The 72089-nt window shown below is 43.1% G+C and overlaps 1 protein-coding gene and 1 pseudogene across 8 annotated transcripts; one reads left to right on the top strand and one right to left on the bottom strand.

The window, feature by feature from the left end:
* Positions 1-42983: 42983 nt before the first annotated feature.
* LOC136463322 (vacuolar protein sorting-associated protein 32 homolog 1-like) lies at positions 42984-45379 on the bottom strand. Of its 8 annotated transcripts, none has more exons than XR_010760984.1 (5): positions 44968-45379; positions 44647-44770; positions 44475-44584; positions 43723-43892; positions 42984-43311 (listed from the first exon to the last, which is right to left on the bottom strand). XR_010760984.1 is itself a non-coding variant. In XM_066462326.1 (5 exons), exons 2-4 carry the CDS (start codon positions 44708-44710, stop codon positions 43826-43828), a joined length of 225 nt encoding a protein of 74 aa, XP_066318423.1. In that variant the 5' UTR covers positions 44711-44770; positions 44968-45379; the 3' UTR covers positions 42984-43311; positions 43723-43825. The 8 variants fall into 8 exon arrangements, 1 of the variants encoding a protein (XP_066318423.1); XR_010760985.1 differs by having other exon boundaries at positions 44475-44569; XR_010760986.1 differs by having other exon boundaries at positions 44475-44533.
* Positions 45380-48405: 3026 nt separating this feature from the next.
* LOC136463321 (fasciclin-like arabinogalactan protein 3) lies at positions 48406-49455 on the top strand (annotated as a pseudogene).
* Positions 49456-72089: the final 22634 nt, after the last annotated feature.

The following is a 72089-nucleotide window of genomic DNA, read 5'->3' as shown; positions in this document are numbered from 1 at the left end:
GGGGAGGTGGTGTTTGATGTCGCGGCGGTGGTCTTGCTCACCGACGGTGAAACCGACGGCACCGGCGTGCTCCCCACAATGATGCGCACCCATCCATGCCCTCGCTTCAACCTCTACCGAACCCTAGGTACATCGGCCATGGCGCACGGTGGCTCGGCCATGGCGCACGGCGGAGCTCCAGCGAAGTACGGCGCCAAATGCCCAGTTAAGGTGCATGTAGGCTTCCTGGGATCATGGCAGACCGACCTATGCTACCGCTACAGGCTGTGGTGAAGTGCTCGAGCGTGGCCACGGGAGGTCACCGCACGGCGACCATGGCACGGCGGTGCGCGGCCGTGTTCTGGCTCGGCCGGACTGGCTTCATCGGTAGCATCATCACTAGAGCAACTACACGTGCTAGAGAAGATGAAACAAAGGCTAGGGAAGAAGGAGCAGTGTGGTGATGCGCTGGCCATGACGAACCGCAACTCCGGTGAGGTATGGCCATGGCTACGGTGTCGGAAACTGGCCAAGGGTCCTCACCTAAGGTCGATTTGACGCTACAAGTTGGTGGAGATGATGGAGCTAAGCAAGGCGAAGCTTCTGACTAGCTGGAGTGAGATAGAAGGCGATGGCGAGCGCACACGAGCTCAGTGGGACAATGGCAGGGCGGTGGCTCAGCTTTGGCGCTTCTGGCGAGCGGAAGAAGTGAAGGAGGAGGCAGAGCGCGTGCGGAGGGCAGCAGGGCATGGGCTTTGTTGTGGACAGCGGGCAACGGCGTCAGGCTGGCCACGGCACATGGCCTGTGTGGTCAGGCAGCCGGTGACACATGGCGCCACACGGCGGTGAAGGTCTAAACGGTCGGGTCACTGTAGCGATCTGAAATTTCGATTCAGTGCTCCATGGTGACGACTGACAGCACCATTTCTACGATCTATAACTTCCAAACCGTGATGATCTAGCTCATGCCGTAGTTAACAAAGTTGGAGATCTACATGCGGGCTACAGCTTTGAGAATTGGAGCTCGAGCTGGTTCGGCTCGGTTTGGGAGATACACTGCGCTAAACATCAGTACATGGAACTAAAACATGCTTTGTGACTTAGAAAATTTTCAGAGTTACAAAATAGATCTCAAAACTGACTTGTGGGTCCTTTTTGAACATGTTGTGCACATTTTCATGACTTGGCTTCTAAACAAAGTTTGTTCGTTATAAAATTTGCTACAACTTTGCTTTAGGTTGCTCAGACATGCAAACATCCTAAGCTACACTTTTTAAACAGTCAAACAAAAGGGTTTAGGGGTCCAACAAGTCAAACCACTTTTTGAAATCCTATTTAGGCAACATGATCAATATGAACAATGTTCCAAATGGCATTCTAGGTGTCACTAAGTTGTTTCAGAGAATTATTAGTCACACCACACCTTGGTCACACAAGAATCAAGCATTGTATGTACTGAAACAATGAAAACACACATGAAATGTTACAGCTATTTCATAGTCATGTTTCACATGTTTCATGATCTTGTTGCATAGTATGAACTAACCATATTTCACTAAAGTGAGTGGCACATGTTGCACTTAAGTGTTGCACACTTTTCATTTCATGCTAGGAACAACACACATGAAATATGCAACATGTTGCAATGTTTCAAAATCATGTTTCATGTGATATAAGCTTATGAATGAATGAATGATGCTCATGTTCATGAAATGCAAGTGCAAATGTGGAAGGCAAATAGCTGAGGTGTTACAGCTCCTCTCCTTATAAGTTTCTTATCCCATTAAATAAGTCATTTCTAATGTAAGACTTATTCTCACAAGAGTTGCACCATTTCTTGGTACAGATGGTAGCACCAGGATCACCGACTGGGAATGATACATTCCTAGGTTTGTTTGGCACCACCGCTCTGCTTTTGGGGGTGTTGCACTTCGTGGGGTACATGGAGCCACCTCGCTACTTCTAAGCATAGGAGTACATGGAGGGGTAGCCGTGGTACGAGGTGCAGGTGACCATTCCCTCTCGTGCACTGGCACCGTAGTGGCAGGAATGAAGGGCTGAGTCCGAGGGAAAGTCCCTTTGGGAAGGTGCATAGGTGATAGCTTTTGAGGTTTTGAGCAATATCTGTCAATAGCATGGTGATGAGCTCACCAACAGTGTCATTGAGACCTTTTTTAGGTGGATCCATCCATTATAGGTTGGGTACAGACTAACCTCAATGGTTTGGTGTGGGACCAGGATGAGTAGGCATAGAGTTGGAGTCCTGCTATGAGTGCCATATTTGTTGTGATGTAGATATTCTATGCATGACATGACACTCGATATTTCTAGCAGGAGTCTTATACCATCTATGTGGACAAGCTCATGAGAGCGAAGGCCGCACAGTAGAAGTTGAGGAGGCATGTGCGCAAGAATAGGAGGATATCTAGGGAGGCTCTTTGGGACACGAATGATGCTTAGACAACACTAGGGGAGATGGTACAGGTGGGCCAACAGAGGGATGAAGCCAACCATCATGCAAAGACATTAGAGGAAGCCAGGACCAGGACTATGGTGCTAGTTGGTTGTCAGGCGGTAGAGTCAGACGGAGGGAGGAGTACCTGTGTCGACTTCAGCAGGCCTAGAACACCATCATAGAACTTTAGCATGACGTCCACCACCTCAACAATATCATTGACCCCATCCCTCCCCTAGGTGCAAAGGAGGAGGACCCAGATATACTGATTGAGGATGATGATTGGGAGGAGGTTGAGGTGGAGCTAGATGAGGATGTTGTGCCCATGGTGGACAACAATGATGAGCCTATGTTCGACATCGACAGCGACCACTCGGATGAGTATAGTAGCTGTAGTGACTAAATAGCTATGCTAGATGTTATCTTTTGCATTCTTATTTAATGGACATGCAACTTAAGTCTTGGTTTAGTTAATGTGCCATTGATGTAACCTGGGGACCTTGTATGGTTGATCCATGATGTTGCCTAAACACAAAAAGTCCAGTTCTGTTTTGTTGGCAAGATGTGTCACATATGTGAACGCGTTGCTAGCATCCCAAGTAATGATATTGGTGATGTTGTGTTATAGAAAGGAATTAGTGTGCCGCTGTTTTATTGTATGAATTTATTCTCTCTAGTGAATTCAGTTTGGCATAATGATAAATTCTTATGCAATTATTTGACATCATCCAATAATTACTTATTGTTGCAATTCTACAGATGACACGCACTCGGGGTCAGGGGTTGACTGGTAGTCAGGATGGTAACAATAATCTAGCCTAATGGGGACGAGGGTCCCGATCTTCCGTCAGGTTCAAGATAAACAATGATTTGTTCAGAGAGCGACACACCGATCTGGCTTCAGATCACAAAGACCCAAACCCTGCAACCTTAGCACCACATCTCCTTTGGTTATCAACCATGTCACAATCCAGTTGACCTCACCAAGAAGGCTCATCCCTGCTGTGAATCGAAGAACACAAGCAAGAACAAGATAAAAAGCAACTCAATTAAAGTGACAATTGTAGATGAATGATTAAGCACTCGAAGTTGGGGTCTTGCAAACCGATAACGATGACTGTTCAATGACAGATTGATCTAAAACAAAACCCAAAACCTAATGTATGTGGTGGCTACTGATTATATAGCCTAAGGGACATCCAAGGATCCCTCTTCATGTCCGAAAGGTGTCCCAACATGTTACAAGGCCCAACGGCCCAAAAGACGACGACGCAGCGCCATGACAGATTTTAGACGTCAATTGTTTGAACGATTCCCATTGATTCTGATGGAATTGTGATGTGGGACCACTTCCATTGGTTTCCTTATGAAATTATCTTTCCATCCATATGTGTATCATCAAAAACGGAGTTCGTATGCGACCTGGACGTCCATTTTACTACATGCTAATCCTGGAGCCCGAGATGGACTCGAACTCAAGTTGGACTGGGCCTCCGGCTTGGCTTGGACGTCCTTGCTGGCCTCCTAAGGTGGTGGCCATGGAGAAGGACATCCAAGGGCTTCCTTGGTGGGTTCTCCAAGTCCTTGGGGTGTGCTCCCACTTGGGCCAGGGTCCCAAGGATGAATAACAAGCCCATGACGACAGTGTATCTCTCGGCAGAAACAATGACAGAATATCTTGATGGTTTGGAGGCCTTGCCGACGTGATATTGAGATGAGACCAGATCTATTTGAAAGCTTATCAAACAAGCTTTCCATCAAGTGCTTATTGACTTCGATCGCACTCCGAATGGCTGAGTTATGGCCTTTCCAATGAAGCACTATCGAGCTGCCGATGAACCTAAAATTCAACTTTGATGAACTTGCACGTTGAGACACATTTGTACCTACATTCAAATAACGACATGTATATGTGGAACCAAGGGAATTATACCAAAAATCACTATGCAAATATAGGAACGAGCTCACCTTATAAACAATGGTCGTATCCGATGGTGGCATGTCCTCATCATCCTCCCCTTCTTGACAACAAACCGTCCTCGGTTTGGGATTAGCTGAAGGAAACGTTGTTGGTAGTAGCCAACATTGCTCCCCTTCTTGAAATTTATCATGTTTCTTTAAAACAAAACTAGGGAAACTCGACATGACAAGATTATAGCAATTGCAATCCTTTGGTTGATCATATTTTTGCGCAATATTAGGATATTTCATATTTGAACAAATATAGACACGATGCACCATATACTCTCCTTTACAATTATATTTTCCAATAAAATGATATGTACAAGTAGACAACCTTGGCAATTCAACACATTTAAGTTTCTCTTCTAAACTACTAAGAGCATATAAAGTATCAAACTCAATATAACCCAAAGTATTTGAAGAATACAATAATTTCTTTTCTTTTTTTTGGTAGCAATGGGAAGCAAACGTTTATGTTTAGCATAAGTAATTGGTTTCAAAACATGGAAAACTGAAGCATCATCAACTAATTCATCTTTATCACAAGGAACATCAAGCAAATTATCATGGGACAAAGATAAATCAAGAGAGGGTTCCACTAACAATTGCTCTATGATAGCATGGTTTGTGGAAAAATTTAGTACATTAAGACAATTTTCACCTTCCGTGAGTGTAGCACCATGGGCATTACCTGTGTTCTCAGCAGGAGTAATAGGTGCATTGTGAAGTGATGGTTCTGAATTTGCATATGAGGTTGTGAGCTCCTCATTTTCTTCCATGTCATCCTCTCGCTTATATACATTATCCTGCAGAAGGTTAGTCATAGCAAGAGGAATAACAACAGACTCTTCCTCTAAATGGTGCACCTCATCAAATGAAGTCAAAACAGGAGGTGGATTAACAAAGGTTTCTCGCATAAGGAGTTTCATATCATTCCAAGTTTGAGGTTTATTAGAAGGATCTAAAGACTCCCACCAAGATAAAGCAGAATGTCGCAAAACACTAGCTGCATTTTTTACCTTCCTCCTTGGACACATAAAGCGAGTAGCAAATATGTTATCTATGGCAATTTCCCACTCCATGTACTCATCAGCACCTATACCATCATAAGTCGATGGATACGAACAACCTGTCATTGTTAGAAGACAGCAAAAGACAATGCAAAAATATTATCCCTATCAAATGACTACGTGGTTGCAGTGGTGTCACTTTTGACAGCAAGTGGAAGCGTCTTACCAAGCTCTTACAAAGTTCTTACCAATGCAAGCAGTGGGCGGTACAACAGGCGGCTGGTTCATGATACCTGTGAGGCAGTGGTACCGAGATTGCAAGGATCTTTTTTCTGTACTGATTTGAAGTATATATGTGGAGCTTGGGAGGCACGAAAAAAAACAAATATATATATGTAGCACACAAGTCAGTGACAGACAGCAATATTGAATAAATGTCTAGAGCACTTGTCCTAGTTGCTGGCCTATACGTGTTCCTATCACTAGTTGTGATAAACAAGAGAGGAAACAAGGATGAAAGGAAGCAAGTATTAAAGGTAGCAACGGATATGAACAAGGCAAAAGGTACCACAAACAATAGAGCTATTGAGTGTTCCTTATATGCTCCTTTTTGATATCTTCTATTCTCTTTTACTATTTTTCCTTTTATTTTTTTGTCCAATCTTTTTTTCTTGCTTTTGCTCTTTTGATATTTTTTTCTCAGCAAGGAGCACACAAGAATAAACCACAAAAAATTTGAGCTCAATTGAATAAAAGATGTGACCTATAGAAAATTAGGACTGTGCTCTAAAAAGCATACCAAAACTTGTGGGCTTAGAAACTCAATTTTCCTAATCGAATTTCACAAATCTAATTTTTGCAAACCTAGCAACGCTAGGATGAAATAGATCTAAAATTTTCTAGCATTCCCCGTAGATATAAAATTTTCCCCGTTACGAGTTCGGATGCAAAAGTTATGACTATTTTAAGGAAGCTGCTCGAATAAAGATTTTAGTGGACACAAGATGCAAACCGATGGTGATACGGAATAGCGGCGGATGAAGGGACCAACACAAACTAGAAAAGAACACAATCTAAACCAGCAAAAAGACTTTGACCTAGGACACAAACTCAACAAAGCGGACTCTAAAACTGAATCATGCAAAGGCTATGGCGCGGATGGTTATAGGACAGGAAACAAATATGGCATTGGACTATGGGATAAAAGAAAAAACACTCGAACTAAGGGTAAGATGCGAACTTGACAGTATACCTGGAGCTCTGATTACCACTTAATGGGGACGAGGGTCCCGATCTTCCATCAGGTTCAAGATAAACAATGACTTGTTCGGAGAGCGACACACCGATCCGGCTTCAGATCACAAAGACCCAAACCCTGCAACCTTAGCACCATGTCTCCTCTGGTTATCAACCGTGTCACAATCCGGTTGACCTCGCCAAGAAGGCTAATCCCTGCTACGAATCGAAGAACACAAGTAAGAACAAGATAAAAGCAACTCAATTAAAGTGACAATTGCAGATGAATGATTAAGCACTCAAAGTTGGGGTCTTGCAAACCGATAACGGCGACTGTTCAATGACAGATTGATCTAAAACAAAACCCAAAACCTAATGTAGGTGGTGGCTACTGATTATATAGCCTAAGGGACGTCCAAGAATCCCTCTTCACGTCCTAAAGGTGTCCCAACATGTTACAAGGCCCAACGGCCCAAAAGACGACGATGCAGCGCCGTGATAGATTCTGGACATCAATTGTTTCGACGATTCCCATTGATTCTGATGGAATTGTGATGTGGGACCACTTCCATTGGTTTCCTTATGAAATTATCTTTCCATCCATATGTGGATCATAAAAAACGGAGTTCGTATGCGACCTGGACGTCCGTTATACTACACGCTGGTCCTGGAGCCCGAGATGGACTCGAACTCAAGTTGGACTGGGCCTTCGGCTTGGCTTGGACGCCCTTGCTGGCCTCCTAAGGTGGTGGCCAAGGAGGAGGACGTCCAAGGGCTTCCTTGGTGGGTTCTCCAAGTCCTTGGGGTGTGCTCCCACTTGCGCCAGGGTCCCAAGGATGAATAACAAGTCCATGACGACAGTGTATCTCTCGGCAGAAACAGTGACAGAATATCTTGATGGTTTGGAGGCCTTGCCGATGTGATATTGAGATGAGATCAGATCTATTTGAAAGCTTATCAAACAAGCTTTCCATCAAGTGCTTATTGACTTCGATCACACTCCGGATGGCTGAGTTATGGCCTTTCCAATGAAGCACTGTCGAGCTACCGATGAACCTAAAATTCAACTTTGATGAACTTGCACGTTGAGACACATTTGTACCTACATTCAAATAACGACATGTATATGTGGAACCAAGTGAATTATACCAAAAATCACTATGCAAATATAGGAACGAGCTCACCTTATAAACAATGGTCGTATCCGATGGTGGCATGTCCTCATCATAGCCCCACCACCACCGCCACCCTCAGCCAAAGAGTTATTTGCTCAGTTTCTGGGGAACCAGCGTGCTATGGAGGAAATGTTGCACAATATCGCACAGAATACCGCACACGGGGGACATCAGCATCAAGGTCCGAAACCTAACCAGTACAGCACGTTCAAGGATTTCTTGGACACAAAGCCACCTATCTTCAAGGAAGCAGAGGAACCACAAGTCGATGAGTAGTTAAACACAATTGAGCAGAAGTTTCGCCTTCTGAGGGTCACAGATCAGATGAAGGCTGAGTATGCTTTGCACCAGCTGTAGGGACCCACGAGCATATGGTGGACCCACTACTTGTCTGCTTTACTTGACGGTGCTAATGTTAGTTGGGATCAGTTCAAGACCACCTTTAGGGGACATCACATACCCCTTGGGTTTATGAGGATGAAGGCTACAGAGTTCATGAAGCTCACTCAGGGAACCAAGACCCTCACGAAATATATGAATGCTTTCAACAATTTGTCAAGGTATGTTCCTAAGTTTGTGAACACTAAGGAGAAGAAGATTGAGAGCTTCAAGCGTGGACTTGGTACAATGGCAAATTCTAGGTGTGCAACCTATAATGAGTTTGTTAGTGATGCTCTTACCCAGGAAAACCAAAACAATTTGCATGCTATAGCTAAGGGCCACAAGCGAGCCTTTAAGGTAGGTGCATCAGGTTCATCTCAGCAGAAAGCTCCTATAGCAATGAGGCCTCAGTTTCGTCCACCTACACTGATAAGGACATGAGCTCCATGCATATGACCTTGCTTGGAGATAGACTATGAGGAGATCAGCGAGGGTGTCATAACTGAGAAGGAGGCCTGAAGCTCATCCAGTTTGAGTCACCAAGGTCCCAAATCAAGTTTGAGCCCATCTCGAGTTCTAGGACCAGTCTATCATAAAACTTGTCACATGGGCGCGTCCTGGATCCATTTTGACGATCCACATATGGATGGAAAGCTAATTAGATAAGGAAGCCAATGCAAGTGGTCTCACATCAAAAGCCCTTTCGAATCAATGGAAATCATCGAAACAAGTCAGCATCTAGAATCTGCCAGGGTGCAGCGACACCGTCTTTTGGTCCGTTGGACCGTGTATTGTGTTTGGGACCATTAGGGGGCGCGTCCAGAGGGGGTGACATCTGGAGCTCTATAATTAGTAGCCGCTGCTTTCCTTAGGGTTTTGGTTTTGTTTAGTTCTTGATTTCCTCATGAAATAGACATCGTTTTGCTACAACTATGCCGCCAAGGCCGCTTGCTGTGAACCAGGGCCCCTGTTCTTGATCTTATTTGCCTATGGAGATTAGTCCTTTTGAATAAAGACTTGAACTCCTTTTCATTATCATAAGCCTCATATTTATTTGCAATTTTAGATTGTGTTCATCCCGTTCTTGCTTATGTTCTCGATTCGCTTGCAGGAAAGCCTTCTCGGCGAGGTCAATCACGTTCGCGTGGTTGATAACCAACGGAGTAGTGGTGTAATGGTTGCGAGGGTCTGAATCAGTCTTGGTTGGAAGCCTAGATCCTGAACATCGAGTCTCCACCAATCGACGCTATCATACCTTTCGAAAGATCAGACCTTGTGTACATCAAGTGGTATCAGGGACCTTGTTGCCCGTTAGGTATACTTTTATTTTCTCTTTTAGATTGTTACTATTTTTGCTTTACCTATAGTCCACAAAAAGCAAAAAAAATATATACACCACCTCATATTCCCTGTCCTATAGCCTTTTTGTGCCATGTAATTTTGTCTCTGTTTCGCATTGTTGAGTTTGTGTCTTAGGGCAAGTTCTGGTTGCTGGTTATAGATAGTTTTTTATCCAGTTTGTGTCTTTTCCTTTGTTGTTCATCACAATCTGTGAACACCTTCACGTCTTGCTGTGTTTCCTTTGTATCCATCAAACCATAGTCCATGCCATCTAATTTGTTACACTTATCTTCACTGTTTGCATCAATCCATAGCCGCCGCAACAACTTTTGTGCGCATTGTTCCCGTTTTGTCCTCTAATTCGGAGTCAGTTCTCAAAATTAGTCTAGTTTTCGCATACGAACTCAGATTTTGATGTTCCATATATCAAAATCGATCAAATTTTTTTTTGGATCTGCTCATCCCCTACTATGCTGGGTTCAAAAAATTTTATTTTAGGCCAAAAATTGGTCACAAGATCCTCTTTTCGTGGTCACAAGCTTTTTGTCAATTTTGAGCACGTCTTCTGAATTTTCCACTAGGCCTACGTCTTTCACTTGTTTAAGCCCTATATTTTCTGTGGTTACTTCTTTTGTGCTCCTAAGTGAAGAAAAAATATAAAAAAGAAAAAGTCAAAGAATCCCAAAAAACAATGATAGCCCAAAAATAGAGAAAAAAGAGGGGCAAAAGTAGAACAATATCTAGAGGACCACATAGAGAGCGCCATTTGAGCTATGTTTGCGTGTGATGATTTCTGCATTGTTCCTAATCATATTTCTACTATTCACATCACTTGATACATCTAGTACTTGGAACGTGAATAGGCCAGCAACTAAGACAAGTACTCAGGGATACTTATTAGCTTTGCTATTCAGTTGCGAATATTACTATTCCTTGCTACTATATTGTGCCTATCCAAGCTCCACTTTCTTCTACCCAAGTACAGGTTCGCCTTGCAACTATTACACTCAAGCTACAACGGTATCACAGTCAACGACCTGATTGCACCGCCTATTGCTTGGTAAGAACACTAGTAAGACCGTGGTAAGACACTTGAGAGTATGTGACATTACTCCTTGACCACATCCTATAGTAGCTGATAGGAAAATACATACCTATGTGTTTTCTTGTTTGATGCTAACAATGACAGGTTATAACATGTACTGAATATGAGACATCAATGATGCATGAGCCACGCACTATTGCTGCTACACCTCCTCCCGCAGGTCAATCTATTCTTTCTTCCCTGTCCTACTTATGATGGTATTGGTGCTGATGAGTACATTGAGTGGGAAACTAAAATAGATAATATTTTTGCACAAAGTTATATATGCGAACAGAGGAAAATTAAAAATACAACTAGTGTTTTGAGACAATCTGCATCAACTTGGTGGGAGTATTTAAGTTTTTCAGATAAACCTCACACATGGAATGATATGAAAGATCTTATGAGAGAAAATTTTGGTAATCCATCTCTTGTAATTAATTCAAATGATGTGGTGCATCAATTAGATCAATCTCTTGTTATTCCTCCAGCTATGCCTAACCTTTTGCAAGATAAAGTACAAAAGAGCGGGGATGACATGATAGAAAATGAGATGCTCACAGCCTCATGTGAAAATTTAGAACCATCAACTATTACTCCTGCTAAACATGAGAGCAAAGGTAATGCCCATGATGCTAAACTCATAGAATGTGAGAGTTCTCTTGATGTGCTGAATTTTTCCATCAATCATGCTATGATAGAACAAATTTTAGTGGAGCCTTTGCTTGATTTACCTTTGTCACAAGATGATTTTCTTGATGTTCCTTGTGATGAAGATGACTTGCATGATGATATTTATGTTATACCCATGCAATCATTGAAGAATGATCATGCTATATGTGTACTGAAATCAAACACTTGTGCTGAAAATAGACTTGTTTTTTATAATGCTAGTGAAGTTGATGAGCTGAAATTGTTGTCTTCTTTAAATATTTTGGATTACATTGAATTTGATGTTCTGTGTAATCTTAGTTCTTTAGAGGAGAAACTTTATGCATATGCTAATTTGCCATGGTTCTCTAGACATACATATCATGTTTTTGGCAAGTATAACAACCAAGGACAATATTTGATACAACGAGTTTACATTTAGTGCAAATCCAAATTCTCCTTTTGTTGTGCAAAGTAATGATCAACTAGAGGACAATAAAATCAACACTATTGTTATGTTTCTTGTTAGTACTAATCTTTTGCAGGATAGTATTGGCAAAGATCGTGTGTATTTCAATCAAGCAGACTACATGTCTATAGGAGAAGGCATGCTACAAACCTGAACATGTGGTCATATTCTTTCTCATAACATTGTCCATTCCCATTATTTTGGAAACCTCGTTTGTCCTCATGTTGTGTAGATCGACTTCAAGCAAAATCGACGTCGAGGATAGCTTTTCATCAAGAAAGGGAGGATGATAAGGACATGAGCTCCATGCATACGACCATGCTTGGAGATAGAGGATGAGGAGATCAGTGAGGGTGTCCTAACCAAGAAGGAGGCCTGAAGCTCATCCGGTTCGAGTCACCAAGGTGGAGGCCCAAATCAAGTTCGAGCCATCTCAGGTTCTAGGACTAATCTATCATAAAACAAGTCCCATGGGTGTGTCTGAGCTCCATTTTTTATGATCCACATATGGATGAAAAGCTAATTAGATAAAGAAGCTAATGCAAGTGGTCTCACATCAAAATCCCTTTGGAATCAATGGGGATCATCAAAACAAGTCAGTGTCTAGAATCTGTTAAGGTGTTGCGACACCATCTTTTGGTCCGTTGGACCGTGTATCATGTTTGGGCCCATTAGGGGGCGCGTCCAAGGGGGTGATGTTCGGGGCTCTATAATTATCAGCCATTGCTCTCCTTAGGGTTTGTGTTTTGTTTAGTTCTTGATTTCCTTGTGAAACAGATGACATTTTGCTACAACTGTGCCACCAAGGCCCCTATTCTTGATCTTGTTCGCCTATGGCGATTAGTCCTAAAACAGCTATCATCATATTAAAATTAGGCCAGAAGATATACCTAAAACAACTTTCTCAACCAGATACGGATTGTATGAGTATCTTGTCATGTCTTTTGGTCTAACAAATGCTCCTGCATAGTTCATGTATTTAATGAATTCGGTAGTCATGCCCGAACATGACAAGTTCATAGTTATGTTTATTGATGACATCCTAGTTTACTCTGAAAACAAGGAAGATTATGTAGAGCACCTAAGGATTGCCCTAACTAGACTGAAATAACATAAGTTGTATGCCAAGTTTAACAAATGTGAATTTTGGTTACGAAAAGTGCTTTTCTAGGTCATGTGTTGTTAGAGAATCGAATCTCTATAGATCCAACTAAGGTACAAGAAGTCATGGATTGGAAAGTCCCGACCTTAGTTACTAAAGTTTGGAGTTTTCTTGGTTTTGCAGGTTACTATCATCGCTTCATTCTAGATTTTTCGAATATAGCTAAGCCAATGACAAGGTTACTTCAGAAGGACTAGAAATTTGTTTGGACTCTGGGGTGTGAAGCTGCTTTTCACACTCTATGGACTTTGTTGACCACCGTTCTTGTCTTAGCACTACCCAATATAGAGAAACCTTTTGATGTGTTTTGTGATGCATCTAGTATAGGCTTGGGATGTGTTCTTATGCAGGAAGGCCGAGTCATTGCTTATGCCTCACAACAACTGAAGAAGCATGAAGTTAATTATCCAACCCATGACTTGGAGTTAGCAGCAGTTGTTCATGCACTAAAGATCTAGAGGCACTATTTGCTTAGGAATGCGTGTCATATCTATACAGATCACAAGAGTCTCAAATATATCTTCACTCAAGCTGAGTTAAACATGAGACAAAGAAGATGGTTATAGTTGATCAAGGATTATAACTTAGAAGTGCATTATCATCCTGGCAAGGCAACTGTGGTTGCAGACGCCTTATGCCACAAATAGGGATGAAAACGGTATCGATATTTTCCGACCGTATTCGAAATCGAATCTGTTTAGAGGGGTTGAGATCTATCCATATCCGAGTCTAGATATCCAACATCCGATACCATATCCATATCCGAATACTCAAATCTCATATTTATGATTTCGATATCCAATTGTATCCTATCTGACATAGTTGACACTATCCATATTCGAATCTAAATCCGGACAGAAATATGAAAACAAATGTAATATTGGTGATATCCGTCCGTATCCGATCCGTTTTCATCCCTAGCCACAAATCACATTACAATTCCATGGGAGCACTATTTGAAGATGGATTTAATCTGTTGCATCTTGCTGTGCTACACAATATCACTGTTAGTTGCTCACTTGAGAGCAAGCTCATCAAAATTCAGAAGACTGATGATGCTGTGTTTCACATCAAGAGAAAGATGAAGGAGAAGGAAACCAAGCATTTTAGACTAGATGAGGGAGGTGTGCTATGGTTTAAGAATCGACCTATGGTGTTGAAGCATCGTGAACTTAGAAACAAAATCTTAGATGAAGCTCACTCTTCCAAGTTGTCTATCCATCCTAGTAGTAGCAAAATGTATCACGACTTGGAAACACATTTTTGGTGGACAAAGATGAAGAAAGAAATCACAGCCTATGTTGCTAGGTGTGACACCTATAGCAAAGTCAAGGCAGATCACCTAAAACCTGTGAGACTACTTCAACCTTTGTCTATTCTAGGTTGGAAGTGGGAGGATATCATCATGGATTTTATTGGTGGACTTCCACCCACTCAGAAGGGTTTTGACTCCATATGGGTAATTGTAGACCGTTTGACCAAGTCTGCACACTTCATTCCTAGTCAGGACTAATTATGGGCCGCATCAGTATGCAGAACCATATATAGCTTAGATAGTACATTTGCATGGGGTACCAAGAACCATTGTGTTAGATAGGGGATCTCAATTTATTGCTCATTTCTAGGAGCACTTGCACAAATAGTTAGGTACCAACTTAGTCCAAAGTTCTGCCTATCACCCTTAGACATCTAGACAGACTGCGAGAGTGAATCAGATATTAGAAGACATTTTAAGAGCATGTGTAATCTCTTTAGAAGGTTCATGGGAAAAGTGGCTAACACTAGCTGAATTTTCCTATAACAACAGTTACTAAGAGAGTATTAAGATGGCTCCATTCAAAGCTTTGTATAGTCAGAAATGTATAACTCCCTTAACTGGGTTGAACCTAGGGGAGAGGAGGTATTATGGAATTGATTTTGTTAGGGAAGATGAAGAGCAAGTTCGTATCATCCAACAACATATTGAAGCCGCTTAATCTAGGCAAAAGAGCTATGTTGACAAAAGGAGAAGACCTATTGAGTTTGAGGTAGGCGACTATGTATACTTGAAAGTATCACCAATGAAAGGAGTGCAATGGTTTGGTGTGAAAAGAAAACTTGCACCTAGATGTGTAGGTCCATACAAAATCATTGAGCAAAGTGGAAGAGTAGCCTACAAACTACAGTTACATCCAGAGATGAGAGCTATTTTCAATGTCTTTCATGTCTTTCAATTGAGAAAATGCTTATGTGCTCCTAAAGAAAGGATTGAAACTAATGATATCAAAATAGACTCAGACCTGGCTTATGAGGAGAATCCATTATAGTTATTGGAAAGTAAAGAAAGGGTAACTCGGAACCGAGTGATCAAGTTCCACAAGGTAATGTGGAGTAACCATAGTGAACAAGATGCAACATGGGAAAGAGAGGATTATCTACGTGAAGTTTACCCCTCATTTTATGAAAAATGGTAGGTCATTCAATCTCAGGATGAGATTCCTATAAGGGTGAGGGGCTGTAACACCCCAGTGTTAAGCTTGCATTGTTGCACTTGCATTGCATGAGCATAAGCATCCTTCATGCATTTGCATTCATGAGCATGAAGTGATACATTTACTAATTATGATTCCTTTCATAAAATGCTTAAATTGCCTTGTGAATGCTTGGTGATCATGCTTGATAATGCAAGCAGGGTTTTATTTGGTCATGAAAACAACTTAGACACACTTAGGATGAGAAATGAAACCTAGTTTATATTCATGACTTTGTCTAAAAATGCTTCTAAGTGTTGGTATTACTGAAATGCCTTTATTAGGTTGATTGTATGACCTAACTTGACCAATTCCTTAGAGTGCTTGCATGGTAGTGGGACCTAAAAGAAAGCTATAGTTTAGATCATGTAGAACAAACTTTGTTTAACAGTCAAGGGATAAATAAGTGCCTAAGTTGGTCAAATAGGACTCCCAAAAATCAACTTCCTGCTATTTTAGAACTCTAAAATTTTCCTAAGTCTTAAACTGCTTTACAGTTTCAATGTACCCATCTTTGGTGATTCTTAGTTTGCACACCAGTTTGAATTAGACGAAACTTCCTTAAGCAATCTTGGAGTACTCCTATAGCTCTACCAAATGGTGAAGTTGGTTGGCCAAAATTCATCGTGGTTTAGGAGTTCTAGTGGTTCAAAAATCAAGTTTCAGATAATATTTTCACACCTATCGAGCCAGATGGGAGAGCACTCGGTCACCCACACTCCCTCGTGCTCACTCACTCTCTCGCTCTCCCTTTCTCTCGCCTGAGGTCGCCGAAGCAGAGAAAAAGCGCAGCACCGCTGCCGTCGCGCTGTCACCGGCCAGCACTAGCAACCTACACCGCACCACCGCTGGATTCATCTCGTCCACTAGCTCCGCTGCATCGTGCACTACACCATCGACCCGCTAGCAACTGCTCCTTGAGCATAGGTAAAGCCCCTCTAAGAGATCACCATGGTTGCCATGGCCACAATGCTGCCGCTGAGCTTGCGCTCGTCATGGACTAGGCCACCTCGCACATGCACCGCTCTCTATCTCTCTCTATGTTTTCATGGTTGCTAGGTCTAGTGGATGTTGTAGCCGCTAGGCTTTTAGCCAATACCTAGCTAGTGCTGGAGGAAGAACATCTCATCCACTGCCATGAGTCGGCCAGCGCAACCTGCCATGTGTGCCACCATGGCCATGCTCGCTTTGTCTTCTTCCTCTCTCTCTTTTAGCTGCTAGGGCATCACTTAGGGATGGTGAAGCTCATAGGGAAGACAGGATGCATGATGCCATCACCCAGCTCACTAGAACGCCTGTAGTGCCGCCATCGTGTTTACACTGCCGTGCCGCCATACACACGCCCGTGCTTCACTGGTGCCTCCTAGAGCCAAAATCCTAACCCTAGATCTCCACTAGGTCACCCTCAAGCGATAGCCATGCTCATCCGAGCTCACCATGGCTAGAGATGGCCGGAGTACCACCATGCGCCGCCGCCATGACTAGCCACCGGTAGAGCTTCCACCATCTAGCTCGTTGGGTACAAAATGAAGAGGGGAAGCTAGTGGTGAAAACCACATCGCTCGAGACATCGCCATCGACGAGTTCTTTGTAGGTCAAATGTGGCCCCTGCGCTATGCTTCTTATCGGTGGGGACCGATTGATCATGGGGCCCAGGCGTTAGTCATAGTGGGGTGTGCTGTGCTCGGGTGTACCTAGCGTTTAACAGAGTTTTGATGATTTGCTTTAATTGTTTTTCAAAAATTGCTACAAACTTGTAAAATTCATACTAATGGTTGTTAGTTGTAGGTTTTAGGCCTCTTACTGATGGTGGACAACTTTATCTAAGGTTGCTAGAACATAGTGAGTGTATGTTTGCTTTGCTAGAGAAGAGATATGCACTTACTCAGTAAACAAAAATTAATCTACTAGAGAGGAGATATGCACCTACTCCATAAAGCAAAGTAATCATGTCATCAACTTGTTATATTGTTGCTAATGATGTGTATGTATATGCATTTTGTCATACCATACTTGCACTTCATCACTTGTGCATTCTCTATATTTATCTATATCTTCAATGCATATAGGATCGCCGGAGGGAATAACACTTCTGGAGTTCGAGGCCATGGGAGAGGAGGACTAGCAAGAGACCCAGCCATAGGAAGTTCTAGAAGGCAAAGAATAGACCCAAGAAGAACTGCCTGAGTGCTCAGACCATAAGCCCTCAACCTACTTGAAAGGCAAGCCCCAAAGCATTCTAAGCCTCCTATGTTTTACAAATACTAATTTGAGTTCCTTATGTTTGATGCATTAAGTTGTAGGAGTTGTTTGGAAACACTTGATGCATATAATGTTCTTGTCTAGAAATATATACCTTGAACTCTGTGTAGGTCCTAGGATTAAATAAGTGCTTAGCTATGCTTAGTTCGGTAGAAGTCGGGTGATTTCCTGTCACCTGCGAGCTATAGGGAATACTTGGTCACTGGCTGGCTATATCTGCTATTGTGGAAAAGTACCATGTGATGATGTAATTGGAGGTCAGACAGAGTCTATGTTGTAGATTGACTCATGTGATTCCATCTGTGCCGCTTAAGTCCCGCATCGTTGTTGGTCCTCGGTCATTTTGAACACAAGCCGCTCACTTAGCTGGTCGGATAACTCATTTTGACCATCAAGCTGAGTAGCTCAACTCATACTGGGCCTCATTCTGTATGAGTGTGCACACTCTAGAGGTAGTAAGGATGTGCGGAGAGCCAGATGTCAGTCCAAGGGCATGCCAGGCCTGATCATCCTGCCAGCCTAGTCTGTCCCTGAGTGTGCGGCCCTGATCGAACCCACTGACATACGACCTAAGTTGCTACCAAAGGTGACCTAAGGCTACCTTGGCAGTAGGTATGCCTAGGTTAGTGTTAGGATTTCTGCCCTAGTTAGTTGCAATCGATTCGAATCGTCGTCTCTTTCGGATAGTCAGAAACTTAACTGAGCTTCCTTCTATCGTAGTGAGAACATGAAAGTGAAATGGCTATGATGATGATATAATAAATGGCTATGGTTACTATTGTTATGCTACATAATTGTATAATACATGTTTGGCATAGGTTAGTTGCTAATCTAGAGTTGAATAGTTATAATTAACTTGAAGACCGAATTATAAAATGTGTAGTTCAACTAGTGGCTTTTTATGCAAAATGTTGTCAAGCTAGCTCCACTTTTAAAGCCTTGCATGATCCTTGGTGTCGCTTTAGTCTTAGTTTATGATGGGTAAGTCTAGCTGAGTACCGTCTCATACTGAGGGTTTACTTCTCACTTGTTGCAGATGGTACGGTGTACCATGGTTTTTGCAAGAACTGCTTCTCTCTAGCTATGGACGAGGAGTCAGGCCATGGGCTTGGCCCTTTTATGTTATCTTAACTATGATGCTTTTGTCGGACTTAATCATGAACTGGCACGTATTTTAATCAGTGTGTGTGATGATGGTTTCAAAACTATATTGCTTTCACTACTGTAGTTGAACTTGGGGTTGTAATATTTATATTTGAACTCCGATGTACGATGAACTATTTATGAACTTTATGTAACATGTGACGTGTATGTTGAATCATGTACGATCTTGGTTGTAATACCTTCGTGATACTTGATGAACTACCAGATTAATATGGGCTCAAGTACTATAGTGCTATCGCTCCAATGGTTGCCATTGTATTTGTGCTCTTATAGGTTGGTCGGTTCTGCTACAGCTGGCATCGGAGCAAGATTCAACATTACTTGTCATATGTGTAATTAAAACAAAGGTTTTTGTTTCTTAGAACCTATTTTGGCAACTTATAGTTATATATATAGGTGTTCAAACCGTAAAATTTGAATCTAAAGTGTGCTAGTGATCATTTCCTTTATGCCCAGTTAAGGATTTCAGGTGGCTTAGTAAGTACTAACTTTGGGGGTTTACTTTCTTGCAATTTTTATTTCGTCGTCCACACGACGTGCTATGGTATGGGTGCCATTTAGTTAAATTGTAATGTATGGATCAATATACCTCTATGCCAAGGTAAGGTGGTGACTGGCATGACTGCAAGATGTTAGCGTGTGGTCTAAGGGGAGAGGTAGTTTTGATACTGAAGTATATATATCTCATATATATACGAAAGTATTTAATTGTGGGTTAGTTTGATATGGCTGTATATGCATATTTATATGTATGTATGGACGTATTTACATATGGATAGCTTTGGTATGGAAGTATATATATTGGGTATATATATATATGGAAGTACTTAGCTTGCAACTTAGAGACCAAATTTTCATTTCCACATATACAAAATTGTGGGGTTGGGCTAAAATGAAATTCTTCTATAGGTACACTAATAGCAAAACATGTAGCCTGAGTAGTTACGCTTATATTATGAGAGAACGTATATATGCCACCGTGTATGTCACTAGAACCTTAATGTTTTCCTATGTTTGTGCGGACGTACGAAATGTGCATGCATCTTGATAACTCATTCATTTGCATTTTTTGCATTGTTCCTCCCCTTATAAGCTTCTTATCCCATTAAATAAGTCCTTTCTAACGTAAGACTTATTCTCACAAGAGTTGCACCATTTCTTGGTATAGATGGTAGCACCAAGATCACCGGTTGGGAATGATACATTCCTAGATTTGTTTGGGACCCCCAGTTTGCTTTGGAGGGTGTTGCACTTCGTGGGGTACATGGAGCTGCCTCGCTACTTCTAAGCATAGGAGTACATGGAGCAGCAGCCATGGTATGAGGTGCATGTGACCATTCTGGCTCATGCATTGGCACCGTAGTGGCAGCAATGGAGGGCTGAGTCTAAGGGAATGTCCCCTTGGGAAGGTGCATAGGTGGTAGCTTTTGAGGTTTTGAGCAAGATATGTCAGTAGCATGGTGATGAGCTCACCGGTAGTGCTGCTTAGACCTTTCCTCAGGTGGATCTGTCCATTATAGCTTGGGTACAGACTAACCGCAATGGTTTAGTGTGGGACTAGGATGATCGGGCACAGAGTTTGAGTCCTACTATGAGTGCCATGTTTGTTGTGATGCAGATGTTCTATGCACGATAGGACACTCGAGATTTCTGGTAGGAGTCTTATACCATCAATGTGGACAAGCTCATGAGAGCTGAGGCCGCACAGCAGAAGCTATGGAGGCATGTGCACAAGAATAGGAGGATAGCTAGGGAGGCTCTTTAGGACACGGATGATGCTCAGACAGCACTAGGGGCCATCTAGGCTTAGCTGGTACAGGCAGGCCAGCAGAGAGATGTAGCCAACCATCATGTAGAGATGTCAGAGGAAGCCCAGACCCAGACTATGGTGCTAGTTGGTTGTCAGGCGGTAGAGTTGGTCGGAGGGAGGAGTACCTGTGTCAACTTCAGTAGGCCTAGAACACCATCGTAGAACTTCAGCACAACATCCACCACCTCAACAATAGCATTAACCCCATTCCTCCCCTAGGTGTAGAGGAGGAGGACCCAGATATATTGATCAAGGATGATGGTTGGGAGGAGGTTGAGGAGGAGCCAGATGAGGATGTTGTGCCCATGGAGGACAACGATGATGAGCCTATGTCCGACATCGACAGCAACCACTCGGACGAGTATAGTAGCTGTAGTGACTAACTAACTATGCTAGATATTATCTTCTGCATTCTTATTTAATGGACATGTAACTTAAGTCTTGGTTTAGTTAATGTGCCTTTGATGTAACCTTGGAACCTTGTATGTTTGATCCATGACGTTGCCTAAACACAAAAAGTCCAGTTCAATTTTGCTGGCAAGATTTGGCAAGTATGTGAACGCGTTGCTAGCATGCCAAGTAATGATATTGGTGATGTTGTGTTATGGGAAGGAATTATTGCATCGCTGTTTTATTGTATGAATTTATTCTCTCTAGTGAATTTAGTTTGACATAATGATAAATTCTTATGTAATTATTTGGCATCATCCAATAATTACTTATTGTTGCAATTCTATAGATAACCCACACTCGAGGTCAGGGGTTGACTAGTAGTCAGGATGGTAACAATAATCCACTACCACCACTGCCGCCACCCTCAGCCAAAGAGTTATTTGCTCAATTTCTAGGGAACTAGCATTCTATGGACGAAATGTTGTGCAATATCACGTAGAATACCGCACGTGGGAGACATCAGCATCAGGGTCCAAAACCTAACAAGTACAACACGTTCAAGGATTTCTTCGACATGAAGCCACCTATCTTCAAGGAAGCAGAGGAACCACTACAAGCCAATGAGTGGTTAAACACAATTGAGTAGAAGTTTCACCTTTTGAGGGTCATAGATCAGATGAAGGTTGAGTATGCTTCACACCAGATGCAGGGACCCGTAGGCATATGGTGGACCCACTACTTGTCTGCTTTACCTACCGATGCTAATGTCAGTTGGGATCAGTTCAAGACTGCCTTTAGGGGACATCACATACCCCTAGGGCTTATGAGGATGAAGGCTATAGAGTTCATGAATCACTCAGGGAACCAAGACCCTCATGGAATATATGCATGCTTTCAACAATTTGTCAAGGTATGCTCCTAAGTTTGTGAACACTGAGGAGAAGAAGATTGAGAGCTTTAAGTGTGGACTTGGTACCAAGCTAATGAACACCATGGAAAATTCTAGGTGTGCAACCAACAATGAGTTTGTTAGTGATGCTCTTACCTAGGAAAACTAGAAGAATTTGCATGCTATAGCTAAGGGCCACAAGTGAGCCTTTAAGGTAGGTGCATTAGGTTCATCTCAGCAGAAAGCTCCTATGGCAATGAGGCCTTAGTTTCATCCACCTACACCCAAGTTCAGGCCGCTACAAAAGAAGACATAGCTCAATCAGCCGTAGAAAGTGTATTGTAAGGCCTTCTCTATTGCTCTACTCATGGGAAATGCCAGACAAGGAAGCTTAGGAGGGCCAAGGAAGAACCAGTCATACTTCAACTACAATTAGGGTGGTCACTGGTCAAGAGAGTGCCCCTATCCTGAGAAAGGCAACAATCAGAACCAGGGAAATCAGAAGCAGGCAAATGCTAAGACACACCCAGGGCATGTTCATTACACTGTCATGAAACAAATTCCTACTGGAGAGGTTGTTACTGCTAGTATGTTTCTTGTGAACCAACACTCTGCAATTGTTTTGTTTGATTCTAGAGCTTTACATTCATTCATGAGTCAGGCATTTGCATCTAAGCATGATAAGAAGATAGTTGTTGTAGACAAGGGTGGTTATTGCATAAGTTTAGCTGGGGCCAGTATCTCTACCAACCAGATTGTTAGAGATGTGCTCATCTCCATAAAAGAGAGGGAGTATACTATAGACATCATAGTGTTGTTAGGAATAGGAATAGATGTGATCTTGGGTATGAACTAGATGAGTGGTCATGGTGTTCTTATTAACACTTCAACTAGAACCATTATGTTGAAGGAACCAAAGGGGGATGGTGCTTTTCTAGTGCCACTTCCTAGGAGTTTTGACCTTCAAAACTTATCTTGTGCTATCCATACCATGACTCTCTTTGATATTCCAAGTGGTATGTGAGTTTCCAAATGTATTTCCAGATGAGTTACCTGGTTTCCCACCAGATAGAGATGTGGAGTTTAAAATTGAGCTAGTGCCTGGTACAGCACCAATCTCTAGAAGACGTTATAGGATGCCACCAAATGAGCTAGCCGAACTCAAGATCAGTTACAAGAGCTTTTAGAAAAGGGACATATTCGACCTAGTTCTTCTCCATGGGGTTGTCTAGCTTTGTTTGTAAAGAAAAAGGATAAGTCATTATGGATGTGTGTGGATTATAGGCCACTCAATGTCGTGACTGGTTAAAAACAAGTATCCTTTAGCACGTATCGATATCTTATTCGATCAGTTGCCAAGGGCAAAGGTATTCTCCAAGATTGACTTAAGATCAGGCTATCATCAGATTAAAATTAGGCCAGAAGATATACCTAAAACAGCTCTCTCAACCAGATATGACTTGTATGAGTATCTTGTCATGTCTTTTGGTCTAACAAATGCTCCTGCATAGTTCATGTATTTGATGAATTCGGTATTCATGCCTGAGCATGACAAGTTCATAGTTGTGTTTATTGATGACATCCTAGTTTACTCTGAAAATGAGGAAGATCATGTAGAGCACCTAAGGATTGTCCTAACCAGACTAAAATGACAAAAGTTGTATGCCAAGTTTAACAAATGTGAATTTTGGTTATGGAAAGTGCCTTTTCTAGGTCATGTGTTAGAGAATTGAATCTCTATAGATCCAACTAAGGTACAAGAAGTCATGATTGGAAAGTCCCAACCTCAATTACTAAAGTTCAGAGTTTTCTTGATTTAGTAGGTTACTATCAGTCGCTTCATTCTGGATTTTTCCAAGATAGCTAAGCCAATGACAAGGTTACTTCAGAAGGATGAGAAATTTGTTTGGACTCTGGGGTGTGAAGCTGCTTTTCACACTCTACGGACTTTGCTGACCACCGCTCCTGTCTTAGCACTACCCGATATAGAGAAACCTTTTGATGTATTTTGTGATGCATCTGGTATAGGCTTGGGATGTGTTCTTATGCAGGAAGGCCGAGTCATTACTTATGCTCACAATAACTGAAGAAGCATGAAGTTAATTATTCGACCCATGACTTGGAGTTAGCAGCAGTTGTTCATGCACTGAAGATCTGGAGGCACTATTTGCTTAGGAATGTGTGTGCCATATCTATATAGATCACAAGAGTCAAATATATCTTCACTCAAGCCAAGTTAAACATGAGACAAAGAAGAGGGTTAGAGTAGATCAATGATTATAACTTAGAAGTGCATTATCATCCTAGCAAGGCGAATGTGGTTGTAGACGCCTTATGCCATAAATCTCATTGCAATTCCTTGGGAGCACTATTGGATGATGGATTTAATCTATGTTACACAATATCACTGTCAGTTGCTCACTTGAGAGCAATATCATCGAAATTCATAAGACTGATGAAGGTGTGTTTCACATAAAGAGAAAGATAAGGAGAAGGAAACCAAGCATTTTAGACTAGATGAGAGAGGTGTGCTATGGTTTAAGGATAGACTTGTGGTGTTGAAGCATCATGAACTTAGAAACCAATCTTAGATGAAGCTCACTCTTCCAAGTTGTCTATCCATCCTATTAGTAGCAAAATGTATCACTGACATGGAAACACATTTTTGGTGGACAATGATGAAGAAAGAAATCATAGCCTATGTTGCTAGGTGTGACACCTATAGCAGAGTCAAAGCAGATCACCTAAAACCTGCTGGACTACTTCAAGCTTTGTCTATTCTAGGTTGGAAGTGGGAGGAGATCATCATGGATTTTATTGGTCGACTTCCACCCACTCAGAAGGGTTTTCGAGTCCATATGGGTAATTGTAGACCGTTTGACCAAGTCCACAGACTTCATTCTAGTCAAGACCAATTATCGGCCACATTAGTATGCATAACTGTATATAGCTCAGATAGTGCATTTGCATGGGGTAGCGAGAACCATCATGTCAGATAGGGGATCTTAGTTTATTGCTCATTTTTGGGAGCACTTGCACAAACAGTTAGGTACCAACTTAGTCCAAAGTTCTGCCTATCACCCTTAGACATCTGGACAGAATGAGTGAGTGAATTAGATATTAGAAGACATGTTAAGAGCATGTGTAATCTCTTCGGAAGGTTCATGGGAAAAGTGGCTACCTCTAGCTAAATTTTCCTATAACAATAGTTACTAAGAGAGTATTAAGATGTCTCCTTTCGAAGCTTTGTATGGTCAAAAATGTATAACTCCCTTGAACTGGGTTGAAGCCAGGGAGAGAAGGTATTATGAAATTGATTTTGTCAGGGAAGCTGAAGAGCAAGTTCGTATCATCCAACAACATATTGAAGCCGCTCAATCTAGGCAAAAGAGCTATGCTGACAAAAGGAGAAGACCTATTGAGCTTGAGGTAGGCGACTATGTATACTTGAAAGTATCACCAATGAAAGGAGTGCAATGGTTTGGTGTGAAAAGAAAACTTGCACCTAGATGTGTAGGTCCATACAAAATCATGCAACACACTCTCTCTCTCTCTCGACTGTTCCATGGTCGCAAGGTCTAGTGGATGCTGTAGCTGCTGGCTTTTAGCCAATGTCGACCATACTGGAGTAAGAACGCCGCATCCACTGCCGTGAGCCGGCTATGCTGCCGCCATGTGCACCACTGTGGCTGTGCTCGCATCGTCTTCTTCCTCTCTCTTTTAGCTACTAGGGCATCGCCTAGGGATAGTGAAGCTCATGGGGAAGACGGATGCATGATGCCATCACCTGACTCATCGAAACACCACAGTGCTGCCATCACGTTTGCACTATGCATGCCTCCATGCACATAGCCATGCTTCACCAGTGCCTCCTAGAGCCCAAATCCTAACCCTAGATCTCCACTAGGTCACCCTCAAGCGATAGCCATGCTCATCTGAGCTCTCCATGGCCAGAGATGGTCAGGAACGCCACCGCGTGCCGCCATCATGCCTAACCACCAGTAGAGCTTCCACCATCTAGCTCGTTGGGTGCGAAATGAAGAGGGGAAACTAGTGGTGAAGACCGCATCGCTATAGACATCGCCATCGGTGAGTTCGTCACAAGTCAAATGCCACCCCTACGCTGTGCTTCTGACTGGTGGGGACCGGTTGACCGCTGGGCCCGAGCGTCAATCATAGTGGGGTGCATTGTGCTAGGGTGTACCTAGCGTTTAACAGAGTTTTGATGATTTTCTTTAATTGTTTTTTAGAAATTGCTACAAACTTGTAAAATTCATAAGTAATTCTAGAAGTGTCCAATTGGAGTGAACCAAATTTTTTAGCTTCATCTTGATGAGTACTATCTGTTAAAAATATGAAACTTGGTATGTGCTATAGTTTTATACATTGTTTAAATTATCTTGTCTATTACCTATTTGATCTTGTAAAATGCATAACATGAGTTTGGAAGATGCTAAAAATGTGATTCCAATTTTGCTAGTCTTGTTTCGACATGCTGTAGCTAGGAAAAATATTAAACCTACAGTAAACATGCTTAGAATATGACTTCTCGCTTTAGCTTGATTAAATTCTAGTTTTTTGTGAAATTAATTGTGGTAGATTTATATAACCTATGGGCATGAATTAATTCCCACAGTATTCTTGTGTTATGAGGACTGTAGGAAAAATAGTAAATCTATTGCTAGACACTTTTCACCATGCTAAACATATTTAAATTGTTATAAACAATGTAAGTTGTTATTTTTGTAGAGGTTGTTTTACTTGTCTAAATGGCATGAAATTTTAACAGTAGTCTATCGGGAGTATGTGTAGGCTGCTGCATTTTTTCTAGAATTTATTGAGCATTGGAAGTAGCAGTTCCAATTTTCATCTAAATTAATTGATAAATTAATAAAGGCTTATATAAAATTGATTTGGGTCCAACCATCATACTTTTTAACATGTTGGATATATATAACCTGCTAGTACAGTTGGCTATGCCTAGTTTTGATTGGTTGTATGCACATAGTTATTTATTGCTCTATAATTCACTTGCATCTAGTTTCTTGACTTGATTGCTTTGTGTGAGCTTGATGCTTGTTATTTAGATGCTTAGGCTAATTAAGATAAGTTGTTAGTTGCAGGTTTTAGACCTCTTACTGATGATGAACTACTTTATCTTAGGTTGCTAGAATATAGTGAGTGTTTGTTTGCTTTGCTAGAGAAGAGATATGCACCTACTCAGTAAACAAAAATTAATCTACTAGAGAGGAGATATGCACCTACTCCATAAAGCAAAGTAATCCTGTCATCAACTTGTATCTTGTTGCTAAGGATGTGTATGTATATGCATGTCGTCATACCATACTTGCACTTCATCCCTTGTGCATTCTCTGTATTTATCTATATCTTCATGCATATAGGATCGCCGGAGGGAATAACACTTCTGGAGTTTGAGGCCATGGGAGAGGAGGCACCAGCAGGAGACCTAGCCATGGGAAGTTCTAGAAGGCAAAGAACAGACCTAGGAAGAACTGCCTGAGTGCCCGGACCATAAGCCCTCAGCCTACTTGAAAGGCAAGCTCCGGAGCATTCTAAGCCTCCTATATTTTACAAATACTAATATAAGTTCCTTATGTTTGATGCATTAAGTTGTAGGAGTTGTTTGGCAACAATTGATGCATATAATGTCCTTGTCCAGAAATATATACCTTGAACCTTGTGTAGGTCCAGGATCAAATAAATGCTTAGCTATGCTTAGTTCGATAGAAGTCGTGTGATTTCCTGTCACCTATGAGCTATAGGGAATACCTGGTCACAGGTTGGCGATATCTACTATCATGGAAAAGTACCATGCGATGATGTAATTAGAGGTCGAACAAAGTCTATGTTGTAGGTTGACTCATGTGATTCTATCTATGCCAGTTGAAGGACTGCATCGTTGTTGGTCCTTGGTCATTTTGAACACAACCTCTCACTTAGCTGGCTCAGTAGCTCAACTCAGACTGGTCCTCATTCTGTATGAGTGCGCACTCTAGAGGTAGTAAGGATATGCGAGAGCCAGATGTGAGTCCAAGGGCAGGTCGGGCCTGATCATCCTACCAGCCAGTCAGTCCCTGAGTATGCGGCCCTAATCGAACCCGCGACATACGACCTGAGTTGTACCAAAGGTGACCTAAGGCTACCTTGGCGTAGGTACGTCTAGGTTTGTGTTAGGATTTCTACCCAGTTAGTTGCAATCGATTCGAATCATCGTCTCTCCTAGATAGTCAGAAACTTGAATGAGCTTCCTTCTATCGTAGTGAGATCATGAAAGTGAAATGGCTATGATGATGATATAATAAATGGCTATGGTTACTATTGTTATGCTACATAATTGTATAACACATGTTTGGAAATAGGTTAGTTGCTAATCTAGTGTTGAATAGCTATAATTAACTTGAAGACCAAATTATAAAATGTGTAGTTCAACTAGTGGCTTTTTATGCAAAATGTTGTCAAGCTAGCTCCACTTATAATGCCTTGCATGATCCTTGGTGTCGCTTTAGTCTTGGTTTATGATGGGTAAGTCTAGCTAAGTACCTTCTGATACTTAGGGTTTATTTCTCACTTGTTGCAGATGGTACGGTGTACCATGGTTATTGCAAGAACTGCTTCTCTCCAGCCATGGATGAGGAGTGAGGCCATGGGCATGGCCCTTCTGTGTTGTCTTACCAATGATGCTTTTGCCAGACTTGATCATAAACTGGCATGTATTTGAACCATGTGTGTGATGATGGTTTCAAAACTATATTGCTTTCGCTACTACAGTTGAATTTGGGGTTGTAATATTTATATTTGAACTCCGATGTACGATGAACTATTTGTGAACTTTATGTAACATGTGACGTGTATGTTGAATCATGTATGATCTTAGTTGTATGTTGGCGATTATTCAAGATCCTTCATGATACTTGATGGACTACTAGGTTTATATGGGCTCAATTATGATAGTGCTATCGCTCCGGTGGTTGCCATTGTACTTGTACTCTTATAAATTGATCAGTTTTGCTACACTATATGCACCACCTCTACCATGGTCTTAGCCGCCTCGATGAATTCGCCTACCATCTTGTCGATGTCGTCCCACGATGGCTTTGGCAGGAACCTCGGCTCCACCTTGTTTAGGTTGAGGCCGGATCAGAGCTAGGCGGTGGCCAGGGCCATGGTGGCCCCATGATAGATGCCATGGGTAACCACTGGCATGACCCACGTGGGCTAGGCATGGAGGCTCTCCTCGAGGTTTGCCCACATGGGCGAGACCATGTTGATGGTGGCGAGTGCTGCATCTTGTAGCACGTTGAGTTCAAGGCGGTGCTCCTCTATGCACATCGCCGTGTCACATGCCAAGGCATGCCACTTCCCCTCTAGTTCATGCACGATGTCCAACTCACCCTGGACATCGCCCAACTGCTCCTGGATGGTGGCCAACTACTGTTGGATGGTGTCCAATTGCTCCTGGATGTCTAAAAAGTGGAGCAACAAAGATCGTCACACACTCAATCCCGGCGTCACATGGAACGCATAAATGAGAAGACACCAACGTGTACCGGTGACCTACGCCTAGGATTCAGTGGTCACCACCTTGGCCACGGCCGTCTCCTAGTCGGCTATGGCGAGTGTCGTCTCCATGGTGGAAAAGCACTGTCGTAGCCACTCTGGCTTCCGCCTCTTGGTCCTCTCCTCAGCTGACTTGACCCTCGGGTGCTTCCCATTTGCCATGGACCAATCTTGAGGGTGGAGCAAAGGGATGGGAGCTATAAATCATGGTTATGTACCATTGTTCGTTCTGCTTCCGCTTTTATAGAAGGATTAACGAAGAAGCAATTATCTACGATTACAATGATCCCTCATCTACACTGCTTGTATCAATATGTGTTCATACAATGTATGTCAGCGAATCTAAATCGCATCATATGGAACAATGACTTAGTGTGCGAGTAATGAATGTCCCAACTTCCAACACCATCTCACCACTTTCCCTAGGAACCGACGTCTTCCATAGATCATGCGAACCTTAACTACTCCTCTTCGCTTCTCCATCTTCAAGGGTGGCCTATTTAAGCCAAGGTTGGATGCACTTCATTGGAAATACACACACTCCTTCCTCCTTAGATATAGAAGATAGATAAAGACAAAGCTCTTGAGCCAACCATCTATATTTTCTTCATCACCATGGCGCTCCTTCTTCAACTTCTTCGGTGGTAGCACCAGTGATGGGATAAGTCCTTCAAGATTGGCTTTCTTCCGCGTTTAGGGTGCAACAATGGCTGCTTGTCCTTGGTGCTAGTGGAAGTTTTGCGAAGATATAGGGGGATCACCGCCTTTTGGTATGTTTGGGGGTGCTGGTTACACTTTGTAGTTGTCCATCTCATAGTATTCCCATGGCGGGCTTCATCGAGATACCATAGTGCTGAGGTGTTTCCATGGAAGATAGCTTCCTCGATGGCCCTCAGCGACTGCATGTTGCCTCGGGGTGTTTGGAGATTGGGACACCAAGGTGTACTCGATGGAGCTACCGATGCCATGTGTATCAAAATTTGATGGCTTGGGGCACTGGGGTGATCCTCTCTTCCATTTCCATGGATGAGTCAGACACATAGGTAGGTCTCCTCATGCTTTCTACTACAGCCCTTGCCTATGGGGGATGCAAGTGGAAGCTTTGCAAGGTGGGTGTCACGTTGACTCTCTTCGTCGGGAGCACCTATGACTACAACTCTGTCATTTCAAACTCCACTCCATGCCCCTTCTTGGTTGATGTTAGTGGAAGTTTGGTGATGTCATAGTCGAGTATAGGTCGTTTTCTGTACTCTATAGGTCTTTGTTATTATACACCTTAGTAGTCTTCGACATCTTTGTTACTGTACACCTTTCGAATGTAACCTACTAGACTTATGAATAAAGATTTACTTTGTTAACGAAATGTTGCCTCATGTGGTTGTGGTACTTTTAACTATATAATGTTTCATTTTTTAACATTTGCCTTCCCCACTTGTTTTGTATCATACGTTGTACCACTATATAAGTTGTCGTCTCTAATCTCGGCTCTAGGATGTACATGTACTCGATAGGACTTTGTTATTGTACACCTAGTAGTCTTCTATAGGTCTTTGTTATTGTACAACTATGGAATGTAACTAAAGTTATCAATCAAATTATTGTGGTGATTGTTATTGTGTTGTTTATATATAGTTTTTGCCTTACAGAACAATTAAGAACTGAATGGCTATGACATGAGCGGTTTACATAAATCGTCATATCATATGGTGTACTTCTGCGTAAATCTATTTGGGTTATACCCCATGCACTCTGACTTCCCATGTACAAGTCCTTTGGTCCATCAGATATTGCGCATCATTAAGTATTGTTATAGATGAGGATGAAATGTGGCAGGGAATCAAAAGTGTTAGGGAATCAAATGTGACAGGGAATCAAATGTGGCATCATGTTCATCGCTCCATCACCCGTGACTCGCATGGGGTGGCCATGGATGTCACGAACCTTGACTGTTGCCTTTCCCCTACGCGTCTTGAGTTAGGGCTATTTAAGCCAAGGTATGGGGAGCATCTCTAGCAAACTCCAATCCTTCTTCCTCCCTTTGCATTAGAAAAACAAGAGAAAACACCTTGAGTTGCATGTGGTAGTCTCTCATCTCCATGGGCTCCCTCCTGGTCTGCCTCTTATCCTCATCAGAAGTTTGCACTAATGTGAGACGCATTGTGCTAATGCCAACTTCTAGTGCAGATAAGAGGATGTCCACGAGCGTTTCTCATGAAGCTATTGTGAGCTGTGCCAAATAAGTCTCACATTGCCATGGCCTCCCTCATCCTGCATCAACTCCATCACCATTAGGAGAAGGCCTTCAAAATCATAGCTTCTTCCACCAACACCTATGTGCGTCCATATGTCTGCTCGTCCTGGGTGTTAGTGGAAGTTTTGCGAAGATAGGGAGGAAAGCATGCTTCCATGGTGCTCTGTGACAGTGAAGCAACCACCATTCCTGAGTGCCTCCATGCATGTAAGGTCCTCCTCCAACCCACGGTGGACCTCAGTGAGTGGGGCAGCTCATGGGGTTCTAAAAACATCATAAACCCATGCCTCGCATGGCCCCCGTGTATCGATTCAATGACTTGGGCCTTGTTTGGATGTAGTCAGATTTGCATCAACCCATATGTGTTGGGGTGGATTGGAGTGGAACTTGAACTAAATTCCACCGAAATACACCCTAACACATGTGCATTGAGGTGAATCCAAAAACATCTAGAGAAGGCCGAGCTTGGTCGTCCATCGGCATTGGGTGGTCCTCTCTCGTGTGAAGTAATTAGCTGAGGGAATAGGTGTCCTATGTAGTCGGGTATGGGTAAACCCCATACTTGAGAGGTCTTTGTTATTGTACATCTGGAAGTATTCGATATGTCTTTGTTATTGTACACCTATCAAAAGTAATGGAGTTTATAAATAAAAAGTTCATTTACTAACTTTATTGTTGTATGTTCGACTTCGTTAGATCAGATGACACTGGTTTCCTGAAGTAACTAATGGTGGTAAGCTTATGTAAACAGTCAGTATCAAACGGTGCACATGTGTGCTATTAGATCAAACAACATTAGTTCTCTTATTAGAACGTAATGGTAACATGTGCAAGGGAATCTGAATTGCATCGTATCCTCCACTCCATTGCTCTATAGTAGCGATATATTAAACATCGTGATCTCGTACACAACTCCGCTTGTGTTCCTTCCTTCCTGGAGCTCTCCCCACTCCCACAGCAGATCTAAAATCGCTAGGAACATGTGGTTGCCTTCTCCAAACCTACTTCTCTCTTAGCCACCACCATGGTGAAGGGCGAAGCCTTTGGCGAAGCGTGCATGGGAGGGGGATGAATCCATGCCTGTGGTGAAGGAGGATGATGTTGTGCCCATGGTGAAGGAGGATGACGTCGTGCCCATGGTCAATCAAGATGAAGCTTCTGATGGATCCCTTTGGAGATAGAGATGATTAGGGCCATTGGCATCATGAGTTAGGCTTTCTTAAAGATCAGACGTGTGCTATAGAACCTCGGTCTAGGCACCCTCAACCCACCTCGAGTGGAAAAAGTGAGCAGTTTTGTCTTCATTTTTCACCAACTCGCCGATATCCTAGAAGAATTGCTAGCCTACCTAAACAAGAGTCACATGGACAACACAGAGTACATGCTCATCTGCTACTATAGCAAGATAGATGGCTTCGACACTAGCATCGTGATGTAGGGAATTAGCACTGCCGGCAACACCGAGAAGCACTAGCACAACTATGTTTGTGCCGATGCTGAGCAGGTGGCTAACAGCATCGCCGCTGATGAGGATGATGACGTTGATACCAATGATGAGGATGAGGACGAGAATGGTGATTTTGACAACAACGAGTAGAGGTTATTTGTTATTTGTTTAATGACTTGTGTCAATGGTGAATCATGAGAATGAGTGAGACTCCTTAATTGTCGTGCTACTTTGTGGCACTATGTGTTCAATTGCTCAGTAATGTATTGTCATACTACTTTGTAGCACTAGTTGCCTCCTTGACTTTGCGCGGTTTATATACATAGGTGTATAATATGGTACATGTATGCTATTAGGTCAAACGGCACTAGTTCTCGTAGTAAATAACTATGATTTGATTTGAAAGTTCATCGTATCGTGCGAGAGTACTTGAATCTTCCCCATGGACTCTGATTTCCCATGTATGCATGCGTGCGTCGTTTGGTCCACTAGGTATTGCACGTCATTAAGTCCTATTTAAGATGAGGATGAAATGTGGTAGGGAATCAAATGTGCTAGGGAATCTGGACCGCATCGTGTTCTACACCGAGTCACCCATGACTCATGTGGGTGGTCGCAGAAGTCACCCACCTTGAATGTTGCCTTCCCTGCTCGCATCTTGAGTTGGGGGTTGGGCTATGTAAGCAAAGGTAAGGGGAGCCTCTTTAGCAAACTCCAATCCTTGTGCCTCCTAGAAAAAATAGAGAAAACCTAGAGTTGCACATAGTGTCGCGTCACCATGGCCTCCCTCGTCCTATATCGGCTCCAAGTGCTGCTAGGAGAAGGCCTTCAAGATCAGCTTCCACCACCACCTGCGCGTAGCTATATGTCCATTCATCCTGTGTGTTAGTAGAAGTTTCACGAAGATTGAGAGGACTGCAACCATCGAACGGCCCTCTGCTAGGACACCGGTTGTAGCATTACAGCTAGAGCACCGCTGGTGGACCTCAGTGACTAAGGTATTTTACAATGGTGTTCCTCTATTCCCCATGGTTTCCTATGTGGACTGGTCTTCTCATGGGACTCCTCCTCTTAGGCTCCTCCTCATGGGGCTCCTTCTCCGCACTAGATTTCATTAGGTACGCGGCAAAGAGGGCTTGAAGGGGTTCTGGTGTCCGCTTGGTTCAAGTGACCAGTTTCTCGTGCACAAGCGCAAGCCACACTCGGGTATGGGTTAGCCCCATACTCGTTAGGTCTTTGTTATTATACATCTATTGTTTGATAGGTTTTTATTATTATAAACCTATATAATGTAATGGAGTTTATCAATAAAGAGTTGCTTGCATCAGTTTGTTATTGTGTAATATTCGCCTCGTTCGAGTTCGGATGATACGGTGTACATGTGCACTATTTCATCAAGCGGCATTATCTGCTTAGTACCACATCGCATCATATGGTATACATGTGCGCAATTAGATAAGTGGTACTTGGATGCCCTCCTGCTGGTGCTCCACCGTATCCTCCAAGTTGGCGTCCATACGCCTTCTATATTTCTTATATTGATATTAATTATGTTTATTAGTGGAGATGACTTGAATAGCTTGTATTAAGAAGATGGAAATTAGTAGGATGACATGGGCTATTATTGAGAGATGACATGAATAGTTTGTGAGATTGTAGATGATATGGACCGCATGCATGTCGTGGTTGTTATCTAATTACTCTTTCGTATTCACCAGTTTCATATTTTGTTAACTCATACGATCTGGTGAACGTGTGATGATGCCTTGGACTGACTTGTCATAACGAAGATGTGGGCACGTGTCATGCGGTCATACGTGTCAAAGGCGCACAAATGGAATGTTCTAGGCAATAGTAAAAATAGAGATGTTCAAAGTTCAAACTTAAAGTACTTATCCATAGTAGTATGAATACTTTTTGTATGGGATGATATAAAGGCAGGTTACAATCCAACTACTCATGGGGAGCATTAAGAATGATGTCTTGTACATCCATCAATGCCTGAGGTGGCCTAACCCATGGGCTAAAAGTAGACGACGAGCTCTTCTCGCATAGGAAAGGACAACCGTGGCAGGGAACCCTAGATCCAAGCCCACTGTAGGTGCCCACACCGAAGCTAGGCGGTGGCCAAGGCCTCAGCAGCCCCTTGGCGAATGCTGTAGTTGGTCACCTCCATGACCTGCGCCCGCAAGGCACGGAGACACTGCTCCCTGGTTGCCCCCGTAGGCACCACCGCACGGACGGTAGTGACTCCTACCTCATTAAGGTCATCAAAGCGGTGCCTATTTTCCACCGACAACCGGGCAACATGGGCGTTATCATCGGCATCCCAACGACAGAGGATCGCCTCCACCGTCTACTAGACCAGGTCATCATTGGCCCAATGCAACTCTACCACCTCGGCCTACGTGGGGTTCAGCTGCTCCTCAATGCCACAAAAAGGTGATAAGAAAACCGTACAACTGAGCACAAGATGCCAATGCCTTACCAGTGAGCCGTGCCTAGGTCTCGGTGGCCACAGCCTCTGCCATGGCCGTTTTGTGTTCTGACGTGAAAAGCACTATATCCGCGGCATTGAGGCACAGTTGTAGCTGGTTCGCCTCCTAGCTCTCCTCCCCGAGGGTGGATCAGGGTGTTGGTTTTGGTGACGCCAAGGTGCCTACCACATCAACGGGGAAGCGCAGCCCCGGAATGCACCATGGAGATAGCACTGTACAAAGGGGAAGCATCAAGACCACCAGAGTAAGATGAAATGCAAGATCTGAAATTACCTATACTACCGTCACATCAAGTCACGAAGGAGGGGAGGACCTATGAACACTCGCTCCTCCATCGAGTCATCCCTTGGGCGCTTCTGCAGCTCTGCCATTGGAGATTTGGAAGATGGGGTTTCTTGGTGGAGTGCCGAATGAATTAGAAGATAATGAGAAGGAAGGTAACTGTAATGACTTTAGCAAGGAATCCTACTTGCTTCCCCTTCTTAGCCTCTGCTTTTATAGAAGGACAGGTGTATGATGCGGTGCGGTTATCTAGTGGGAGGTGTATCATCCGGCCATGAATTGCACCGTGGCACTTGATCTTGGATGTTACACACGATGTGGATGACTCATCCCAAAACAACGCGGCTTTGTTCCTAAGATGACCCATGGTGAGGCTACGTCGGCTCGGTTGTGCTTCCCGAGGCACCGCCCAAACTCTCCCCGTCATTTCACATTAACGCGGCGTTGGAAGTTGGACGGAGAAAAATTACTCCATCACAGTAGTAGACATGTAAAATATATAATTAATGTTATGTTCATTATTATGACAGTGACAAATTGATTCATTATCATGCTTTATTATCATTTTAGTTTTCCTCTATGTGCGCCCAAAATTGTATCGACGCATGAATCTGTCCGTTCTTCCATTGAATGCCAAGAATGACACAGCACATCGCAAAACTTCACCCATAGTGAGGTGCTATACCTTCCATCTTGGAAACCTCACCGTCAAGGGATGTAGATCTACTTCTTGACTCTAAGAGATCCAAGATGCAATATAAAGCACCTGACCTTGAAGTACTTCTCCCAACGCCGCTTTGCTGCCGTTGGAGGAGATGGAGAAGGAGCACCTCGCAAACTTGCACTAGCATAGGTGCTTTACCTTCCATCTCATAGCTCTCATGGTCAATGGTTGTAGATCTGCATCTCGATCGTGAGAGGAGCAAGATGAAACATAAAGAACCTAATCTTGAAGGCCAAGAACAATGTAGCACCTCACAAAAAACTTCACGCTCAGTGAGGTGCTCTACCTTCCATCTTGCAACCCTCACATAGTCAAGGGATGCAGATCTACTTCTTGACTTGCGTGAAAGATTCAAGATGGGATATAAATCACCCAATCTTGAAGTACTTCTCCCAATGCCACTATGGAGTATGGAGGCACTGAACAAAAGAGCATTCGGATGATTGCACATCATCTATTAACAGAAGATCTAAAAAGAAGATGTGCAATCATCCAGGTGCTCTTCTGTTCAGCACCTTGCACCACTAGTACTAGGCCACAGCCCGAGAGAGCAAGGATGAGGAAGAGTTCATCTACTCTAAAATATTAAAGGAAGAAGAGTGTGTGGAATGAGGCTAAGAGGTGCACCTAGACCTGGCTTAATAAATAGGCCAACCTTGAAGATGGAGAAGCAAAAAGGAGCAGATAGAGAGCAAGTATAATAGCAGGCTATAAGTGGGTTGAATGCTGAGGTGGAGGAGAGAGGAGAGGAGAGATAAGGGAAGTGGGCTCTAAGTTTACTGCCAGCATAGACACAAGAACCGAGAAACTTTGTGAGAGAGACAAGTGGGCTATATATTAATAGTGAAGAGCTAACTATTATATGGGTAGGCTGAGAGAAGGCTATAAAGATCCTTACAGCCAGCAAGCCGGCTATATTATCAAGTATAATAGCAGGCTATATTATTAGCCTTGCTCTTTAGTGCTTGGCTATAAGCTTATAAGTTATAAGAACAAATTATACAATAGTTGTTTCCTATTTGTCAGTACAAATTTTTATCTTTCCTATTCCCCCTCACAACACTTGCTATTTGGGTCCACCACTGCATATGCATTCATGCCCATCTTCGTGCTTGCATGAGAGCCAAGCTATCATCTCTCCTCTCTTCTCTCCTCCACATCAGCCTGAGCTTGGCTATAAGCCCATTATTGTACTCACTCTTAAGATGTGTAATATAAGCATACGCCTCCCATACGTTGTATTAACCAGTTTCATACATTGTTCATTTTGTACAATCCGGTGCACGTGTCAGTGCTGCCTCAGATTGACTTGTCATAATGATGCGGTGTGGGTATCTAGTGGGAGGCCTATCATCTGGTCATGAATTGCACTATGGCACTTGATCTTGGATGTTGCACACGATCTGACAGCTTAGCCCAAAACAATGAGGTTCGGTTCTTGGTGGGACCCACGCCGAGGCCGCACCAGGCAGCTATGGTTCCCGAGGCACCGCTCCAAGGCTACCCATCATTTCACAATGAAGCGGAGGGCTGCTCCCATTATTAAAATGCCCAGCACCTGTTTCTCCACCCGCACACGCCTAGGCCTATTGAGAAACCCCATTCTCAACTACAACTCCGCCACCCATGCCATCCCCATCGCGTTGCCATGTTGACCTCCCGCTCCTATTCTCATTTGCCTCCCAACCTTTCATGTTGTCCTTTGGCGCCTCCATTGCCCTCCCACTCTCCCTGCTCATAGCTCCCTCCATCGCCCTCCCGCTCTCCCTGCTCGTAGCTCCCTCCATCGCCCTCCTGCATGCTCTACGGTTCTCCAGTATCTTCGGCACCATCGACCTCATCGGCACTGACGGTCCCAACACGCTCCCATTCGCCCCCGCCCACACCAACTGGTCCCGACGTGCTCCAGTTCGTCCTCGCCGACACCGATGGTCTCGGCGTGCCCCCGTTCGCCTCCGCCTGCAGCGCCGGTCCTGGCGCCTTGTCGGCGCCGCTATCGTCCGTTGCTGATGAGGAGGAATCTGGTGAGTAATGAGGGTGCCATGCATCGTCGCTAGGAGTTTTGTGTACCTGCTCGACGTGTGCCAATTCACACGGGAACTATATCTAGATTAGCCATCATGACTTCTATCAGTGGGATGGCACTAATCTTATATTGTGAGGTCATGTAGAGTAGGATGTATGAAAATGACTTCGAGCAGTGGGATGACACTGCTCTTATAATGTAATAGAAGTCATGTTATATTAATGATATTAACTATCCGAAAGTATAATGTTTGAGTTGCCGGTTCCTACATTAGAATGCAAATTTTGGCAACAAACCAATTAGGCAGTCGCAATTTTTGGCCGCAACCAATATATTTCGTAATGGCAATTTTGGGTTTCAAGTATCAATGAATCAGATCAATTTGGCAACCAAAATTAGAGTTTCTATAGTGCCTTGAAAACATAGCAATTGGGTATCAGCGTTTGATATGGAAGTTCCCCTCCCAAATCTAGCTAAGTGGAAAACATCACTGCTAGTTCTAGCTGAGTGTCTGCTTCCATTTGTTTATTCGTAGTCCACTGTGGAACCGACGGTGATGTTTGACGTAGCATCGTCGTCCTTACGGTTCCGAGCGGCGGTGTAAAATGAACCGGTATATAAGTGCGCGTGGCAAAAACTTTTCCCCAAATTTTCCATTCCCGCCCCGCTTAGAATGGAGCCGCTCCCCGCTTGCCATCGCCTCGCTCGTCGCTGCCGTTCCGCCCGCTCTCCGCCATAAATCCAGTTCGCAGCACCGTTCGTCGGCTCTCCCCACCCTGCTCCACTGTTCACCGGAGCCGCTTCCCTCTCGCCGTCACCGTACCATTCCACCCCCTCTCCTCCATAAATCCGATTCGTAATGCCATTCGTCGACTCCCCCCACCCCTCTCCACCATTCACTGGCTCCCCACACCCCGCTCCACTGTTGGTCGGCGGCAGTCGAGCCCGCTATCTGTTTTTGCTGGCCATCCAATTCCATCTCTCCGACTGTCGTTTCCCGCACATCTGAGGTAAACAAACTTTGGATTGGCCTTGGTCCCCTTTGAGTCTAACGTATCCTCCACCCTGCTAGTTTATCGTTAGATATTATCGGTGTTTGTTCTTTGAGCTTCTGATCCATTGCATTTGTTTGCATCTGCGTTTTGGTATGTTCTGCCTCTCACATTTGTGAATAATTTGGCATATATTTCTCTAAGATCTGCAATCCGTAGAAATAATTTGTAATTTTTTTTTGAACAATTTGGCATATATTTCGCTAAGATCTGCAATCCATAGAAATAATCTGTATTTTTTCTGAACAATTTGGCATATATTTCTCTGAGATTTGTAATCCATAGAAATAGAAGTTGTGTTATCCCCAAATTACATCACTGTGTCCAATAATATTTGTGAAGAATTCATTGTAAATGTAGTAATAAGGCATTATGAATATGTAAAAAGACATTATAAATGAAACCGTGTGCTAGGCATGGCTAGAACACTCGGTTTGATCATATTTTATTGAGTTCACAACATTAATATGTACTCATCTGGAGCTTGGGCATGCATCTAGTGTTGAACAAGGCTTGCTTTATTTGTACAGGTCCAAAATGACTTGTACAGCACCTTCATCGCAAGGTTCGTCATCACCTATGAAGTTCTTAGTTTGGTTATGTGTACACATATTTGAATGTTCTCCGTGGGAGCTTGCTAGTTAGCATCAAGTCATTTTTTCACTATGTTTTGACTTTTGAATTGAATGGCTTAACAACATTATGTTCTATTAGGACTTGTACAAGGATGGTGGGAGTATATGCACAGGTCATTTTAAAAAATCCCATTAAGGGGGAACCCCTCCTGTTTTACGTAGAAAAAAGCAAGGCTCATTGCTCATGAAGTACGAATGCTAGAGAGTGTCTGCCCGCCATCCCCTTCCTCGTACGTCGACCTTGGGGGAATCGGTGGGGTAATCCATTTGTATATTTCCATAGCTGCGACAATTACTCTGTTATATATAGTATAATCTTATAGCCTGAGTATTTGATCTATATGTGTAGGAGCAAGCTCCCACCAAGAATGACACAACCACAACAGATAGGCATGCTAGGTGCCGAGCTATCACCGAGTTGGATCTGTCTGGAGAACCTATGGAGCCATCCCCTTTATGGTACCTCGACATTGGGGGAATCGGCGGGGTAATCCATCTGCGTATATCCATAGCTAATTCAATTACTCTGTTATATGTAGAACAATCTTACAGCCTCAGTATTTGATCAATATGTGCAGGAGCAACCCCCACCTAGAGTAACACAACCACATCAGATAGGCCTCCTAGGCGCCAAGCTAGGCGAGGGCTGAGCAAGTTGCGCACCGGTAAATAGTTTATCACCGAGTTGGATCCAGCCAGAGAACCCGTGGTGCCATTTGGTGTCAAGGGGCCTTACAAGATGACCATCTCGGTGTCAGTGAAGGACAACATACCCTTCAAGTACAAGTACTGGAAACAACTGGGCAGCAAGTGGGCGGTTCCATCCAGTCTGAAGAATCTTTGCTGGGAGAAGCCGAAGGAACTATTTATTTTTCCTAATGGGTTTGATGAAGAAGTGGTAAAGGATTGGACATTCTTTTATCATGGGAACTCATTCAAGTATTTGAGGTACTACTTGAACTCCCAATATTTAAGGAAGGACATCGAGCCAGAATGGAGTGAATACCCACATCAGCAAGAGTATTGGAGTGATTTCATGAGTGGGAGGAATCTGATGCGTATGCATCCTCATCTATGATCTCTTATCCGGCTCAGAGGTTGGCCCTCTGAAGCCCTTCAGTGAATTGACAACCTAGTGACCTACTTAGACTGTGTAGCACAGCTTGTCTTAACTGTATTTCACCTTTTTTCTTGTGTTGCGGATAATAGTGCCATCTTTAGTGGAGCTAACCATTTTAGAGATATCTGGGCTGCAAGAAGATCTTGGCAGTTTTATTATGGAGATCATCACCTTATCTAATCAAAGGTGCTACAGTTCTTGACCTTGGAATGTCGGTTTCATTTTGGACATCTGTTTGTGTTCTAAAAACTATTTATTCATTATGGTTGAATTTGGAGGTTATATCGCTGTGGTTGAAAACTATGTATGGAGCTGTCATTCTATTTGGATATTTATGTCAGTGGTGTTATGAAAAAATATATATATTGCTGGAGATGCGTAAGCCATGAAATTTCTATATTGTTAGTGCTATAATGTATTGTGAACAATAATGATGCACAGTGGTAACGCCGGCGGTAATGGACAAAACATTATTGTCGGAACAAACACAACGGTGGCGGTGACGTTGGCCCTCATTACCACCGAAGGGCACACCGACCATGTGCGCTGGCACCTACAATACTGGTAGATGGTACACCGGGCCGGCATTGATGTTCTCATCATCACAGTCGGATGGTACGTAGGGCCAGCGTCGATAGGGCCATCATCACCGCCGATTGGTACGCTAGGCCCGACAATGATAGGTACATAGTCACTGTTGGATGGTGCGTCGGGCCGCCGACGATGGATGCACCATCACCGTCAGAATGGTACACTGGACTGGCATCGATGGATGCATCATCACCGCCGGATGGTACGCTGGACCGGCGTCGATGGTTACATCATCACCGCCGTGTCATACGCTGGGCTGGCGTTGATGGTTACATCATGACAGCCAGACGATACACCAAGCCAGTGTCGATGGACGTATCATCACCACCGAATGATACTCTGGCCCGGCACCGATGGACACATCATTCACCACCGAATGGTACGCCAGGACCAGCATCGATGGACACATCATTGCTGCTGGATGGTACGTTGGGCCGACGGTGGTAAGACAACGTCACCGCCGTATGGTATTGCAGGACCGATGGTGGTAAAATACTAGTCACCACCCAGTACATCCACAACACCAAGATTAGCAATGGATGGTCTGACGCTAAAAGCGGACTACAGCGACAGACAATCTGATGCTAAAAAGTTATAGCGACAGACGTCTGCAGACGCTGTAAGTCCTATCGCTAAAAATCTTTAGCGTCAGATAGTACTTTTAGCGACAGACAGTTGCCCTAAATATTTATAGCGACAGATAGTCAGTTGCTACTTTTTAGTGACAGATGCTCTGTTACCCCGCATAAACCGACAGATCATCCAATAATCTATGTATTTATAGCGATAGACTGTTTAACAGGACAATATAAACATACAAAAAATATATATAATTTTTAGCACATATGAAACCGATATTGAAGCTTAATATATTGTCACATGTCACATGTCACATGGAGGATTAATACATATAACATCCAATTTGTCTTGTACACCATATTTTTGTGTACATCACATCCAGCAAAGTCAAGCACCAAAAGAATTACATGAATGGACATCTTAGCAAGCAATACTAGTACTTTGTGTTTCACAATCATAAGGTTTGTGCACACAATCATTTCTAGGAACTCAAAAACCAAAAGAAATGACTTGCCAAAACTAGAGCACATCGATCAAGTTATTTGGCGAATCATTTTCCAGAAACTCAAGCCAAAAGGCTAGTGCCCAGCACTTCCTGAAAAATATAACCATGTAATAAGCAAATGTAGACAAGTTACGTAAAACTGATGTACAGGTATATACGAGTTTCTAAGTAAAAACCTATAGTCTTCAGTTGCCAAGTTGTTAATCAGAATTTTGAGAACTGATCACAGTAAGGAATTGTAGCAGCTGCTGATGCTTATTAGAGGGGAATAATACAACATCCTGATACTACTGCTACCAATAGACAGAAAAATAATCTGGCAAGAAAATGTCAAAACTGAAAACTAATTGTGATGAGCAATAGATTAGTGGCTGAACATGGAGTACTTAGTTTCATTTTTGCAGTAGGGAGTCAAGTATGATGCAGCAACTAAACAAGTAGCTAATTTGAGAACGAATTGTAGTTTATTTTGAACTCTGAATAATGAGTACTTCTACTGACCATTAGCCATGCTTGGTTTAGAGTTCAAACTTCAGAGAACAATGGTCCGGCTGGCCCCTGCCTCTGCCTGAGCTGGTGCTTGACTTTGACGTGTCGCTGCCTGCTACAGTGCTTCCGCCTGCTGGAGAAGTTGCTGCTGCTGCTCTGAACAGGGGTGTGTACCCACGTACCTACAGTGGGGATTTGTTAGGGGAACAGACCAATACAAAGCACCTGCTTTGTGAACGAATATTGAGTACTAAAATAGATGTAATTGGATTAAGCAAGAGCAGGGGTGTGTTCTCTGATTATATCAAGATGAGATAACATTATTTTTTATTAAAAAAGCAGCAGTTTACTTAATGCCTAAACTGCATTGATCACACAAATATCTAATACTTGTACCTACTACAGTTGCAACTACATAATCACATAGATCAAACCAAAGATCCTTATCTGTACTGAGTCAGATCAGTTCAAGTTTATTTAGTAAGAGGTAAACATGAGAGGAATATATTTTCTGAGATAGAGCTCACATTTGTTAATAAACTTTGGAGAAAGTAATATGTTTTCTTTATGACAAACACTCAATATGAAGTTCTTTTCAAACACAAACACTCAATATGAAGTTCCAGTCCAATGATTATTATCCAATAGAACTCATAATAAAAATGAGCTGTGCTGCTGCACTAGTTACTGAAACTCCTATTCAGACAAGCACGAGTTGCAACATCTAGCGCTGAGAAATGTTGAATAAATGGTAGCAGCCACACCTGAGCAACATCTAACCTTGCCTTTTGCATTACTTTCATCGCTGCAGCTCCAGTTCTCACTGCATCAACAGTCTCTGTTGTAGCTTTAGCTCCTTCTAACATGAGCATCTCTATAAAAAAATGGGTTATACAGCTAACACACATAATAGACCATGAGTAGGCAGTTCAGCACCAGCGTCTCGCAGAGTCGGCAGCCAACGAGTCCCCTCCCTGTACAGCACCAGCAGCTGGAACATGCTCGTCTTCGTCCTACGGCGACCAGCACATCCCACAGCACCGGCAGTGGCTGCACGTGACTGCATGAGTTAAAATTAGCCTCTGATAATATGCAAATCTTATGCATAGATGGCGATTTAATCCAAATTAACCTGAGATAAGCACAAAAAAAAGGAGATGACTTTTCCAACAGAGAAACCGAAGCCAAAAACTAAGGGTAAATCCCCAATTTCTCTCCAGAAACCCTAATCCTAATGACAAGATTAGAAAATCTCACCAACGAAGGGCTCCGCTCGTCCCGGCGGCCATGAGCTCAGGCCAGCTTGCGCCGCGAGGGCTCGGGACGTCGCACCTCCGCCTTCTTCCGCGCGGCCACGGCATCAGAAAGAGGACCACGCGTGGGGCAGCTGAGGGCACCAGCAGCTGCTGCGCCGCGTGCGCTTGAGGGTAGCGCACTGCGCACGCGCGCTTCAGAGGCCGTTCTTAGAGGCAGCGACGGTGGTGGCGCTGTTCTTGGAGGCGGGTGACGGCCCTGGCGGAGGCGACGGCCCTGGCGGCGGCAACGGCCCTTGCGGCGGGCGATGTCGACAGCCCTGGAAGCAGGAGCCCCGGAGCTTGATGCGGCACGCCGCCACGGTGGCAGAGCAGGGTAGCGTGGAGTCGTGGATGGAAGCGGCTGAGATGGGAACTGGGGAGATTTAGGGTTGGTGCCGACCCTTTATTTGGATGGAAGGATGGCACAACAATTACCGGCTAGTATATGTTACTCCTTTCCTCTCAAAATATCTATCGTTTTCGTTTTTCGAGAAAATAACTTTAACAAAATATATATTAAAAAATATTAATATTTATGTTACATGAATTAGTACCATTGAAAAGATTTTTGAATATAGTTTTTTAATAAATTTATTTAGAGTTATAAATGTTGCACGTATTTTTCTACGAATTAAGTCAAACTTATAGGCACGAAAACCAAAAGCGACATATAATATGGGAAAGGAGTAATTTTGTGTGCACATATGGGTAGTAGAGTCAATTCGCTCTTCCGAAATATTTCGTTGGCACCTGTGGAGGGAATAGTGGCGCGGCACTTTTCAGTTAAAACAAAGGCCGTGGGAAAAACGGCAACAGAGGCGGCCGCGCGTTCGTGCTCAGCTTCCTGTGTTTAACATTTCGTTACCAACAATTGGAACCTTATCAGTTCGAAAAATAATATTTGGAACTTCTAGGTACAAATATAATATAAAAGAAGAACCTTCTCAGTTCGAAAAATAATATTTGGAACTTCTAGGTACAAATATAATATAAAAGAAGACTATATTTAAGATTTGCAACGATGTAAGAAATAAATAATAAAATTCATGCCAATAATGTCGAAATGGTGCTTATAGTTAAAAAATAATACAAAACGGTGGAACTTAATTAATTTATTGAGCTCTTCTTTTATACAATGTTGGATGTTGGAGCTAATTTGATTCCAAATTCTCCATTGGGTTTAACTCAGATGTACGCGTATTTGGTTAAGTTTTATATGAAATTTGAACCATCTTAACGCTCCATATTGGAGCACAGTTTTTAGAGGTTGGATTGGTGCATTATAAGTTTTTCAAACGTTTTTAAACTCAGTTTGCCACGTTTGCCATATTAGAACAAAAGGAAAATAGAATCCAATTTCTTCAAAAACGAGCTAGGATTGTTTTCAACCCCGTAGCTCTCGGGTTCGATTCCCAGTGAGCACACGTTTTTTTCCCTATTTGTTTTATCATTTAAATGCTGGGCCACGCCGACTCTGGGCCACCTCGAGTGAATGGATGCTGGGCCGCCCACTCTGACTAAATCGGACACGCTGTGGACGCTAGGGCCACGCTTTGGGTGTGGGGTCCATTTTTTTAGCGACAGACAGATCAACCGTGTATCTCTTTTAGCGACAGACGGATTAACGGTAAATATGAATATCTATAGCGACAGACAATCAATCAGTAAATGGGGATTTAGCGTCAGATCATCCATCGCCAAATATATTTTTTAGTGTCAGATGTCTGACGGTGAAGCAGTGTTGTGGTGTAGTGGCCGGTGCGCAACCGGTGCAGATAAAAGGTCGCCGATCACCGCCGACATACACCAACGGGGGACAAAATCATCGGTAATGGGGGTTCTGGAGCCGGCGGTGTTTAGCTTTCTATAGTAGTGCAACTTCTGCTGATGAAGTGTCCCAACTCGTGCTGACATGTGGGTCCCACTCTCTTAAGTGGTAAACAACTCATTTCCCACTTACAGCTGCTGATCTGAGATCCACCGGATGGTCCGGTAGAGTTGGCGGACTGTCTGATATATCACTGTCTTTGCCCAATTAATTTTGTCATTGGTTGGCTCGGTATTGTAGGTTGAGTTACCCTATCTTGAGGTGCTCTCTGAGATTGAGTTGGTGTTGATGATGTCAATAGGATATCTCTTAATCCATTCGGGTTTCTCTCCATTGCTTTGGGTATGAGCCTGACCATGGCTATCGGGAGATAATTATGGCTCCTTTTTGGTAGGTTCATGATGGTTGTTCAGCTCAAGGCATCAGGGATCTGTTCGAGGGCTTGGATGATTACTCACTCGGATGGTCGAAAATGACTACCTATATTGTAACGAACTCGAGTTGTTACAAATAACTCTCCCCATTTTTATGTGGCCTGAGGTATAGAAATATTTTTTGTATAGAGATGGATCGAAGGTGGGTGTATGGTCTAGCATTCGCGGACCTGCAGTACTTGTTGTCCTTGTAACCATAACAGTTATAGTATAGATCTTGATGGATTGGTGATGTATGAGAGTCTAGCGTGACCATAGGAAATAAGACGTACCACACAAAAATTATAGCACTGCGAGCTCACCACACAAGCTGACAGTGATTGTATGTATAGCACTGCCAGCTTAAGTACTGAGCCAGTCAACACCGTCGGTTGCAGTCTAGAATCGGCAAAGATCACATGTATATCAATGCTGGCTTAGATGCTGAACTGGCAGTATTGCTCGAATCAACACTACCGATTGGTGTTACTTACAGGCAGTGAAAGGTTGTTATTGCTACCAGTTTTTCTTAACCGACGGTGATAGGACCGGCACATCACTGCCACTTTGGTATTACCGGTTCAAATTGCGGCAATGATAGGGGCTTGAACCGACAATAATGTGCTGGTCTGAGGTAGTGTTAGACCGGTCTCAATAATGGTTTCATTAGAGTTTCATATACATTACGTAAGCTGACATAGTATATATAGTATAAATGAAGAAAGAGAAATTAAAGAGACAATGAAAGTTTCATGGAGATGAAACCGTCTATACTGTTTCGAACACACAGGAGTCTTGGAAACTGGTTGATAAAATCCCCACTAACAGATTGGTTTGTGGTTTCGAAGAGGAGAAATGACTAATTTATTATCTATCTTTTTTTCTTTCTATAAACAATTCTCTATAGCTGGTGTTGCTCGCTTTCAGAAAGAAAGACCCAAGAACATACACCACAAAAATTTACACAATTTATGTTTTTTCTTTGCACCACCAAATGCGCATGCCCAGCCCAAAAATGGGTAGCAGCCCGACGGCGTCCATGGCGCTTATACAGGAGGAGAAAGAGAATGCTTGGAGGAGATGACCCCTTGCCCAAATATAGCAACCCTCCCGGCTTTTATAGCCAAGCTCAGTCATGCATTGATCGATTTCGTAAGTCTCCGGTCATCCCTGCAAACCACGATGGCTCCCAAGATCCTAGTGATCCTTCTCCTCCTCGTCGCGGCCTCGCCCGCGGCTCTGGCTGCCTTCGACGTGATCCAGATGCTGGCCGACAAGCCCAGGTACTGCCACGTTCTCGAAGCTCCTGCAGCAAACCAAGGTTGCGGGAGAGGCGAACCAGCTCCGGGCGTCGACGCTGCTGGTCGTCCCCGACAAATTGGTCAAGTCCCTGGCGTCGCTGCCCGATGATAAGCTAGGGCCGGCGGTCGCGAACCATGTCCTTCTCAGTTACTTCGACCCCATCAAGCTGGACGAGATGAAGACGCGCACTGCCATCCTCCCCACGCTGCTCTCCAACACCGACAAGAAACTCGGCGTCCTCAACTACTCCAGGGCCGACGACGGGCAGATGTACTTTGGCGCGCCCGGCGCCTCCTGCGTGGCCAAGCTCGTCAAGGTCGTCGCAGCGCGCCCTTACTCCGTGTCCATCATGGAGGTCAGCGAGCCCATTTTGCCGGCCGGGTTCATGACCTCCACAGTCGCGGCGCCCAGGCGCCGCGGCAAGGGTGGTAAGGGCACGATCAAGCCGTCAGCGGCGGGGCTTGAGGATTCCAAGATGGTCGTCCGCAAGCCCGGTGAAGGAGTGTCGGGTAAAGTGTCGTCTAAGGATACCGGGTCCAAGTCAGCTGCTCCACGCCCCGCACCTTATTAGTCGCGTGTCGGCTGCTGCCGGCCGGCCTGCCGTCGTGTCTGCGCGCACGCGTTGTTGAACTGGTGACAGAATGGCATCGTCAATGGAGATTGCCATGCTCCAGAGTTCTACCACCTGGTAGCACCGTGGCATGATGGCCCGTTCATATTTTCTTGCTTGCTTGTACTTTCCAGTTCCATGTGGGAGAGATTTTACAGCACCTATTTACTCCCAGCAAAAGGTGGGAGACTGGGAGTATAAATCAGTTCATTTCCATGGTTTATATAGTCAGTTATAATGATTTGCAGTGGTATATTAATATGTACTCCTCTTTTTCCTCGTATAATATAAACAAAGTTTGACATGTCTACCTGCCATTCACCCTTCCATCACAATTATTAGGACTGTGAGGATTAATTTATGTTTTCTATATGCTTCCATGATGTTGGCCATATGCCTATCTGATAAGGCCAGCGGAAGCCGGCAGAATTAATGCAACAATTCATTGCTTGTTAGTATCAATTTCAAATATTTCAACATTCATATGTTATGGCCCCGTTCGGCACAGGTAAGCTTCACCAGTGAAGCTAGTTTTTTTTTTTGAAAACAGCTTCACAAGCAGGTTTTTTTTGAAAGTTAAGCTGTTTTGAAAAAAGTGTTTAGAAAAACAGCTTCATTTGATGAACCAAATGAAAGAAATGCCTAAAATGCTCTTTGTTTTTCTTTTCTTTTATTTTCTTTTCTTATCTCCTCACGGATCTTTTCTTTGCTTGTCTTCTTCTTGAGCGCATCCGGCGGGCCCGACTTTCTCATGGTGTGTGGCCTAGGCGGCGTCCGCGCATGGCTCCGATGGCCGAGCCGCACACTCCCGGTGGCCACGTCTCCGTTGGCTGGTTGTGCCCTGGTAGTGCATCCTAGCCATGCCCCGGTGGGAGCGCCCTCTCTCGTGCCCTCGGCGCCGCGCCTCGTCCCTGTGTCCCCGGTGGCTACGCCCTATCCCTACCATCTGACGACCGCACCCCAGCCCGGCGTCCCTGCGCTCCGGCAGCCACACCCCAGCCCAGCGTCCCCCGGCGGACGCGTCTCGGCCCTGCGGGCGCGTGGCTCGACATCCGTGACCACGCCAGTACTTCACGGGGCAAATCTACCACCTACCTAAATTGGGACCCACTTGGTCAGATGAAGCTATGGTAAGCTACTTTTTTTAGCTCTCTCTCATCCCATTCCCTTGTGACAGGAGACAAAAAATAGCTTCATAGGTAAAGCTGTTTTGAAAATGGGTATTTGAGTCTAGTTTACAACGCAACAAACAGTGAATCATTTGAACTTCCGAGCTAAGAATTATGGTCATTTTTGTGGAGGTTGAACAAACGGTCAGTGGCTACATGAGAATGGAAGAAGACTCATCAAATAGTCCACCAAGATGACCTTTTAGGGGGTGTTTGGGACTGCTCCGCTCCATGTTTTTCAGTTTCGCTCCATGTTTTTTTAGCTAAACAGGTCCAGCTCTACGCACTCTGCTCGAAAAAAATAGTGGTTGTGAGAGCACCTAAAGGAGTGCTCCCTAAACTCCACATTTTTTATGGAGCTGCTCTACGGTAGAATTTGTGGAGTAGTCCCAAACACGCACTTGTTTTTTTGCTTATGCTTATGTTCACATCCAATAAAGCGGAATGTTCCATGTATAAATAAATCATGTAATCTATCAGTTGAGATAGAGTTGAGATTTGATATTGTGAGAATTGAGTATGGCTCTTCTTTAAAAAACCCATATAGTTCAAAAACCCGGAGAATAACCTTAGTTCTAGACTTCTAATTAATCTTGTTGAGTGATGTCCCAGTGATTCTAGTTTTTATTCAACTAGCTTTTAAGGAAGGATGTATACAAAACTTAAACCTTGCCGCACATTGCCTAATAAGAAATGAAAATGGTTAAATATTTGAATGAATAAGATTGAATTAAAACGCAACGTCAATGGTAAGGTAACATGTGCATGCATGAAAGGCTAGTACGTTAGAGAACACAAGAGACGGCTAAGAGCATCTGTAAAAGTTCCCTCAATCCCTTCTTAATCTTTGGATTTTAACAAGATGAGAAAAAACTCTTCTCCAACAACTCTTAATCTATCCTCCTAATCTTTTAGAACTTGAAAAAAGTTACCCTGTTTCACGTAAAGTTACGCGCTTTCGAGTCACGCGTATCTTCTCCCCCCGTGCGTGTTTGTCGGCCAATCTAAAGGTGCAAGGGCGTGGAAACAATAAAGAGTAGGAAAGGGTTTCTGATACAAATGTACAAGAGAGAGAAAAATATATGAAGTGGTTAAGATAATTCAGAAATAGTATAGGAATTCCTGATATAAAATTGTCTTCTGTATTTCAGGAGTGGATTATTAGAAACTCTCGGAGATGGCCTTCTTTATTCCTTCCGATACTTTTTTAGGAGTTGCAAAATTCTATGTTTTTTGAAGAAAATATTGTGTACTCTTGCACGTTCTCTAAGCTACCTAGTCGTTTGAAGGTCATGACGGCAGTAAAACTTCGGCATTGGCCATTGGGCAATTGTGCATGGTGAGTGGTGGGTAGATTTATGCAAAGAAAATTACAACATATGGGATGTAAAGCATCTTCAAGAGTTCCCATTAAAATCTCCAAATTTAGGATTTTTGGCAAGATTAGAAAAAACCCATCTTCAATAATTCTCAATCCCACCTTCCAAAACACTTGAAAAAATCACCCATACACAGTGGATAAATCCGCGCACTCCCCGTCGCGCTTATCCCCCGCGTTGCGCCGATTGTCTCCTTCGCTCGCAGGGGTCCTAACACATACAGCAGGTCGCCGGCGCCGGGGAGTAGGAGCCCACGTTGAGGACAACCAGGTCGACATCGCACGTGCTGAAGCTCATGCTGGCGAGCACCCCCACCACGTCGTCCATCTCCTCCAGCGCGTCCCTATGGGTGGGGCTCTCCTCGTGGCCCAGCTGCACGTTGCGCAGGCAGTAGGTGTGCTCGCCGATGCCGGATTTGATGATCATGTTGAGGATGAAGCGATACTTGGAGAGGCCTAGGCGCTTGTTGCGCTTGATGACGGCGCCCGCCGTCCCAGTGGTGACCTTGCAATCGTCCTGAGCGTAGTCCAGCAGGTGTGGTCGTCGGAGGGCTTGTGACCCGCGCCACCATGCACACTGGCTTTGGGTTGCAGTTGAGTGCCCAGAACATAAGCTGCAACACCTTCTTGTCCATGATGCCCGCCTGATCTGTGCCCCATTGCCACCTCCTTCCCAGGGGCCGATGGCAGAAGCGTGCAAGGAGGCAGCGACAACCTAGATGTGACGGGCCTATTGATCTCGCACGAAAAACTGCCGCGAAGAAAACTGTCTCTAAGATCAAAATTTTGATATTTTAAGAGTGAATTATTAGAAACCTTTGGAGATGGTCTTATTTATTCCTCCCAATACTTTTTGGCAAGTTGGAAACTACCATGATTTTAAGAAGGTGGACGGTGTTTGATAATTCCATAGCAACGTTGGGGAGAGGAGTTATGAGTATTACAACAACTCCCCATGGAGCTAGTTTAATAAGATTGCGAGTGGCAGCGCCAGTAGGATTAGCCGGTAGGTAATTGCATTGGACTCGTGGTAGAAAAGCACGTTAGTGTGGAAGGAAATATATTAGGAGCCAAAAGAAGAACCAGAAAAAGGGGAAAGGAATAATAGGCCATTCTTCTAGAAAAGTCGAATGACAGGGGCTACTGACACTACTAGAGAACAGACTTTTGATTTTTGGCTTTAGTCCCGACCATTTTTGGGCCCTGAGACTAAAGATAAGATTAGTTCCGGTTGGAGCCACCAACTGGAACTAAAGTCCCCTGCCCAACAGCTTGAGCTGCACGCTTTTGCAGGAGAGGACCTCTAGTCATGGTTGGTGGTTCAAACCTAGGACTAAAGGTCATCCTCTAGCCCTGGTTGGAGCTACCAGCCATGACTAAACCTTCAATCCCAGTTGGCGGATCTAACTAGGAATAGAAGTCCACCTGTAGTCTGGGATTGAATAAAAAACTAGGACTACAGGTCCTAGGCTATTGTGGCAGAACCTCCTAAGTTATAGGACCCACATGCACTTGTCACTATCCAACGACCTTTGACAACTATGCATATGTTCCTGGTAACTTAAGAAGTCTGTCGGGTGTCCTCGGGGAACCCCGAATCATCCACGATTTTCGAGCAGGATCACATTACAGAGTCATTGCAGTATTACAATATTTATTCAAATATATTCATCAGAGTAAAATAGCGGAAGACTTACGATAACTTAATTTACAAACCAGTTGTTTCAAACCTTACAAACTAAGTTCGATAATTATTACAAACCATAGTAGTAGTGGAGTGGCATAATTAACATAAACATAACACACAAAATAAGCATCCTGCCTAAGGATCACACATTCACTTATCGTTATCGATAAGAACAACAGTCATGCAGCAAGGTCCAAAACAGACCTGCTCATAAGGCTCACCTACAACAAGGGTCAACGAACCCTGAGTACAAAAGTACTCAACAAGACTTAACCGAAATAAGAACTGAGAAGACTCAGGAATGCAGGCTTAGGGATTCAAGGTACGGCTTTTAGCAATAATCAAAGTTCTTTTTGCGTAAAAGCTCTTTAACAAAATTCTTTATATCAACATTTTTATCATTAAAAAGATCATATACAAAGCTGACATGATCCGTAATGAGATCATGAAACTTCATATCCCACACTTTCTCAAACCTTACTCAAGTTCTAGTTATTAACTACGATGATAATAGTGAGTTGAGTCTCCATAACCGAGGAGCAACGACGATTTGAACGATTATAAACCCAGCTGGGGATCTAGACCACACGACATATGCAGGTCCCCGACTTACATATATCAACCTACCCTCGGATCTTCTAAAATAAGAATGGGTCCGCGCCACCCGAGAATACAGTACTCCACCAATCCAGCCCATTGCCACGTGGGTACATGCTATTCCCGCCATCTCTCCACTCCCAGTGCGCGAGTAGCCATTCTCATAATAGAATAGCCGAGTTAAGGCTTACCGGAGTATGTGGTTAGTACTACAAATTCTCACCTCATGCAATTCAACAACGGACGGACCTTAATCGACACAGGCGAAAAGAAGCCGCTCACAAGACCTCCATGTCTTGTGGCTCTCACACACCGAGTCCGCCCGGTCTAGATTTATTACTTCCCATGCTCATATCTCATGATAACATAAGTAACCAAAGATCCATTTAAAACTCTCAGGTGACAGGTAATCACCCGGCTAAGCAGGACTAAGCATAACTAGTCATTTACGAATTAAAACTGGTAACAAGGTAGATATGGAAAAACTAAGGTTGGTGATGCACCAATTAGGTTTCCACTTGACTCCTAATCACTTAATTTGTAAAACACAAGGTAGGGTTAAATGCATCCGGGGCTTGCCTTCGTTGACAGAAAAGTTAGGTTCCTGCGACATTCCACAAGTATCAGATCTGACCTCAACAGATGGATTAACCTCCTCCGTAACTTGATTAACTACCACGTGTTCACCTTCGTTCACTACACGTAGTAACAATGCCATGTTTATTATGATGCGGGATACGAAACATGATGCTTGATGATGGATGTAAAATTAACAATTCGAATACAACTTTCCTTCGAGATACTGTTACAAGTCAAACTAACTAAACCTTTTTCGTAAACCCAACTACTTACTTTAAGTACCAAGAATCATCTTATGCTAATGACCCAAGGTCATCACTCAATCAAAATTTCAAACAAAACCTAAGTCATTAAGGTTTACTATTTAACTAACATCACATAATTAACTATAGAGAGCAAGCACATCAAGCATGACACAAGTTTAACAAGGTCACAAGTATCATAACTTGACCATCAACAAGGGCATAAGCCACACTTAGCAACACATGGAGTAAACAACCATAACTAGCATATGTCTATTTCTGGACTGGAAACAACAGGTTCATGTTTGGATCATAACTAGAGTTATACAAACCCAATAGCCATGCAACAAGACATTCTGGAAAGCTTATAAAATTTTCTACAACTCATATTTAATCATATTAGCATGATTCTCAAGTTAACTAAGTCAAATATACCCATTTACAGAAACTGGTCCACAATTGACAGAGAGCAGCCATTTATGAAACCCAACTTTAAATAGGCATAACACACAAACCACAAGTCCAAATACCACCAAATTTTAACAGCAGCTAGATACATGAATTATCTACAACTTTGTTATTAACAAGTTTCCCAAAAAACATCATAATCATGATGTAATCCAAACTGTCCCAAAAACTGTCCCAAAACAATAATTGCAAGAAAATAATTATTAACTCACTAATACAATAACCAATGACCATGAAATTTTTATCACATATTAAACATCACATGAGTAGCATGCCATAAAAATTTCACTTCATTTGGAGCCCTACATCTGTAGTTATGAAAAAGGACAAATACAACTAGCATTAAAACCCTAACTTCACAAATCCATTTTTATAGCTAAAACTTTAAACTAAAACATGACATATTATAGATCTATTGCATAGGAAATTTTACAAGGATTCCAAAAAGTCCCCATCTGTTATTTTATGATTTTTCTATGGTTTTGTACGAATTATCAAAGTTCAGCAAATTTCAAAGCAAACAGATCCAAAAGGCACTATTCACATGAGTCTGCGATTCACAGGAAAGCCCCTCCCTATTCCCGAATTTGAAGACGAAGTCCCTGATCGCGATTTTGAAGAACAGAGGACGCCGGAGAAGCTCGATTTCCAGTCGGATGATGCTCGCAGGCGGTGAAGGAGAGGTGCTGGAGCAAGCAAGGACCTGTGCACACTCGTGTGTGGACAAATTGTTGCCGGAGATGGCCGGTGAAGGGCTGCCCACGTGCACCGGTGATCTACAACGACGGACATGGCGGCAGGCTACGTTCCGACGTGTCCTGTGGACAAGACGAGCAACCGGTTTGCTTGTGAGCATCACGGCACAGAGGGAAGCGCAAAACAAGAGAAAGAAATGAGTGAGAGCAGCCGGAGTAGGCCGGCCACGGCGGAGGCGAGCTCGGCGGCCATGACGGATGGCCACGACGTGAACAGCGGCGGTGTCGTTCCAGCGTTCTCTGAGCGGTAGAGGTAAAATGAATAAGTTAACGAGCAACATGGTATCACGGAGAGCTCAGAACCATACTCGAGAGGAGGAGATAGGCACCAGAGCGCTCTGGCGACGGAGAGGTGGAGCTCGGTGGCCATGGCGGCTCGGTCGCGACGAAATTCGAGCGCGCGGGCAATCTGAGCTGGTAGAGGTAGGGAAAAAGGGTGAGGGAGCATCGCAAGGAGCAAGCGAAGCTAGGTGAGTGAGCTATTGGGTGATGGTTGATCATTGGCGATGAATTTCACCGACAAAGAGAGCTCGGCCGGCAGCGGGTTCTGAGAGAGAAAAATAGAGAGACGGCACCGGCGCTTGGCTTTAAAGCTCGACCACGGACACGAAGACGACACGTAGCAGCTTCTCCAAGCCAGCACAGAGCCAAAGGCAGCCACGACGACGACTGGAAGACGATCGAAGATCACCGACGGTGAGGTGGCTTCCGCGGTTACTGTTCACCGAATTTACAGAATTGCCACTCGCTTGGAATCCCAAATTACTCCCAAATTTATGTGGCAACTCAAAAATCTCCAAAAATAAAAGTTGTTCCAAATTCAAAGTTCTACAACTTTTCTTTTATAACAATACCCAAATTCGGTCTACATTTTGAAATGAACTTTGGAATTCAATTAGGGGACTTTTAAAGAATTTCGCCTTTTCAAATTACTTCAAATTTTATAAAACAACTTTGAAAACTCCAAACACCAACTTCATACACCATGACAAACTCTACACTTTTGCTTTTAGACTCAACCCCAAAATGTGCTTAGATTTTGAATTGGGTTACCCAGGGTAAACTTAAATGCTAGGAAATTCAGGTTTTCAGGAAATCCAATTAAACACAAATGTTTTGAAATTGATTCATCCATACAAGTCAACACATATCATAAAACAAGGTCCACACCAAGCATTGCAACAAAAATTATAAAACTTTTACTAAGGAAGGATTTACTTGTTTAAAAGATTCCCACATCAAGATTCACAAAGTTTCCTAATCATTATTATTAACATTATTTCAGGTAATATATAAAACACTCCATAAAATAACATTTGCATACTATAATATAAACATGAAATGCACTCATGAGTTGATGCGTGATGATTATGCATAATGATGACATGATCACCTTCTTAATTATTTTTTTTTAACATCAAGGATGTTATAGCTATATACTCTCCTTCTTCCTCCCCTGGCCCAAGCTATTTCAAGCTCTCTGTTCTTGCTCGTCTCCTCTGTTCTTGCTTGTCTTTGGCCGCCATTTCAAGACTTCATTCGATTCCTCCATCCATTCTTTGGTTCTAAAGGTTAGCAACTTTATCCTCTCATGTTTCATCACTAGCATGGCTCATTTTGTGGTTTAGAAATAGAGAAATTTGTGGTTTTCTAGATTGGGAATAATGGTGGATTTTTTTATTTATATACCATTTGAGATCGAAATCACTTGATAGTTTGCATTTGCAGATGAAGGAATCTTATAGTAGCTCATCAAAACTAGTATGCACCTTTCATTACCTCATTTCATGGTTTAGAAATAGAGAAATTTAAGGTTTTTTTACATTAGAAAGAATGGTGAATTTTTTGGATTTAAACACCATTTGAGCTCAAACTCACTTGATAGTTTGCAAATGTAGTTGAAGAAAGCTTAAAGTAGCTGATCAAAATTAAACGAGTATCCACCTTTCTTCGCTAGTATATAGGCTCATTTAATTTCAAGGTTCACAAAATGAGAATTTATAGTAGTTGATGAAAATGAGTATAGAGAGTCATAGATGGCGACTGCTTTCAGGGTCCTCGGCCTCGCATGGGGTCCCTAAGCGACTGAGGCTAGGTCCTTCCTCTCATTGCGTGTGGCAAGTGTGGGTAGACGACTATACTAGAGTATAGGGTGAAGAAGAAGGGTCCCAACCAAGGGCGCATCTTCTATACGTGTCTCGATCGCAATGTGAGTTATTTCTTGTCATGTTTTATTATCATTTGTAGCCATTTTTCATGATGATTTTGATTAAAGTTCTTGATTTGGTGTTGTAATTTCAGTGGGATGGCACTGGATCATGTAATGGTTGGTACTAGGAGGAAGAGTATGTTGTGCACATCTAAAAAACTCTTGCAAAGATGGCAGAGACAAGCTGATGAGAGTGCACCTATGTATGATGAGGCAGTGAACCAGCAGAAGAATGATATGTCTATTTTAGTTGGAATTGGTCACGAAATCCTTATTCTGCTGAAGTGCATTATAGGTTTAGTTTGTTTAGTGCTATTTGGGATTTGTCTACATTGTATCAAGGCTTTAATAAATTAATGTTCGAGAGTGAAACAACTATGTGGCATAGGATATTAATATATCATGTTGATTGATGGATATTTTGGATCTTTTAATTAATTGCTAATCATGCATGTTGTATAATATGGGTTATTACAAGTTTTTGATATGTTGTACGTCATATAATGCAGATGAACTGGCAATGGATGTACAATGCTGACCGCCGCTCCCCAGAGTTCATTAGGGGCATGCATGATTTCTTAAATGTGGCCAAGACAAACACGCGGAATGGTTTCATGTGTTGCCCATGTGTTCTATGTAAGAATGTGAAGGATGATTCTTGCTCAAGGATCCTTCACGAACACCTATTTGCGTCGGGTTTCATGCCAAACTATATTTGTTAGACTAAGCATGGAGAAAGTGGTGTTATAATGGAAGAAGATCAAGAAGAAGAAGGGGATGATGACAACATTATTATTCATGGGTTTGTTGAATATGGTGCCTTTGATGATACTGCAATGGGGAAGCTGAAGAAGAGGTAGCGGCTAAAGAAGAGGTAGCGGCAGAAGATGAGCTCGCTGATGATCTTGGTTAGGACATCCATGATGTATAGAGAGAATGAAAAAGTGAAAAGGAGAAGATCAAGTTCAAGCGCATGCTAGAGGATCACAAGAAATTGCTATATCTGACTTGCGAAGAGGAGCAAAAAAAGTTGGGATACCACACTAGAATTGCTACAATGGAAGGCAAAGAATGGTATATCTGATAAGGGATTTGGGAGAGTTACTAACTATCGCAAAGAAGATGCTTTCAAAGGCTAATGAATTGCCCCCCACTACATACAAGCAAAATAGTTGTCTACCCTCTAGGATTAGAAATCCATAAGATACATGCATATCCTAATGATTGCATCCTCTACAATGGCAAGGAGTACGAGAATTTGGATGCATGCTCGGTATGCCATGCATTGCGGTATAAGATCAGGCAAGATGACCCTAGTGATGTTAAGGGTGACTATGAACGTCCTAGGAAGAGAATCCCTGCCAAGGTGATGTGGGATGCTCCTATAATACCATGCTTGAAACATTTGTTCAGAAACAAAGAGCATGCAAAGTTATTATGATGGCACAAAGAAGACCATAAGGTGGACGATGTGTTGAGACACCCCGCTAATGGGTCTCAGTGGAGAGCAAAACAAAGAATTCTTAGAGTTTGTAGATGACGCAAGAAACTTAAGGTTTGTTTTAAGTATGGATGGCATGAATCCTTTCGGGGAGCAAAGCAGCAATCATAGCACTTGGCCTATTACTCTATCTATCTACAACCTTCCTCCATGGATGTGCATGAAGCAGAAGTTCATTATGATGCCATTGCGCATCCAAGGCCCGATGCAACCTGAAAACGACATTGATGTATACTTGAAGCCATTAGTTGAGGAACTTCTTTTGTGGAATAGCATAGGCGTACATGTGTGGGATGAGTGCAAACAGGAACACTTTGACCTACGAGCATTGTTGTTCATAACAATCAATGATTGGTCTGCTCTTAGTAATATTTCAAGATAGTCAAACATGGGATATAATGCATGCACGCACTGTTTTGATGACATGGAAAGTATATTTTTGAAAAAAAAGTCAAAAGGGTGCGTACATAGGCCATCATCGATTTCTTCCATTGAATCACGCCCTAAGAAAGAAAGGCAATCATTTTAAAGGTAAGGCAGAGCAGCGAACAAAGCCTGACAACCATAGTGGTGAGGATGTATTCAATATGGTCAAGGATGTACAAGTAGTCTTTGGGAAGGAACCTGGTAGCCAACATATTCCGAATGATGCTAATGGACATGCACCCATGTGGATGAAGAAGTCCATATTTTAGGAGCTACCCTACTAGGCAAGTCCTAGTGGTCCACAGCGTGATTGATGTGATGCACCTGAATAAAGAATCTTTGTGTGAACCTGCTAGGCTTCATGGGTGTGTATGGGAAGCCTAAGGACACACTAAAAGCAACACATGACTTGTAGTGTTTGAAAGAACAAGGCAACCTACATCCATAGAAGGCAGATGATGGATGACATTACTTACGTCCTGCCAGCTACACTCTTAGTAAAGAAGAGAAGGAAAGCATGTTTGAATGCCTAAGCAGCATCAAGGTCCCACTCCTTGAATGTAAAGGGGATAATAAATGTGGTAGAGAAAATATTCCTAAACTTAAAGTCTCATGACTGCCACAGTGCTTATGACATAATTGCTACCGGTTGTACTGAGAGGGATTCTACCTCCAAATGTACGATTAGCCACCGTGAAACTTTGTGCATTCCTCAACACAATTTCTCAAAAGGGAATCAATCTAGTGCATCTAGGAAAGCTATAGAATGATGTGGTCCAATGTCTTGTTAGCTTTGAGTTGGTGTTCCCACCATCCTTCTTTAATATTAAGACACACCTCCTTGTTCACTTGGTCAAAGAGATTAGTATTCTTGGCCCTATGTTCCTACACAACATGTTCCCTTTTGAGAGGTTTATGGGAGTCCTGAAGAAATATGCTCACAACCATGCTCGACTAGAAGGAAGTATCACCAAGGGCTATGGAACAAAGGCGGTCATTGAGTTTGTGTTGATTTTATTCCTGACCTCAACCCGATTGGTGTTCCTGAATCATGGCATGAGGGAAGACTAAGTGGAAAGGGAACACTATGGAAGAAAGCATATATTAGCAAGGAAGACGATTATTTCCTTAAAGCACACTACACAGTTCTACAAAACTCCTCCTTGGTGGATCCGTATATTGAGGTATACAAGGACATTGTACGATCCTGAATTCTAGGGGAAGACTGAAGCTTGGATTATGTGCCAGGGGTTGGCTGCAAAAACAATGTTAGGGTGACAAGAGTCTTGATGAGCAACTATACTTGTTGTCTAGGGAACCATCTTGGCATATCCTGATAATCAAAGGGTACAAGATAAATGGGAATACTTTTAAATGATAGCCCAAGATAAAAGGAGCACCAACCAAAATAGTGGTGTTCGCATAGATGCCATAGACCCAAATGGGAATAAGGAAACATATTATGACCGTATAGAGGAGATATGGGAACTAGACTATGAACCTTCTTTTAAGGTCCCTTTGTTTTGGTGCCAATGGGTGAAGGTGACCGAAGGTGGGGTAACAATGGACCATCAGTATGGAATGATAACAGTGAACCTCAATAATCTTGGGTATAGAGACGAACCATTCGTCTTAGCCAAGGATGTGAATCAGGTGTTCTATGTGAAGGACATGTCTACCAAACCAAAAAAGTGAAAAACAACAACGACTCAGACAATGAGCCAAAGCGCCACATAGTTCTTTCAGGGAAAAGAAACATCATGGGAATCGAGGATAGGTCTGACATGTTAGAAAATTATGAAAAGAATGATGGTATGCCACCCTTCACACTAAACAGTGACCCAAGCATCCTGCTAAATAATGAGGACACTCCATGGCTATGGTGTGATCATAACCAAGGGAGACACATCAAGAAGTTCATTGCCATTCCAACTTGATATGGTGATGTATTAGACCTATTATGTAATAATTGTGACTTTAAGATTTTTTTGTCATGTTTTCAAATTTTCTACGGTTTAAATGAATTTTCTGCTTGATGGTGGATTTCCTTTGGAGAATGTGTGATGAAAAAACAAATGATTAACGTTAATAAGATGTGAAAACTAATTTTTTATTGAAAAGCAATAGGTTTAATGATTTTATTGAAGTAGTACATTTTTGCATGATTTTAATTAACTTTTTGGCTAATATTTTATTTACTAGGCAATTAACAACTCTCTGCATATTTATAAAAGAAATATATAAAAAAGAAAAACTTCTGAAAACTGGTGAGAAGCCAAACTGCAGCCCACCTTTAGTCACGGGTGATAGTTTTCCTAGCCCACCAAAAAACACTTTTAGTCCTGGGTCAGTGGCTGCACCCGAGACTAAAGGTCAGACCTTTAGTCCCAGTCGTAACCACCACCTAGGACTAAAGGTCCTTTAGTCCCTAGGCCATGGCTCCACAAGGTAGTAAAAGCGCCCCCCTTTATATACCGATGGCCTTCTCCCCTCTTCCTCCATCCATCTCTTCCGCCCGATCCCAGCCGCGCCACCGCCATGCTTCTTCTTTCTTTGTCACCTGACCCCACGTCGTTCGTTGTCACTATCGGACTTGCCGGAGTCACGCCAGGGGCCCTTGGCCCTGACCATGCTACGTGTGGCCGGTCCACCTTCATCCTCATTGGATCTAGCCATGACTGTTGTGCCTCTGTCCCCACCACCGGCCTCACCTCGTCATGCCATGCCCGCTGGATCTAGCTATGCAGTGCCTCTATGGCGGGCACTTGTCTCTAGCCATCCAGCATGGCTCTCACGCACATGCCACCTCGTCTGTCCCACCGACCCCCACCGATGGCCATGCGTCGTCACGTCACATGTGGCCCTAGCCCCGACCATGCATGTGGCCTTGCCTCGTCACCCTGCATCAGCCTCACCTCATCAACCCGCTAGCCTCGCCTCAGTCACCGTCATCCGCGCGCACCGTCATCTGCACGCCATCATTTCCGATGTACCCCTTCTCTATCGTGCACCACATGTGCGCTCAGGCCCCGCGTCCACAGTCTCATCCTCGCCGAAGTTGTCATACGCCATCATCCTCTCCGTCCTCGTCCTCACTGGAGTGGGTGAGTAGTGTATATATGTGTGTGATATAATGATCATGTGCGTGTGTGATGAATACACTGTGTGTGATTAGAGTGAGTGAGTGAGCATGTGTGTGTGTTCATACTATTTTTTTACCATAGAAAAAAATAGAAAAATAGATAGAAATATTGTAGTGTACTATAATATATATAGAAAATATGTAGAGTCTATATATATACAGTAATACAATATAGAAAATTAAACAATATAGTTTTAGAAAATAATATTGAATAAATACATTTGAATCTTGATAATTGAAAGGATTGATTTTATTAGTGCTATGAAGTTTTTGGTATATATATATCTGAATTTTGATATATTGACATTATTAGTGTGACATGAATTTTGATATATTTATATACACCAATGTTGATATATATCTTAATATCCTAAGGTCTGCTCCAAACCCTAACCCGACAGAGCTCTGCTCCAAACCCTTATATCCTGATCGAGGTCCAGCGCATGCAAACCCTAATTGGGGCTTAGCGTAAATAGTAACCCTAAATTCTATAGTTATTTAAGTTTAAGCCCCTGGCTTCGATCCATTAACATATGCATGACTACTATATGGTTTTCATTTATATATAGTTCTAGTAATTAAGATGGCCAACCCAGCAAGATGACTACCAGAATGAGGCCATGATGGACATTATCAATGCCGACACTCAATATGGCCCCTAACGTGGCCGATAACAATGCGATAGAATTCGATGACGACACTCAATACTTAATAAATTTTGATGATGTGCAAGAAAATCCCATGCAAGAAAGTGCTAGTGAGGTATATTTGTTAATAATCTTGCATCTCTAATTATATATACAAAATTAAACATCCCATTCGTATATATATTATATATTACTAAATCTTTGTGTTTGTACATACATATCCCTCTGGATCAACGTTGATGAAAAGTAAAAATGTATGAGGCCCGACAAAACCGTTAGAGGGCCACTACATAATCACATAAGTCGACCCCAATACCAGCAAACCACTCCTACCAACAAAGAATGCAAAGAAATTCATAAACCACTATGGGTTTCTTATTAGGGACAAGCTCCTGATCAGCGCCCGTGAATGGAAAATAAAGAAGGATGATCCTCATATTAGTTTTGTCTCTAAGCGAGATAAGGACCTTCTTTGGGATTCAGTCATTGCACATTTCCTAGCTACCAGGAGATGAAGATTTAAAAAATTAGTTAAAAGTTGGGCTCTCAAGAAGATGGCCACACAATTCTAGACCTAGAAGAAGAAGCTATGCAATGACTTTGTCAAGAAGAATCTGACTCTAGATTTCTATGACAATAGAGCTTACAAAAAGTTGAGGGACTGACTGGTCAAAATTTGTGAGGTACAAGAACTCAGGAAGAGGGAGAGGAATGGGTGAGAAGGAACCAACAGAATGCACGATAAAAGAGATACCATCATAGAACAGGATTAGGTGGCTACATGAGTGCCATTCCTAGGTGACAAAGAATGGAAGCAGACCTACTTGCCAAAGGGACCCACCATTTTCAATCGATTGGCCCGAATGCTCCAAAAATTGTTTTTTCAAGCATGGGGATCACTAGACCCAGAGTCCAAGGAGCCTATTAGTTGGTGGAACAATCAGAATAGAAGCAAGAAGACTTTTTGATATTGTGAATGCTTCTACCAATGGTGCATTTGTGCCCGACCGAGAGAAGGATGAGCTGACTGTATGCCCTTGAGACTCCTGAACACCCTAGGCATACACGAGGCAAAGTATTGATTTTGTGTTGGCATGGCTTCCCTGAGGACATCCACTAGCTACAGAAGCCACCAGAGATGGAAGGACGAGGAGGTAGAGTGGATCCACAGGTTAGAGGTGGTGGTGCTTTGATCATAGGAGCAAGTACAAAACTTAGATGTGAGATTGCAAGAGGAAATCAAACATCAAGTTGCACTACATTAGAGTAGCCTTAGTCAGTCAACATCAGAGCATGGAGTCAACACTATCCCTCCTCAACTAAGAAGCAGCTATGCTTCCACTGAGCTCCCAAATCAAGAGGATGCATTGCAACACTTCCTCATTGATGACATCACTACTGAAGATGATGCCATGTGAGTTGCACATTCCCATTGGGAATAGCACAATCATGGTGGCTACTAGTATTGTTTCTCCTATGGACCCTGACAAGACACCAAGAAGCCATGGAAATCCAATTCCACTTGGCTATTATAGCAGTCAATGAGGATAGAGTTATCAAAGACTATAGGGAAGTGGCTCTTGACTTTCTTGGAGGTGATGGGGATAAGACCATAGGACAAGCAGAACATTCATTCATTGTATGGTGCAAGTGCTACATCATTATTCCTAGACACCAGCTAGGGTACTAATGAGATCCTAACATATGAGTATGTTAAGCCTTGGGATCAATGGTTTCTGACCAAAGGATGTCCCGACCGACCCCTCTAGGACCACATAGGGGCTCGGGGGCTATACACATCGGGTATGCTCACAGTGCACCCTATAAAGAAGAAACCTGACTGAGCCTAGGACATGGTGTAGCCCTTGCACAGGGCTTAGGGGCTTGCCTAGGCCTAAGGCTCCTAATCGACAACACATTCAAGCATGAGCCTTGGCTCCTGCTTAGCTTACGACGCTAGTAAGGGCCTAGGTGCAAGAAGACAAGCCCTAAGCCACCGAGGCTTGGGGGCTCCTAGACACTATGCTTCGGGCATGGCCTTGCTAGCCACTCCTACGATAGGGTCACGCACAGGGCATGACACAAGAAGACAAGCTTCCTTTGGCCTCCAAGGGCTAGGTGGCTCCCCTGGCCCGCAAGTCAGCCCCTAGAGCCAACCTCCTTTGCCACCAAGAAGACTCCATAAGTTCCACTAGGGAGGCCGGTCCATGCTGACATAACCTGACACATAGAGCATTAGAAGAGAGCAGCCAGATGATGCCTAAGGCTTCTTTAGCTCCATGACACCATCATTGTTCACAGAGCTCTGCTAAAAGACCATCCTAGACTCCGGTGCATGTAGACCATAGACTCATCTCCCCAAACCACCATGTACCTAACCTATCTCATTATATAAGGGATAAGGTCAGACTAAGAGAGGGGAGAAGGGAGAATCCAAGACACAGGCCTACCTTTAGGAGAAGAAGGACCACCTGTGAGCTCGGTAGGTGGACCTAGAGACTACCGAGGTAGAGCTCGAGCGCCAAAGGTAGGACCTTGCCTAGAAATGAGCCACACACCCCCTCGACGATGACGATGATGCCCACACTAGGGCTTCTAGCGGCCTTTGCTTTCCCCATGCAGTGTACAACATGGTGGCCACCACCTACCGTCTAGAAGACATCTCTGACATGCCAGACCCAAAGACCAACGAGTAGCTGAATGAGGTGAAGCGGCTTCTCCATGTTGCCCTCAAGCAGTAGGCCAAGAACTCTGCCTCCTAGCATCGCATTGCACTCTCTAGGTCATCCCTACCGACAACCATAGACAACAGGGATCGCTCTGATGCGCAAGCCCTACCGATGGGCACAAGCAATGGCGTCACCTTTGGCAACAACTCTGATTAGCCATGGATGTGGGGTGCCAAGCCTTAGGAGGAGTGAAGGCATAACCTTACTCCTCGGCATCATGTACCCCTAAGTGACGGGGTGGGGTCGCTGCCCTAGATCATTTTGCCCCCTAGCTTTTGGTGCAGCGATCCAGGTGGCTCCCTACCGTAGGCATTTCTAGGCCACCAATGCACATCTCCAAGTACAATGGTGAGACTGACCTGGACCATTGGCTAGAGGACTACCACCTCACGATGAAGGCTAGGGGTCAAATGATGACTTCATTGTCTAGTACCTTCCCCTACTTCTATCAAGCTCGACTAGGGCTTGGCTCAAGCCTGGTAGCATCCGCTGCTGGGGTGACCTCTGTTCAGTCTTCATTGTCAACTTCTATAACTACAGGAAACTCCTAGGACCTCTGTAACTATAGGTAGATGGCCAACGAGACCCTCTAGGAGTACATCCAATGCTTCTCCAAGAAGCACAATGAGCTCCCCAACATCACCAATGTCAACATGATCAACTCCCTCATCTTACAACATGACCTACGAGGCTCTCATCCATGCGCTCAGCCATGAGACCCCACGCAAGATGCGAGAGCTCCTGGACGTTGCCACCCAGTACGCCATAGGTGAGGAGGCTGTCTAGGCCAACTTCAGTGGCAAGCACAAGATCGCAGACCACCTCCATGGTGGATATGGTGGTGATGACCCCGTCTCGTCCTAGCGTTGCCGCAACAAGAGGAATAAGGACTGAAAGTGCCATAGGGAGGAGATGGTGGCCACAGCTAACTATGCCACCAGACCTTAGCCCCGTGGGTATAGCGCATGCCCCAAGCACTTTGAGAAGGTGCTCAAGTCCCCCTGCCCATTCCACAAGGGATAGGTGAATCACCTCCTCAAAGACTGTGCCACCATTAGGAGCTACATCTACAGCACCATTGGCTAGCAGGGCAAGGCCTAGAAGCCTGCCCCCAAGGCCGATGAGCTAGCGAACACCACCTCGAACGATGATGCTAATTTTCCTCAGCCTGATCGTTGTCTCAAGATCTTCAAGGGCTCCTAGGCATACAAATGCCGCCGATAGTGCCACATCACCGAGCAGGAGGTGAACATCATTCACACCCTTGCCACTCCAACGTGGCTCTGATGGTCCCAAATGTCCATCACCTTCAACTAGGATGATCATCCTAATCATGTTCCACACCTAGGGCAGTACCTATTCATGGTTAGCCTGATCGTGGGTCACCACGCACCTCACTAAGGTGCTGATCGACGGGGATAGTAGCCTCAACATACTCTATGCCAGCACCCTCGACAAGATGGGCATCCCATGGAGCAGCTTATGCCCCAGCAAGGCACCATTCTATGGAATCATCCTGAGGAAGAAGGTCGTGCCCCTCAGGCGCATCTGGCTCAATGTCACCTTTAGCCAACCAGAGACCTTCCTCAAGGAGCCACTCACCTTTAAGGTGGTTGACTTCCTCGACGTCTACCATGTAACACCCCAGGTGTTATCCACATGCTAAGAAGTGGGTTTGAGCTCAAACATGACTTGTTAAGTGGTAATCAGGAGCTTTAGTTCCTTATCTCAGAAGTGGTGATGAAGGTGTTGAGGTCAAATCTATGAAAATGAGCCACAACTTGAACTTGGACAATACCCCTTGCTTACATGTTGACCCTTTTCAAATGTAGGATTGAGTAGTGTTCAACATGCCTCTTTCATGTGCATCACCTTAGCATCAAGTCATATTGACAATTGGAAAGGTTTCATGAAGATTAGAATCAAGAAGTCACATGAAATGACAAGTTATGTCCTTGTTTGAATTGCCTTATCCAGTGAATGAGAACATGTGGTGTCAACAAAACCTTGCAACCTTGATCAAACAACTCTAATTAAACTCATGAACAAAAGTTGTGAAAGGTTCATGTTTAGCAAATGTCAAGAAAATTCTTCAATGGACCAAAAAGCATAATTTAAAGCTTTATTGTGATACTACTTTGACCAAAGTAAAGCAATAGTTTCTATTCAGGATACAAGGTTTGACCTTTAATAAAAGTGGTAATTTGGTTTGTGCGCTACACACATTGTTTTTGGATCAAGAGCCAAATCAGCTTGGAAATAAGTCAAACAGAGGTTCAAAGATTGAATTTACTGTTGTTTTCCGCCCCTTAAAAATATTCTAAGTCATGGAGATGTCAACCAACGTCATTAGGTTGGCATGCTATGTTCTCATGATTTCATTAAGCAACTTGAGTGGATCCAAAAATAAAAGTTAGAGTATATATCTTGGGTAAGAGCATGCTGAGAAATTGGATTAAGTTTGACTGGGTTTTGACCTTCAAAAGCAAGTTTTCATAACTTTTATCATCACGTTGACACTATCAAGTTAAAGCTTAATTACTCGCTAATCCATGGACCATATGATTGAGGTATCCAAATAAGAGTAGTAGGGTTTTGGGTGAGCTCCAACTTTGCTTAAGGGTCCATGGCCCAAATCCAACATCATTGCCGCCACCTGCTCGGGGAAATGTCCCAAAAGGCAACGCATGCCCTGTGCGTGGTAGCCATGCGCAAGTAGTGCGCCCCCTCCTCTACCACGTGTCCCTATGCCCCTACACCAATGGGGAGAGTCTAGGCATGTTCTCTTCCACTCGCGCTTGCCCTCCGCTCTCTCTCTCACTCTCAACTCCCTCTTCCTCGCTCTCTAGAGCTCGCACTGGGCTAGGTGTGGCCCGTCCACCATGGATGACAGCTCAAGCTTCTACCGCTGTGATCCCTTGCCTCCGTGGCTCCTCCTGCCTAGCAGTCACCATCAATGTCTTCTCCTCGTCTTGCCCCATCTATAGCGTGAGCTCGCAGCCGACGTCCACCTCCACCTTCCGTCGAGCACCTCGCCGCTGAAGTCACGCCACGCGCGCCCATTGCTGGGAACCCACGACCCACCTCGGGCCATGCTGTTAGCACCGATAGATGTGCTAGCCCATGGTGAAGCCTTAGCGCTGCCACCTCACCCACGATGACCTCCAGCTGGCTAGAACCGACTAGCCCATACGTCCTCCTCTACACAGGCTCTACGTCGAATTGAGGAAGAAGGACGTCGCGATCAAATAGAAGCAAGTGCAGGGGGTTAAGTGAAGAACCTATGACTCATGTGAATAGGCCTTATGAACTATGGGTAGATTAGAGGAAAGTTTAGGGTTCTAGATGCAAAAGTGTTTTTCCTTTTCTTTTTCTTATATGCATATAATTAGCTGAAACTTTAGAAAATCATAGTAAATCGTAGAAATATCAGTAAAATAGCAAATGAAGATGTTTTGGAATCCTTATGAGTAGATCTATGCAGTAGTTCCATAATATCATATGTTTTAGTAGAAAGTTTTTACTGCACATATTTATCTTTGTAAATTATGGTTTTCTAGGAATAAATTCATATCTATAGTTGTGGTTCTCCAAATGAGGTGGAATATTTATGGTAGGCTACTGATGCTATATATTTGCTGTGATAAAAATTTCAGGTTCATTATATGCAATATTGTTGAGTTATTGATTTAACTTGCTTAGTGCTTGATACATATTTTTAAATGATTTATAATTAAAATAAAGATGCAAAAATGGAAAATGTTGTTCCATCACCTTTGTATGATGTGGTTATGTCACGTTGGTACATAATATGGCCATGTGTTTGCATAAAATAGTGTGTTTTAGATTTAACTTGCTCTCACATGCTTTATTACAATAAAAAATTGTTTTTATTGTAGTAGTTAATTTATGAAACTTGAGCATATAATCTTTATACAATAGTAATGTTTTGATACCATCTTTCATTCATAAAAATCTAAGCTCCAAACTATATGTTTGATACACCACCTAAAAATAATATATAGGTTTTAATATATATAAAAGCCAATGAGAGCTTAGTAGCGAATAATCACATGAATATTCTTGTGATGCTTTTGTTGCATGAGGTTTGAGCTAAAGGTGGTATGCTTGCATTCATCATGGTTGGAGGTGTAAATAGTTTGTGTATGCTCTCTTGTGAATATAACAACTAGTGTTTATATTGCTCATGCATACTTGTTAATTTTTCCTTATTCCTTGTTTAAATATATGATTAGGGTGCTCTCCATGCTAACCATGTTAATATTTGTTTGTGATCCATATGATTAGTTGTGCATGTATGGTCTTGTTAAAGAATGAAGTGAAGCACCACTTTGCTTATATGCTGAAAGTGGTTGCATGTATAGTTTCTGTGGTGGTGACATTTTAGTAATGCAAATGATGCTTTCTGTGACTGTGGTGAATACAAAAGTTGTATATAATTTCCATATCTTGCGTGTCCTAAAATTTCATAATTTTAGGTCTGCTGGTTTAGGAGATATAGATTTTAGAAGTTTGCTATCAGGTTTTGCAGGTCCTCTGAACAGATCGGAATGATTGTATTGTTTGGCCTATTTAAACATGGAATCATGTATTTGTGATAATATAATAGTTATAATTATTTTGTTAAGATTTCCAAAATGTCCAAGAACACCCTTTTTGGTGGTCTAGAACTCAAGTTATAGCTGTTGCAAAGTGGAATGGCAGGTTCTGTCCAAATTTGGATAGAGATATCTTCATTGGGTTGTTTAATCTTCTTAACTGTTGAATCACCTTGAGATGATAATAATAAAGTTATAGATAACTTAATAAGCTTTCCATAAATTTAAAATCGTGCTTTTGGATGATTAGAACTCCAGTTATGCATTTCTGAAGTTCAATGTCAGTTTTCTAGTCCTAGTTTGTGTAGATATGCTTTTTAGTGTTTTTAAACCTTATCATCAGTTTGAATCAGCCCTAGGTGTAAATAACAAAGTTGTAGAAAATTTATTTAGATTTCCAGAAAGTCTAGGATCACCCTTGTTGGATGATTATAACTCCATTTATGGTTAAATTGAGTGACTATTATGTTGCTGTCCAGATTTTATGCATGTACTTGAAGATTGATTGCTTATGCTTGATCTTATTTGTATGATTGCTAGGATTAGCTTGTGCTAGATGATTGCTTAAAGTATCTTAACTTGAGTGCCTCATTGGTGAATGCTTGGTGTTATGTTCTTGCTACCTTACCATGATAGGTTTGTGCAATAATTAGTTAAATGACTTGCTCTCTAGTGCTTAAGTCAATATGATGTTACCTTGTCCTTGCCTTGTATGCCTATTGCAATGCATCATGAGTTGTTTTCTATGCATTCATAAATCTATATTATGCATCTCATCTAGGT

The sequence above is a fragment of the Miscanthus floridulus genome, chromosome 7 (genome assembly GCF_019320115.1).
Source record: "Miscanthus floridulus cultivar M001 chromosome 7, ASM1932011v1, whole genome shotgun sequence".
NCBI classification, from domain to species: Eukaryota; Viridiplantae; Streptophyta; class Magnoliopsida; order Poales; family Poaceae; genus Miscanthus; species Miscanthus floridulus.
The sequence above is the reverse complement of the archived record's forward strand: the minus strand, read 5'-3'. Positions and strand labels throughout refer to the sequence as shown.

Coding starts and splice junctions, on each gene's coding strand:
- LOC136463322 (XM_066462326.1), bottom strand. CDS start 44,710: ATGTTCCAGCTGCTGGTGCTGTACAGGGAGGGGACTCGTTGGCTGCCG. Junction 44,585..44,646: donor GCCGACTCTGCGAGACGCTG/GTGCTGAACTGC, acceptor ATTTTTTTATAG/AGATGCTCATGTTAGAAGGA. Junction 43,893..44,490: donor AAAGTAATGCAAAAGGCAAG/GTTAGATGTTGC, acceptor TCCCCACTGTAG/GTACGTGGGTACACACCCCT.